Source organism: Rutidosis leptorrhynchoides, chromosome 4 (assembly GCF_046630445.1).
Source record: "Rutidosis leptorrhynchoides isolate AG116_Rl617_1_P2 chromosome 4, CSIRO_AGI_Rlap_v1, whole genome shotgun sequence".
Taxonomy (NCBI): domain Eukaryota; kingdom Viridiplantae; phylum Streptophyta; class Magnoliopsida; order Asterales; family Asteraceae; genus Rutidosis; species Rutidosis leptorrhynchoides.
This window is the reverse complement of record NC_092336.1, coordinates 196,251,232-196,323,320: the sequence shown is the minus strand read 5'-3', so window position 1 is coordinate 196,323,320 and position 72,089 is coordinate 196,251,232. Positions and strand designations below refer to the sequence as shown.

At 35.0% G+C, this 72,089-nt stretch overlaps 1 pseudogene; it reads right to left on the bottom strand.

Moving 5' to 3' along the window:
• Positions 1 to 38,794: 38,794 nt before the first annotated feature.
• LOC139846303 (small nucleolar RNA U3) lies at positions 38,795 to 38,916 on the bottom strand (annotated as a pseudogene).
• Positions 38,917 to 72,089: the final 33,173 nt, after the last annotated feature.

Genomic DNA, 72,089 nt, shown 5'->3' with positions numbered 1-72,089 from the left:
TAAACCATGTTGCGAACATCCTCTTAATAACTTTCCAAATCTTGTCCACGCCTCATATAGAGTTTCATTTGGTTTTTGTGTGAACGTAACAATTTCTCCTTGAAGTCTCACGGCTATAGATGCCGGAAAGAATTGTTTAAGAAATTTTTCAACTAAAACGTCCCATGTATCAATCGCCCCTTCAGGTAATGATTCTAACCAATCTTTGGCTTCTCCCTTCAAAGTCCAGGGAAATAACATGAGATATATCTGTTCATCCTCCACTTCTGTGATTTTGAATAAAGTACAAATCCTGTTAAAGGTACGAAGATGTTCATTTGGATCTTCCTTCGGCGCACCACTAAATTGGCATTGATTAGTTACCATGTGTAGGATTTGTCCCTTGATTTCATAATCTTGCGCATTTATGTCAGGTTGAGTAATTGCGTGACCTTGGCCAGTGCGTTTAGCTCTCATTCAGTCTTCCATACTTAGAGGTTCCTGATTCTCCATAATTAAATTTGTTGAATCTGAATCACTAGAGGATTCTGATTTAATGGTTGGTTCCTCTACAATCTCTGTTTGAATGATTGGTGGTTCCGAAGGAAAGATTAATGGTTCAGGATCTCTGAATTGTCCCTGAATATCCTCCGGATTCTCAATTGTGAGGTCGGGTTCAAAAAATGGATTATCGGAAATTTGAATTGGAGTACTTGGTCGACTGGATGACTTTTCTAAAGAAAAATCAATGGCGACAATATTGGCTAGATGTCTTGATCGAGTTACATGTGGTGAACGTACAAAAGGTGGTGAACGTTTTGCTCGGTGCATTCACTGAATATCCTTTTAGTTATAAAAGATAAAAATTATATAAGCTATCAAATTAATAGACTTTTCTGCTTTTGCCCACGTTTCGAATAGCCAATAGATGCAGCAGGGAGCCAGAATCCTTTAAATCAGAAGCTCACAACTCAGCAACTAACAAATCCAACTATTACTACGAAACAGAAAATTTGGATGTCTATCAATTTAACTGCTTAAAATAATTTTTCGTTGAAATTTAAAGAAATTTTAGAGAAGAAATAGAAAATTCTATGTCCAAAAAACTAGAGCGTCGAGAAATAAGAAAGAAAAAGAGCGCGTCGAAAAACGTCAAAAAATAAAAGGCGTCGAAAAATAAAAATAAGAAAGTAGCGCGTCGAAACTTAAAAAGGAACTAAAAACTAATAATTAAAAGTTGCGTCTAAAAATATTAAAGCTTAAAATGAATTCTATATTCAAAAACGGCAATTACTTAAAAAGGTACTAAAATATAAAAACGGCGTCGCAAAATTCTAAAGCACCTAAATCTTAGTCTAAAGAAAAAGCACTTAAGGGATTTTACGGCAAGACCTAAAAATCTAGAAATAAAAATAACTATGGCAAAAACTATGTCTTAAAACTAAATACGAGCGAAAAATATAAATATTACGCTAAAACAAATAAAAAGATACAAAATATAAAAATATACTTAAAGTTGTAAAAAGTACAATTTTTATAAAAATATTATTTTTATATTATTTATTTTATAAAACTATTAATTTTATAATTTATAAAACTAATTAAACTTAAAATTCAAAAATAATAAAACTAAAACTTAAATATTATTATAATTAACCCTAATTAGGGTTTTTATTAATTATAATTAAATTTTACTCCGTAATTAATGCAGTACTAGGTTCATTCTGGCGTGTCAGAGCAGTTCATGCAGTCGCATGGATTTTATGGCTTGGGATCACGCGATCGCATGAGATCAGATACCAGGCCTGATCTTGGGCTGCTACAGTACCGGGCCGAGGCTTTTACTTTTTTCTGTTTTATATATTTATATAAAAATATTTATATAAAACTTATATTTTTACAAACTAAAATAAAAATAAAGAAACTTTATAAAACTTATATATTTAACAATCTCTTAAAAATAAATATATAGATATTTTTCTTTTATATATATTTTTTTAAAAACGTATATTTTTAATAAAAACTTAATAAAACTCTAATAAAATCTTTTTTTTTTTTATATATAGCGTTGCGCTTCCGGCGTTTAAGCAAGAAGTTCCCCGGTAGCGGCGCCAAAAATACTTGATGTTAAAGCGAAGGGGTATAAAATACTATTAATTTTTACAAGGAAATACTATTAAATACGATACAATTTTACACAAGTTATTTATTTATTTATAGAATGGATATACCTAAACCTTGCTACAACACTTATAGGCAGTGTACCTAATCGTACAGTAGTGTAGTTTTCAGTAAGTCCGGTTCGTTCCACATGGATCTTTAGCCAAGTTTAACGCTATATTTTTAAAAACTATATTTGTAAAAATACAAAAATATATATATAAGTAATATAATTATTATAAAAGGGGGTTTTTACCGTTTAATGACCGGTTTGTCGATTTTAAAACTTTAGTCGCAGTTAAAACCTAATGTAAAATATTAAAAATAAATATAATTTAAATTAAAGCGTAAAGTAAATAACGATAATGAAATTGCGATAAATAAAATTTCGATAAATAAAATGACAATAAATAAATGTGCGATAATTAAAAGTGCAATTAAATATGAAATAAAGGAAATTAAATATGAAATAAAGGAATTATGCTTATTTAAACTTCCGTAATCATGATGTTTGACGTGTTGACTTTAGTTTATTCCCATAGGTTAATTGTCCTTTGTCCTGGATTATTCAATATGTCCATACGGATTTGTCCATAATAGTCCATCAGTCATAATCATAAAGTGCGAGAGTCTTCGTCAAATTATTTTTATTCCCGAAGTCAAATATTCCAACTAATTGGGGATTCGAATTGTTACAAGGTTCTAATACTTTGTTTAATGAATACACCAGGTTATCGACTTCGTGTAAACCAAGGTTTTACTACTTTGTTAACAATTACACCAACTACCCTTGAATGTAATCCACCCCTGTTTCAACAAGTCTATTAACTATTAATCCAGTTTCGTATCCGGTAAAATGAACAATTATTGGTATTTATAGATATCCCGCCCACCGTACCCAGTCAAGCGTATGTGGTTATATATAAATACGTCAAATTATAAGTCTATATATTAAATTAACGAGGTATCATTTAGTTAATATAAAACCCATTAATAGCCCATAGTCTAATTTCCACAAGTGTCGTTCTTTTGTCCAAACCCCAATTATGGTACAAAGCCCAATTACCCAATTTTAATATTTAGCCCAACATCACGATTACTTCGGCATTAAATAAGCATAATAATAACTTAGCTACGAGACATTAATTTAAAAAGTTTGAACATAACTACAATGTTTAAAAATAGCGTAGCGTTACACGGACAGAATTTCGACTTACACCCTTACAACATTCGCTAACATACCCTTATTATTAGATTTTAAAATTAAAATTAAAATATAATATAATATATATATATATATATATATATATATATATATATATATATATATATATATATATATATATATATATATATATATATATGAGTGAGATATAGATGAAAGATATATTAAACTGAGCCAAAACACGCGAAATTTATAGATGTGGCCTGATACCTACTGCCATGCAATCGCATGGGATTTAGGCCTTCAGGCCATGCGATCGCATGGCCACTTTTTCCAGCTCACATGATTTGTTTCCTAGATTTGCCGACGATTTTAAATATAATATATAATATATAAATAATTTTAAGAATTATTTAAATATTATATTATATTCATGTGCATAGTTGACTTGTAATTTTTAGTCCGTTGCGTCGAGCGTTGTGAGTTGACTCTGGTCCCGGTTCCGGATTTTCGAACGTCCTTGCGTACAATTTAATATCTTGTATTTTGCGTTTTGCGTCTTGTACTCTTGTAATTTCGAGACGTTTCTCATCAATAATTTGAACCACTTTGATTGTACTTTGTACTTTTGAGCTTTTTGGTCGTTTGCGTCTTCAATTTGTCGAATCTGTATTTTGCCTTCACCTTTTATTATTTAAACGAATATCATTTGTAAATAGAACAATTGCAACTAAAAGCTTGTCTTTCTTGAGGGATAATGCTATGAAATATATGTTCATTTTTAGCATTATCAGTAAACGTAAGGGATGCCCGTGAGAACCCCGACTTGGTTACAGGTATATTCACTATCAACAATCTATTAGCTTCTGTCCTATTTGATACTGGTGCCGATAGGAGCTATGTTTGTAGACACTTTTGCTCTAAGATAGATTGGTCGTTAGTGCCTTTAGAGGAGAGTATGCTAGTTGAGGTAGCCAATGGGAAACTTGAGAAAGTCGACCAAATTGGCCGAGGAGCTATTATCAACATAGCTGGAGTGGATTTTGAGATTGACTTGATACCCATCAAATTGAGAAGCTTTGACGTGATTGTCGGCATGAACTGGTTGACCAAAGTGAGGGCCGACATTATCTGTGGAGATAAATCTCTTCGTATACCACACGGAGATGGTGAGCCACTGATTATTTACGGAGAGAGATGTAGTTCGAAGCTGAACCTCATTAGTTGCATGAAAGCACAAAAGATCATGAAGAAAGGACTTCTTGCTGTTTTAGCACATGTGAAAATGTTAGAAGCCGAGGTGAAGAGTGTGAATGATGTACGAGTCGTGAACGAATTTCCCGATGTCTTTCCGAAAGAATTGCCTGGATTACCGCCACCGAGAGCAGTGGAGTTCCAGATCGATCTAGTGCCGGGAGCTGCACCCGTAGCTCGCGCACCTTATCGACTAGCACCTTCCGAACTGCAAGAGTTGCAGAGTCAACTGCAGGAATTGCTAGACCGTGGATTTATCCAACCGAGTTCATCGCCTAGGGGCGCACCTTTTTATTTGTGAATAAGAAGGATGGATCTTTCTGCATGTGTATCGATTATCGTGAGCTGAACAAATTGACGATCAAGAACCGATATCCTCTTCCCCGAATTGACGATCTTTTTAATCAGCTGCAAGGATCAAGCGTTTACTCTAAGATCGATTTGCGATCCGGTTATCACCAGTTGAGGGTGAAGGAGAGTGATGTGATGAAGAATGCGTTCAGAACCCGCTATGGTCATTATGAGTTTCTCGTGATGCCGTTAGGTTTAACCAACGCACCTGCTGTATTCATGGACCTCATGAATCGTGTATGCAAGCCATACCTGGATAAGTTCGTTATCGTCTTCATAGATGATATCCTCATCTACTCCAAGAGCAAAGAAGAACATGAGCAACATCTCCGACTAGTGCTTGAACTCTTGAGATAAGAGCAACTTTATGCCAAATTCTCCAAGTGTGAATTTTGGTTGAAGGAAGTCCAATTTCTGGGTCATATTGTGAGTGATCAAGGTATCAAAGTTGATCCTGCGAAGATCGAAGCTATCAGCAAGTGGGAAACCCCCACTACACGGACTCACATCCGTCAATTTCTAGGTCTTACCGGTAACTACCGAAGATTTATTGAAGGTTTCTCCCTAATTTCGCGTCCTTTGACCGCGCTGACTCACAAAGGGAAGAAGTTCGTTTGGGAAAAAGAACACGAATCAGCATTTCAAAACTTGAAGCAGAAATTGACCACCGCACCTATCTTATCTCTTCCTGAAGGTAGTGATGATTTCGTCGTATATTGTGATGCCTCAAAAAATGGTTTTGGTTGCGTATTGATGCAAAGATCGAAGGTTATTGCCTATGCTTCTCGTCAACTAAAGATTCACGAGCAAAACTATAATACTCACGACCTCGAGCTTGGAGCCGTTGTCTTTGCGCTCAAATTGTGGAGACACTATCTTTATGGGACTAAAAGTACCATCTTCACCGACCACAAAAGCCTCCAGCACATATTCGATCAGAAACAACTGAACATGAGGCAACGACGATGGATCGAGATGCTGAACGACTATGATTGTGAACTTCGTTACCATCCTGGAAAGGCAAATGTTGTAGCCGATGCCCTGAGCCGGAAGGAAAGGATGGTACCTCTTCGTGTCAGCGCCTTGAACATCATCATTCATTCAAATCTCAATAGCCAGATCCGAGTAGCTCAAGAAGAGGCTCTCAAAGAAGAGAATATTTCTCAAGAACACTTGAACATTCTCGTTTCACGATTCGAGGTTAAGGAGACTGGACTCCGATGCTTTGTTGGAAGGATTTGGGTACCTAGTTATGGAGATCTACGGAGCCTTATACTAGATGAAGCCCACAAGTCGAGATATTCGATTCATCCAGGAGCCGGTAAAATGTACCACGATCTCAAGGAACAGTATTGGTGGCCTAACCTTAAGAAGGATGTTGCAACTTACGTTGGTAAGTGTTTGACTTGCTCGAAAGTTAAGGCCGAACATCAAAGGCCATCTGGATTACTTCAACAACCTGGAATTCCACAATGGAAATGGGAAGCAATTACGATGGACTTCATCACGAAGCTACCTAAGATGGTGGGCGGATAAGATACAATCTGGGTTATCGTTGACCGTCTTACCAAATCTGCTCATTTCCTAGCGATGAAGGAAACAAATACAATGGAGAGACTTGCTCAACTGTACATCAAAGAAGTTGTGTCTCGTCATGGTGTACCCCTATCAATTATCTCTGATCGCGATCCCCGTTTTGCTTCCAGATTCTGGCGTTCTTTGCAAGAAGCCTTGGGAACTCGTCTCGACATGAGCACTGCATATCACCCGCAGACCGACGATCAGAGCAAACGAACGATTCAGACTTTAGAGGACATGTTGCGTGCCTGTGTTATTGACTTTGGAAAGTCTTGGGAAAGGCATTTGCCGTTAGCCGAATTCTCTTACAACAACAGTTATCACTCGAGTATTAATGTCGCACTTTTTGAAGCGTTGTATGGCCGCAAGTGCCGTTCTCCTATTTGTTGGGCCGAGTTAGGCGAAGTGCAAATCACCGGACCCGAGATAGTCCATGAAACGACGGAGAAGATTGCCCAGATTCAAGTGAGACTTAAGACGGCCTGTGATCGCCAAAAGAGTTATGCTGATCTTAAATGTAAAGACTTCGAATTTAACATGGGTGACCGTGTGATGTTGAAAGTCGCACCTTGGAAAGGTGTGATCCGATATGGAAAGCACGAAAAGTTAAACCCGCGATACATTAGCCCTTTCGAAATTTTGGAACGTGTTGGACCCGTAGCTTACCGTCTGGATCTTCCAACTCAATTAAGCGCAGTTCATCCTACCTTCCACGTATCACATTTGAAGAAGTGTCTTGCTCCACCGGAACTTATCATACCCCTGGAGGAACTTACGATTGATGACAAACACCACTTTGTGGAAGAACCTGTCAAAATCATGGACCGTGAGGTTAAGACTTTGAAGCACAATAAGATTCCAATTGTCCGAGTCCGATGGAATGCCAAACGTGGACCCGAGTTTACCTAGGAACGAGAGGATCAAATGATGCAGAAGTATCCTCACCTTTTCCCGACTTCAACACCTGCCTCAGCTTAAATTTCGGGACGAAATTTCCATTAACAGGTGGGTAATGTAACGACCCGGCTTTTTCGACTCGTTTCTGTGCCTTGTGATTTTAGCGAAACTGCGTATTTGTGCGTACTGTGCTAATTTATACTTTGGAATCTTTAAATACATGGTTTACTTTCATTTATATGTTAAAACATTCCTTTAAGTGCGTAGGATACTTAACTTGATCACCGGATACTTTATGACCGTTAGTGTCACTTAACGTTTCGAATAAACGCGAACTGCGCACACGTTTAACTTTTGTCGTAATTGGAATATTATGACTACGAAATATTAATTATTATTTTATAAAAATAATTACTTGGGTTTTTGGATGCTTAATTATGCGTAGTAATTTAATTATGCTTACTAGTTAGTCTTGTTGGACTTTCTACCTTGTTGGACTTTAGCCCACCCTACTCTAGCTAGTAGCCCATTTATTTAACCCACTTATTAATTACTAGTGACCCAATAATAAGTAAGACAAATGCCCATTTATTAGAGGGAACATGCTAGCATTTGTGTCAAGTATTATCCTTAATGTTGCATGGGATCCTAACATAAGCACCAACTTTAGACAACCATTAACCAAAAAGTAAACTTTTGTCCTCCTTGTCCCCCCTCCTAATTCACGGCCACCATCACCACCCTCACCCCTCATTCACCTATAAATACTAGCCTCATTCCATTCATTTTACACTTGCGTTCATTTGTAATTCACACACACTCACTCTCTAATTCTCTCTAGTTCTTTCTCTCTCTAAAAGTGTAAGTATTTTGAATTTTACTTATTCTTCTCCTTCTCATCATCATCATCATCATCATCATCATGGGTCTAGCTTTTTAGCTTTTGATCTTGATTACATCTTGTAGATTCAAACATGGATCTGAATCTTTCAAGAACATGGAAGATTCAAGCTTTCTAGCTTTGAATCTTCACCCACTTTGTAGATCTATATTTTTTAAACTTTAATCTTGCTATTTTGTTATAAAGATTCAAACTTGTGTTTGTAATCTTCATGTAACTTAAAGATCCAAGCTTTATGCTTCAAGATCTTCAAGAACAACCAAGATGCAAGCTTTCTAGCTTGGATCTTCATATCTTTTATTGGATCTAAGTTTCCTAACTTATGATCTCATTATTTTGTTATAAATATCAAAACTTGGGTTTATGGTCTTCATATAACTTAAAGATCCAAGCTTTATGCTTCAAGATCTTCAAGAACACTAAAGGTTCAAGCTTTCTAGCTTTGTGACCTTATAACTTGTGTGAAAGGGATCCAAGCTCTCTAGATTAGGGTTCCATCACTTCATTTGACTTAGATTATGTTCATACTTGTTTGATTAAAGTAAAGTTTGTAGCTTTAGTTGTAAATGTAACTTGTAATTGTGTTAAGACTAAGGATATGATGTAACCTTGGTTAATCATCCATCTAAGACTCTTAAATGAGTTGTGTTCTTACTTGGTCTTAACATATTGTGTGTTGATGGTAGAATCTTAGTTAAGGTGATGCTAACCCATCAACGAGTTGTACACTTGAAGCTACAAGCATCAAGGATGAGAACCGTGATGAGCATCAAGTACTAAGAACCCCACCGGAGCACCTTACCTACTGTTTTTCAGGATCTGATCATACCACCTGGGCTACTGTAAAGTTTATTTTCATTTAGTTCGGTTCGAGTAGATGATTTTCCATTTAGGCCTCGTCTTAATCCGAGTTACGGTTTAGGATTTACGGCCCTCCGAAAGTCACTACGCCGTTGTAACGTTGTGCTGAAATTTCTGACCTACTCGCACTTAAACCGTCGCCACGGTCAAATGAAGATGATTTGGGTTCTAAAAATTGGTCAGCGGTTAGGGGACTCATATATGGAGCCATAGCCACTGACTATGCGTCTTTTCGATTTACGTAGAGGTCGTAGCAGCTGACCGAAGTCAGCCTATTGTTTCGATCTCTATGCTTGTCAAACTTACTTAGCTTTTATGATGATGAATGATGATGATGATGACACTTAAACTTATTTTATGCACTAATAGAACTTATAAAGATAACTTACTGGCATAGTAACCTTTGATTTAGGTTGACGACCTTTCGGACCGACTTACTACTTGCACACTTTCGTATCGACGTGTATTGCTTATTCACTGTGAGTTATAGCATCCCTTTTTACTTTAATTATTTTGGGACTGAGAATACATGCGTTTTTTTTACATTTTACATACTAGGCATGAGTATTTAAACTTTATATATGTGTGGGTTATACAACAACATAAACTTTCCCCTTAGCTCGGTAACGTTTAGTCATTGGTTTTTTTGAACCGGTGAACGCGAATCTTAGATATGGATCCATAGAGTTTGACATCCCCACTCGGGCTAGTCGCGCTAGAATTTAACGGGTGTTTAATACTTCGAGGACATACGCACTCGCCAGGTGTACTTTTAGGGGGTGATATTTATATTTACGTTAAGTCTAGTTACCATGTGCCCACGGTTATACATATACTTTTCATACTGTTTTAAAACATTGAAACCTCGTAGTCAATCTTATATCACTGTTACATTTTAAACTATAGCTCACCAACATTATTGTTGACGTTTTAAACATGTTTTCTCAGGTGCTTAGAGGTTTGTTGCTTCCGCTGTTTAGATTTGCTGTCTTGCTGTTTAGACTTGCTGTTAAGGACCTGCTGTGCTAGAATTCCGCTGCATAATCTTAGAGATGTCTCAGTCATGGAACTTTTCTTTTGCATTCATAGTTTATGTTATTTTCAAATAATGACTTTGTAACGACCTTTGTGTCACGTTATCTTTTGTAAACGTTATCTTTTATGAATGCAAAACTGGTTTTCAAATAGCATGTAGTACTTGACCGTGTAAAGATCCTGTTGTTGACGAATCGTACACGATGTTTTTGTACGGGGCATCACACCTAAACTCTTAATCCACTTCCTAGAACATTTGAAAATGATAGAATCTATTCTAAAACCATAACCTATAGGAAACACTAAGTTAGTGGAAACTGCTCCAATTTTAAGATTATATGACATTGATTCTTCTCTTGAGGAAGACTTTCGGGAATTAATGGATGTAGACAGCGGGGATTTTAACCATATAAGTATTAAGGATGAAGATCTAGATGCCGAGTTTGACGAGTTTATGAAGGTCAACATAAATGATAAATCCGAGGATGAACTGTTTGAAATATTTGCTAAGAAAGAACTTATAACGGACACACCACTTGAAATATGTATAACTCCGATAGACTTCGTGTATCCTCAAGAAATTATTAGATGTGTAATGGTATTTAAAGACCCTTTTGGCAAGAACCCACAACAAAAACAAACTTATCGCCGCAAGACCTACACAATGGGAAACTATTAATTGACACTCAGGTTAATTTCAAAATTTTGAACAAACAGCAAATTGAATTTATCTTTACAACCCGAAGTGTTAATGACTGATTAATGTTACTAATTCGTTGAACGTTTTCCACTGATTTTATATGCTGCCCGATAAGTGTGGGGGAAGCTAAACCCCACTAATGAAAAATTTAAATGGGATTGAGTCAAGCTTATGACTTAATAAATAAGCATGTTTTAAGGTTCGGTTGATGGCCTTCTATGAGTAGTAAGCTGAGTAGTAAGCTGACTAGCGCATGCTGATCTTCGCGCTAATCTTTTCATCTATTCGCATACAGCTTATAAAACCCGGTGATGTTTTCACACCCTTTTACTTTTACATTTTTGTCTTCCTTTATTTTATCATTGTAGTATAATTCATGCAAGTGAGTACATTTCATGTTTTTAAGTGTGGGGGAGAAGACTTGAATTTTTCACTTAATTAAAAACCCAAGATAAATTTCTGAAAATTGTTAAGGAAAGACTAATAAAATGAGGTTTTTATGATTTAAAAATCACACTTGATTTTGTTTGTCCTACATTATAAAAAACTTGTTGGTTTTTGATTAATAATTCATACCCTTAAAAGTAACTAGTTTTTGACTCCCTGTATGGTGAAAATTTTAAATTTTGTGATGGAATAAATTGTAAAAAAATATAAAACACCTAAAATTAAGGAAATGTAAATGATAAAGAAATATTTAGGATTTTAAATTTATTTTAGCCTTTTTAATATTACACCCTTTAAAGCCAGTTTACACAGGTCGTTAGCACCCAGTATGTGTGCTAGAAACAAATAGTTACCGTTGAAACCTAAACCTTTTTAGGAATAACCCAATTAAACCAAATTCTCATTCCTAACCCTATATTTTTGGAAGTATAAATTCTTAGTCAAACTTATGTCTTTTCATTAATCTAATCGTAAAGCTAATAGAACTACTCTCAACTTCGAGATCGGACTACTTGTTTAAGATACGAATTAAAAGTCAAATATTGTGAAATGATTGTAAACTTATAGCCACTACCATATGGCATAATAAGCATGGACCACTGAGGCAGCAAAAGAGTCCCAATGAGGGTCAACTTAGAAAATATTGCCAAATGCTAAGTATAAGAGAAAAAGAAATGAAAAGTTAAAAGAGCCCAATGAAGGCCAATAAGAGTGATGAGAGCGAGAGAAAAGAGTTCCAATGAGAACCACACACTCATAAAAGCTCTAGTTAGAAAATAAAAAAGTCCAATGATGACCAACTGTTGTATAAATCTGGTTTAATAAACATTAGGACCACTTGTACTCCTTGATCTGGTTCAGACTAGTTCTTATAATGACAACTAAACTTTAATGATTAGACATCTTTTGACTTTGCATTTTGCTTCCGCTTTTGCACCCATTTTATATCTCGTGTCATGACCACCCCGATAAACCAAATTCCGATATAAACTACCCATTTAATATTTCTTTTGATACATTATCTAGGTGAAATTCATAAATAAGTGTTAATCTTTGAAAAAACATTTGAAGATAATTTTCAGCTGAAAACGCAAGATTAATCAAAGTATTGTCAAAATATCTCATTAAATACTATGTTTGATAAAAATGCCTAAGGGAGTATACTTTTAAATAATTAAATCTTTATTTGCTTGAGGACAAGCAAAAGCTTAAGTGTGGGGAAATTTGATAACTCTTAAATTATACATGTTTTTGAATACATTTTGAGGAGTTATTTGGCATTTTAAAGTCATTTTACGTACTTTAACATACAAAAATGGATAAACTGAAAAAATGTATTTTTAATGTTTTATTTGATAAATTTGTTAAAACAGGACTAAAAACAGGAAAAATGAACAAAGTATTGAAGATTTGCTGAAAATCTGAGTGCTGTCACCGTTTGGGCCATATCTTGAGCATCCGGACTCCGTTTTCGTCGAGCCACCTGTCAAAACGAACGCAAGACAAAAATCTACAAAAAAATGGAGGAAACCGCCGGCTTGGATAAAGAGAAGCCGCCGACTTGGCTAAGGAAGGCGCCGGCTTCAGTCAAAAAGTCAACATTTTGTCGGGCAAGTTTTTCTTGTATTCCAAGCTTAAATCTGAAGTAAAGCCGCTGGATTGACATCCGAAGCCACCGGCTTGGGCCTAAATCGCGTTTTCTTGAGCGTAACAATCAAGTTTTAGGTGGAGAAAAAGTCACCGTTAAGGGAAGCGCGGGGGCTTCGTATGAAGCTGCCGGCTTGGCACGGATTTTGAGGTCTATAAATACTGGCCGAATTTTACAGTTTTTAATGTACATTTTCATTATATCTCTCTCTAGTTACAAAATTCTGTAGTTTAGGCTTTAGTTTAGGGTTTCTTTTCAATGTAACGTTGTAATTTTGCATTGGAATTAAAGTTTCATTCATTTAATCAAGGTATCTTTACTTTATTATTCCCGTATCTCTTTAATTATGTCTCTATCTACTGTTAACTGCTTATGTTCGTCTCCAACTATGAACTAAACATTCATAGTGGTAACTTGGACAAAAATTGAGAAAATCTAGGAACATAGATGAAGCCGCCGGCTTCCTCAGTCCAAGCCGCCGGCTTGGATGAGCCTAGCCGCCGGCTTCGTGCTATAATCCGTACAGTTTCTGGTTTTTCCAGATCTCTATAATTCGAGTTTCTGTGATGATTATTTAAACTGTTTTGAATATGCTATGTTTTAATATGCTTGCTTGTCATGCTTAATGATTAAATAACCTGATTTTAGGATTGATTAGCACTTAATCCAACGATCTATTATTCGATTCATGCTACTTGTTTAGATCTAGTCAATCAAACTTGTTAAATTGGATTGCATGCAATTAAGTTAAACAACATGGTTAGTGATAAATCTATTGAATTTGAATTACGCTTATATAATAGAGTTTAATATTGTTAGGCTTAGTCGAAGATCGTCTGTTTGGATGTGTTTGATTAATGATTGCATGAGAACCAAGTAATAATTGACTTTCAGCTAGTAACTTGAGTTGATCTACTTGATGTTTAATAGCTTATATAATTTGTCAGTCTATTTGAATGTTGATCCGCATCATAAGGTTAATATGTATCATGTAATTGAATTGAATACTAAGAATTGAGATGTTAGTCATGCATATCACATGTCTAGCATATGCTTTAAGTCCTACTAATGATATGCAACACTTGTCTTAACCTGTTTAGGGATAATGATCGGTCTATGATTATTATTTAGCCTTGTGTTATTATAAGTCATGAAACTTGCCTAATATGATTCCCGTATGAGCTATTCGTTCATGTAACTGCTTTTACTTATAATTGTTTATTTTAAGTCTTTAAATTCTTGCTTTATATTTAGTTATTTTATTCATGAAAAATGTATCTTCAATCATCTTTTTCCTAAGAGATAAAAATCTACAATCTTAAAAACACATAAAAATGTATCTTTAGTTCTTTAATAAGAGCTAAGCTATATAATAAAACAACTCTTATCTGCTTTAACGCTCTTTTGGGACGATAACCTAAAATACTACATCTGACCAGGTCTTGTTGCTCGTTGGGGTGTTAAAAGTAAAATAAAGGTTTTATAAATTTAAAAGTTGAAATGCAAATTAAGCACTACTGCACACACTTTTGACACATCATGGATGTAAGTTTGAGCATTCGGGTTTGATCCTTGACTCCACATCACGCAAGTGTCTTGAAGTTGCTTCTCATTTGAAAATTTTCATCGTGATTCAAGACTAACTCATCCAAAATCTCTATGGTGTTCTCCAAACAAGTAGAGCTTAGTTCCAAGATTGTTGACTCGGGTTTTGCACAAAATAGTTTTAGATACGACAAAAAAGTTTTTTGAGAAATGATTAGAGCAACCGCTTTGATACCAATTGTAAGTAACTAAAGGTGGGTGAATAGTTACTTAGAGGTTTCTTAAAACTCTTTCAAAATCTTTAATAATCAAAACATAAGTTTTAAGTGTGGAATCGCTTGTGTTTGTTAATGCAAGTATGTAAAGAATTTATGTGCACAAACACAAGGATTTATAGTGGTTTGTGAGGATGTTAACTAATCCTCCTTAATCCACTCCTCGATTTACTAATCGGGAGTTAGCTTCACTAAGCGTTTCCCCAAACCCGGTGAAGATCCTTTTACAATAAATGAATTTTAATAAGCCACACCAACACTACTCCTAGATCACACTGGTCTTCACTTTGGACAAGCATCAATTTCCCAATGGAAATATGAACAACTTCCTAGTTCCCTTTAAGGAAGAAGGATCACTAGATAAGATGATATTCTTATCACAAGATCAATTCTACTAACTCAATCTCTCATAGTTCTTCAATAGGTCACACCAACCTTACTTAGATCAAACTTGTCTTCACCTTGGACAAGTATTAATTCCCAATGGAATTAATTAACTTCCTAGATCCCTTTAAAGAAGTTGAACCACTAAGTAAGATGGTGTTTCTTATCACAAGAACTATTTAACTTCCTTGACCCCCTAAGGAAGTTTCCCACAAAGTAAACTTCAAGATACAAATGATAAGCATAAAGTTTACAATGTAATTCTACTTAATGTAAGTAGAATCTCTCTTTCTCTCTTATAATCTCTCCATAGATATGTGCTTGAGGCTTGGGAGATTAGTTGATATGACTTTGAAAGTATGTTGGAAATATGTGCTCTTTTAGTTTGGAAAAGTGGTGTATTTATAATCTAAGAAAATCTTGACAGACCAAACTGCGGTCGATCCAAGGTCGACCTTAGAGTCAACCGCGGAGCCTTCTGTCAGCTTTTCAATATATCCGTTGGAGCTCCTTTTTCTTTGAATTTTTGACTTCTTTACCCAATATAGAGCCTTCAAAGAATGCTTAATACATATGGAAGTCCTTGACCTTCATCTTATACTTTGAATGCATTCATTGAAGTGGACATGAGCTTGTAAAAGAGGAAAGTCACAAAGTCCTTCTTTTGTGTCATTGATTTCCCATTATGGCAAATGCAGATTTTTTATGTTTTGACAACCCATAAAACTCCAAGCATCATATCCCATGTCTTCAACAATTTGTCAATACTTTGATCGATGTATCTTGCCTCATTGGTTGCTTGCAAAAAATCAAATGAGACAAATTTGAATCTTGTAAAGACTCTTTGAGAGTTGTATTTATCCTTTGACAAACCACTACAAGCCAAACACCATATCCCATGTGTTCAAACTATTTGTCAACATTTGATTGCAAGTATATGTATTCATTGGTTACTTGCAACCTTCCAAATAAGACCCATTTGATTTACATGAAGACTTCTAGGAAATTACATTAATCATAAAGAGATAAACATAGCATGTAAGTAATGCTTAATGGTTAATAAAGTAGAGAGCATCTCTTTAGTTGAGACTTTAATGACCATCTTAATCATGTCTATATTTATTTTAGATTTAAAAAGGATGGCTTTGCAAAAGGACATTTAGCAACATATATGTGTTTAACATTGATCACAAGCTAAAGTGTCATTAAGATGACATTACGTGTGACTAACCAAGATTAGCATTATAGTGACCAAAACTCATTTTCATATGAAGGGGGCAACTATTGTAAGCATGTTAAAACAAGTTTTATGATTTATAGATGCCCCGAAGTGGTCAAACTTTATTTGATCAAAAACTTGGGCAGAGAAAACTGTGGTCAACCCACTGCTGACCGTGGAGTCGACCGTGCACCTTGTTCCTCAGAACCAAGGTATAGGGCATCCACGGTCTGACATGCAGTCTACCGTGACCCAGCCATGCTCATCCAGGATTTTACAAATGACTCTTTTGACTTTGTGATTATGTGTATAGGTTGTTTGCTATAGATTGTGTAGGCTCGTGAACTTATGTAGTTCTATAAGCTTTTTAAGCACATAAGACTTGGTGTCAGCATCAAAACAAAGTGATTAATATTTGAATATTATCATTGGATCACTAACCAACACAAACATCAACTTGTTAGTCTGAAGGTTCCATCAACAGAGTTCTGTGAACAATTTTTGAATGGTGTCTACAATCGAGAGGATACTTCCACTCCACCAAATTGCAAAAATATTATTTCCTACAATGGAGATTAAACTTATCAGGGATGAGAAATATGAACTTGATATTGAAGAAGAGAGAAAGATTATCAAATACCTTTCCTAGAACAATAAGCCTATCGAATTTTGATAATAGCGGGTGGGTTGTGATGCTCATCCTAAGAGTCAGTGATGTGTTCGTGCGATATACATCTTTTACCCTCTAAATTTATATCTAATTCAAACACTACAATCAAGCACACACAACTAACAAGCACATAGAACCCGGTTATTATAGCACTTTAATGTAAGTATTTTTATCAAGTTCGTCCCAAGGGAAGCGGTGTAAGTTGGATATTTGAAACTATCAATTGTCCTAGGGTTTGATTGATTGGGGGGTTTCGATTGATATCAACTAACAACTAAAACTTGCGCAATTAAACAAACCTAAATTTAACAATTAAGCTAGTAGCAAGAAACAAGTAGTGAAGTATTAAGACTTAAAACAAATTAACTAAGACGTGTTCACTTATCTAATCCTCTCTATGCTTGGCTTGCCCCGTTTTGCCTATTTTTCTATCTCATTAATTGTTGAACTATTAAATGTTTAGCATCACTACTAAACCTCAAATCAAATGATACTCTGCGAATTTACATAAGCTTTATATCCTAAGATCGAGTTAAGCATGATTTAGTCATTGAGATTGAGCTTGGGTTGAAATCACTTAAAATCCCCAACTATCGAAATCACTTAAGATAATCAGCATTACTATGTTGACCAGAGGCCAATTGAAAACCAACCTAGATCAAGAACACAATCACTTACAATTCCTAAGCTAGTTGTCTAGATCACCTAAGGTGTTGAAGCACACATTGATTCACTTCTAAATTCACTAAGAGAGCTACGCAACGTATGTAATCAAAGTCAAGCCTAAAACAAACTCATAGCAATGGATCTTTAGCTAACTCAATAACACATGATCATGTAATTCATTCAAACAACAATAATCAATTGATTTGGGGCAAACACTAGCATTAGAGATTCATAGATAAGCAAACAAAGAGATTTAGCCAATCATAGCTAAAATAAAACTAATAATAAGCATAGAAATGTAAATCATCATCATCTTCAAGCTATTACAAGTAATTAATGCAAAGAATGTAAAGTAAAATGAAGATTACAACTAATTAGTGCAAAATAGATAAAGCAAAGTGAAGATTACAACCTAAAATGTAAAGAAGATGAAGATCTAGGCTAAACAATGATGGATCTTGAGCTAACTTCCTTGAATTCACCCTTAAACACCAATGGATGATGAAATTAGGATTTTGTATGTGAAATTCGGACCCTAAGAAGCTGCTCTCTAAGGTGCATATGAAAAATGACCTAATCTCGTTCCTTTTATAGTGCTGAAAATCTGGGCTAAAACAGCGACAGGAGCGCCGCTTTTGGTCAGGAGTGGTGCTTTTGGCTTTAATTAGGAGCGGCGCTTTTGATCAGGAATGCCTCTTTTAGATCTAAACAGGGACGACGCTTTTACTGAGGAGCGCCGCTTTTAGCTGAATAGGAACTACGGTTTTCACTGTAGGAACGACACTTTTGCTCACTGGAGGAAAATGGAGCTGAAATGTGCATAAGAACACGCTTTTGCAGTTGGTGCGGCGCTTTTGGCTCACAAGAGCGGTGCTCTTGAATGAGGAACGGCGCTTTTGATGTTGATTCTGCACTTTCCATTTCCTTAGCCACTTTTGCTCAAGATTTGGTCAATTTTATACCAAATCAACTCATTAGCCCTTAATTTACCATTTAGCTCAATAGCACACAAAATAGGCTCCAAGATAGTCATAAACCGAGCAAAGTAAGGTAGATATCGCGAAATAAAACATACTCCCTCCGTCCAAAGTCTTTCTTTGTCAACTTTGACTGTAAATATTTTTATTTATGCTATATAATATTTGATGGAAATTATATGAATAAATTGAGATTTAAATGTATTTTCATTCCATATAATTTTTATCAAATATTATATAATCCAAATAAAGATATTTACGGTCAAAGTTGACAAAGAATGACTTTGAAAACTCAAAAGTGGACACTTAAGATGGGACGGAGGGAGTATATAAATGGAGCGATATCAGTTAGACGTGTGAGTATGTTTTGAGAAAGACACCTTGTACAACATGTTTGAATATATACTACACCATTGATGTGTGCGAGGTGTAGTACGAAATAGATTATATTTTAATACGAAATACTATTAAATACGATACAATTTACACAAGTTATTTATTTATTTATAGAATGGATATACCTAAACCTTGCTACAACACTTATAGGCAGTGTACCTAATCGTAGAGTAGTGTAGTTTTTAGTAAGTCCGGTTCGTTCCACATGGAGCTAGCTGAGTTTAACGCTATATTTATTTTAAACTATACTGGTATATATATATATATATATATATATATATATATATATATATATATATATATATATATATATATATATATATATATATATATATATATAAGTAATATAGTAGTATTATTATAAAAGGGGGTTTTTACCGTTTAGTGACCGGTTTGTCAATTTTAAGATTTAAATCACAGTTAAAACCTAACGTAAAATATTAAATATAAATATAACTTAATTTAAAGTGTAAAGTAAATGACGATAAATAAAGGTGCGATAAATAAAAGTACGATAATTAAAAGTGCAATAATTTAAAGTACGAAAAATAAAATGACGATAAATAAAAGTACGATGAGATATAAAATAAAGGAATTATGCTTATTTAAACTTCCGTAATCATGATGTTCGACGTATTGATTTTATTTTGTTACCATGGGTTAATTGTCCTTTGTCCTGGATTATTCGATATGTCCATCTGGTTTTTGTCCATAACAGTCCATCGGTCATAAATATAAAGTGCGAGTGTCCTCGTCAAATTACTGTTATACCCGAAGTCAAATATTCCAACTAATTGGGGACTTAAACTGTAATAAGGTTTTAATACATTGTTAATGATTACACCAGGTTATCGACTGTGTGCAATCCAAGGTTTTAATACTTTATTAACAATTACACCGAGTGTCCTTGTATGTAATCCACCCCTGTTTAATGAGTCCATTGACTATTAATCCATTCACGTGTCCGGTCCAATGAACGATTATTAGTATTTATAAATATCCTACCCATCGTGTCCGATCGAGTGTATGTGGTTATTTATAGATACGTTAAATTGTAAATCTCTATATTAAATTAACGAACTATCATTCAGTTAAACAAATATAAAGCCTATTAATAGCCCATAGTCCAATTTCCACAAGTGTCGGTCTTTTGTCCAAACCCCAATTATGGTCCAAAGCCCAATAACCCCGTCTTAATATTTAGTCCAACATCATGATTACTTCGGCTTAAATAAACATAATAATAACTTAGCTACGAGACATTAATTTAAAAAGGTTGAACATAACTTACAATGAGTATTAATCGCGTAGTGTTACACGGACAGAATTTCGACTTACAAACTTAAAACATTCGCCACTATAACCTTATTGTTATTAACTTAATATTAAAATTATAATTATAAAAAAATATATATATTTATATATATATATATATATATATATATATATATATATATATATATATTGAGAGATAGAGAGTAATTGAGGAAAATGGTGTATCAAACTCGTCCGAAAAATGCTGAATTTATAGACCTAGCCTGACTTCTCACTCCATGTGATCGCATGGAGTTTGTTCCTCCAGGCCATGCGATCACATGGCCTTCTTTTCCAGCTCCAAATGGTTCCAAAAACGTGGGCGACTCTTGATTTATTTATTATATAATATAATATATATAATTTTTTATAATTATATATATATTATATTATATTCTTGTGCATAGTTGACTCGTAATTTTAGGCCCGTTGCGTCGCGCGTTGATAGTTGGTTCAGGTACTGGTTTCGAATTTTCGAACGTCCTTTCGTACGCTTAGATATCTTGTACTATGCGTTTCGCGGCTCGTACTCTTGTAACTTTTAGACGTTTCTCATCAATAAATTGAACCACTTGAATTGTACTCTATACTTTTTAGCGTTTTGGTCGTTTGCGTCTTCAAATTGTCGAATCTGTCTTTTGTCTTCACCTTTTATTACTTAAACGATAATCACTTGGAAATAGAACAATTGCAACTAAAAGCTTGTCTTTCTTGAAGGATAATGCCATGAAATGTGTGTTCATTTTTAGCATTATCAAATATTCCTACACTTGAGCGTTGTTTGTCCTCAAGCAATACAGATCTTGAATATCACTTTACTAGAATCACTTCTTTTTTCTTCACACTTTGTACATCAGTGATTTTGATACGACGGTATGAACAATGATAGTAACGTTGTGGTTTACAGTCCCACATGACTATGAAAATTTAGATCCTTAAGGAAATTGGATCTTTATGAAAACATTTGATCTTTTTAAAATTCAATCTAGCTTTTGTCCTAGATAAGTTTTCCGGAATAACCCTTCACCGTTGTTTGCAAAATGTTTTTGTGGGTTTTGTGGGTTTCAGATTTAAAAATTTTAGCTCAAAACTTGCGGTTTTGTGTCACCCACTTGCTAACCTTGTATTAGGAAAGCAACACGTCCAGTATACTTACTCCGTATATTGCCTTTCGGTAAACTACCGTTTGGTTGTAAAGGAAAGCGTTGAACAAGCAACTGTTAAGGCAATGTCTAATGACATGCTTTTGATTATGGTCTATATTGTGTCGGATGCAATTACTATCCTTTGTAGGAGCAATAGTAAAGATCACCCTATAGTTTTTCGGTCTGGCACAAGGTCCTGTCTTTGACCATGCTATGCAACCACCGTTCTTACGGTTCACACCCGATTTGGTTCAGGTGACCTAATGAATTCCGGTGAATTCTTAGGATTTTGCGTTCAATGGTAATGAACGCATTGAAAATGTGTTTTTAGAAAACAAATCGGTTTGTAATTTAATCAAAATATTTTCTCATTCAAGCTCGAGTTTAGATATCATCGAATTCCATGAGTTTGAATTCTCAATCTTTAAAGTCAATCTCTGGGATTGAGTAATATCAGGCTTAAAAGCTGATTTTTAATCTTTAAGGAGATTATCCTTTCTAGGGATCTGATTCATTAGTCTTATAAGCTAATTTGCACGGAGCCCCCCATTGTACGAGACAGATCCTCTCATGGTTAGGATAAGTCTGACCACTTGGCGACCCTGTTTGATGCTGAGGTCCGTGGATTTCCAGCTGATTTTCGAGAAAAATTTTCAAGGTTTTTCGTAGACTCTACAACTGGTCTGGACGACAACTTCCTGACCTAAATCAAGAAGCGCGTGTCTTTTTCTCGGAAGACTGTACTTCCTTTTACATTCCATTTATATTACAATAAACTGGGTAAAACTGATTAAAATCGTCCAAAATAAAAGTATCTTCAATTATTTGTACAAAAATATGTGATATATATTTTAAATAACTTGGTAAATTTTTTCCACACTTGCCTTTTATTTTTCTTTCTTTGCCTTTTTATTCTCTTCTATTCCATTTTAAATGAATTCAAGCATTTTGAGTTGTTTCCCAATTTATGTCCTTTCCGAGGTAACAATAATTTCGGTGTTAACACCTAGTTTTATCGTTTATAAATATGTATAAACATGATTTTGAGTTCATTTAGCTTAAAAAATTTTAAAATTTTTACTAGAAGTGGGTAGTCAGTATATAAGACTAGGGCTGTTCTTTATTATCATAGAGCACTAGATTCTAATACAACTACTGCTTTACTAGTAAAGTTTAACGGTGGCTATTAAACCAAGTGTATAAGTTAAATTTTTTTTTTTTAAAACTGAAAGAACTTAATCCCTTCCCACACTTAAGATCTTGCAATGCCCTCATTTGCAAGAAATCAGTAACAATTTAAATTATTGAGGGTGATTAGCATAGAAAAATGATTAAATTTTACCAAAGTTTCCAAACATATTGTTGTTTGTTTGAATGATAAATGGTGAACATCATTTGTTCATTCCTGCAGTTGTTATTTCACATACATTTTGCATCTTGTCGTCAAAATTAGTTGCTTTTGCTGAACTTAATGCCAGTCTTTGAAAATGCGCTGTTTTACCCTGTTCTGTACATGAGATAAAATACATACAATACAAATATAAACATGCATGGTATTTTGAAATGGGACTTAATATCCCACTTTCAAATTACAAAAATAAAATATTAGTACAAAATAATAAAAATGTTAAACATTACATTAAAGTATCAAAATGTTAAATGTTTAACATAAATAGATAAAAATAATAAAAGATAAGAAATAACCAATGGAACACTATTGATTTGGATAGGGGTTCCAGTTCATATCATCGCTCGGGTTCCATGGTTGGTGATAGGTGTCCTGGTAGGCTTGATTGGGGTCGTACGGGTCAAAGGGTGGTCGCATGTCAGGTTGATGTGGTGGATAGAAAGCAGGCCGAGTCGGGATGTAGTTATGTGGTACCTGATATGATAGCTGGCTCATGATTTGGTGCTGATGAACTTGCCAGCTATCGTGTTGGCGTCGCCTGGAGTGCTCATACTCATCCACGGCTCTCCACTGCTCATACTGATGATTCCTAGCCTGGTTATTCATTTCCACCTCATCTACATGCCGGAAGACATCAGTATAACTATCCCTAATGACATCCCTAATGTCATCTGCTTCCTCCATCTCCTCATCTGAACCCTTCTTTACCTGTGGATGGGTGCCCTGATATGGTATTGGCATATTGTGCCTCCGTTTTAGTACCTTTACACCTTGATAAACCTGCAAGCCTATGCTCTCGGCTTGTTCCTCAATCTCTACCATCGGACCTCTATGCTCTTTATCTACACCTAAGTACTCTCCAATGAGAGTAACAAAAATACCTCCCCTATAATACTTCATGCTTGCATACCCTCAACAACTTTAGATAAATAGTGGCCTACGCAATAAGGAATGTTAACAAAGCTCCTCGGGTATCGAATACACTTAAGGTAAAATAAATCGTTTAAGGTCATTTTTCCTTGTTTCTACCCCTTTGTGTAATCGAGTTCGCTAAGAATCTATGTATTATCCGGAACTCTGCTATATCAATATCTAAGTAGGAGTGTCTTCCACCCCGCGTAAATTCCCTAAATCTTGACATACGCCTCCATATGGTGTTAGCGTCAAAATTCCTATCTACTCTTTCACCTTCAGTAATTAAACTATTACAATCAGGTGTAATAATCTCAGCGGGAGTGTAGATTAATAGAGCTCTAGCCATGCCCAACATGGACATTCTGTACATTGTACCTCCTAAAAGAAATCTAATAAAACTTTTATCTCCTATCATAGTAACTTCATTATTTAACTCTATAGTGCTAAGCAATTCAACACACCATTCTCTATATATAGTTCTACATGTAGTAAATAAGCGAATCTAATCGTTAAATGCAGAGTTACCATACCTCTGAACTAGTAAATCCCTAACCGGTTCGGCTAGGTTAACCGCTTCCAAAGGCTCCCAATCGATTACCCGAGGCATTTTAATATTTTTGTGGTAAAGAATGTGCATGTTCTTTTGAAATTTCGAGTATTCTGTCCAACAACGATCGAATCTTAGGTTGGGATGTAACTGTTGGTCATCGATAAGTGGGTTTATAATCCTCGAGTGAGGCTGAAATTGACGATAATGTGCGTAAAACAGTGGTTCCGGCTCATAATATAGCATGTGTTGATCATAATGTTGTTGTTGTTCAGGTTGTGGTTCCGGTTGTGGTTCTTGATCAGGTTCTTGTTCATGTGGTCTAGACGATGATGCACCGTCTGTATCTGTATTTCTCTACAAAACACATTAAACACAAAATTTTTGCATCCAAATATGCATTAGTGTTAGCAAAATTACAATAACATGTTTAATCCATATTAAACTTATACTCATTTTCATATTTTTATCAATTCTACAATTTTTCAAATAAGCATATATGAAAAGGTATGCAAAGTTCATAAGCATTCAACTCAAATAAACCATTACTAGCAATTAAACAAGTTTCAAATGGCATTTATATCAAAATAATCAAGTTCATGAATTTTAGACTTAAAAAGTCCACTTTGATGTTCAAAAATCATGTTTAGGATCAAGGTTTGGATCATTTAGCAACCTAAACATGTTACACTACTTAATTTAGCAATAATTCATAACAAAAATCGGCCATAACCTGTTTATATCAAAAAGCCCCAAATTACTCAAGAACACAAACCCTAGATTTCTAAAATTTTTGAAGTTTAAGGCTTCAAATCATGACAAATAGCATCAATCTAGGTTATACAAGCATAATATACTAACAATTTAACTCTAATTAAGCTAGAAATCATCAAAATTAAATTAGAACAATTAATTATAATTATCACAAAAATTAGGAAATTTAGGAGTTTAGGGGTGAAATTTCTACCTTTTTGCTTCCCCATCTGAAGAAAGGCATGATTGGAACGGATTATAGCACTAAATTTGGATGATTTTGGTGAAAAATTGAATATTTTAGGGTGTTTGTGTGTGTGTGTTTTCGAGTTTGTGTGTGTGGGTGTTATGAGACAGAGAGCAGCTTGTGCAGTTTATCTATATGAGCATATCAGGGTGCCCATGCGATCGCATGGGTTTCCCTTGCAATCCCCATGTGATCGCATGGGGTGTGTTTTTTTTTTATATAAATCTTTAACTAATAAAAACAATTAATTTTAAAATTTTAAAATTTTGTGTTCTTTTATATTTAGAATGAGGTAGTTTCGGTACGTTTACCTAGTTCGTCCCTCGAAAAAATTTTAATATTTTCAATTTCAAAACGATTGTTTTAAAAGCAAAGATTTTTGGATTTTTTAATGTTTTTGGCATACTTTAGATCAATAAAATTAAAAAATAATGATAATAAAATTTCTCGTCCCTCCCTTGGGTAAAGCAATTTCGGTTTAACGACCTAGTCTTCAACTCACGATGAATTTTAAATATCAAATTTTTAACTTAATGAAATAAAGTAAATTTTTGTTTTTAAATTTACACCAAACTTAAATTTTAAAATGCATAAAATTTCATATAAATATTATTAATATTTATATACAGTAATTTTACAAACTTATATTTAAAAACAGGGTAAAAATAAAATAAAAATCTTTTTGGTCTTTTATCCCACTTTAATCAATCAAATATTTACAAAAATATACGTCCCTCTTTTTAGGTAAAGTAATTTCGGCTTAACGACCTAGTTTTACTCCTGACAAATTTTTGAAATATTTTGGATTGATTGATTAAAGATATTTATACCTTATGAATAAACGGTAAATTTCGCAGTGATGAATTAATATTTTGTATGATATCAATAATTTCGGTTTTGCATACCTAATTTTATTGAATATCAATTTAATACTTTATAGCGAACGATTCAGCGTTTATTATCAAAAGGTTAAAAGCAATAAAAAAATAAAAACTGTACATACTTACCTGTGAGATAGAATTCTCAGAGACCTGCTTTAGCCGACTCATAGGAGAGTCATTCGATTTGGTTTTCCATAGCTACATAGGCGTAACCTCGATTTTTTAATAACTTTTCTTCTAAACATATGAACGGTCCTTCTCTGCATAGAGTAACGAACTTAGTATTGGAATGCGTTTGATTGTTCAAACATTTACCTTCGTGTGACCATTTTCCGCATTTATGACATCTTTCAAGGTGTCGTGCTCTTCTTTTTGTTACGGATTTTAATTTTCCTTTACCAAAATGTGTCTTATGATGATCTTTCCTGAGTTCTTTCCTCACTTCGTCCATTTTGCCTCTTATGAATGATACCAGTTCACTCAGGAAAATGTTATTATTACGTTTAGTAATCATAGCGTGTAGTAGTAGACCATGGTTCAAATCAAAGGAATTCTTCATCTCGTAAAACCTAAAAGAAATAAAAATTCAGAATGGAGGGAGAAGACTAGTTTTTTAGGGTCTGCTAGGGAAAGACCATTCGGATTCCATTTTCGAGAACTACACGAAAACAGAAAATCTAACTCTAGACAGCATTATATTATCCTTAAAAGATTCGAATCTTCCCACACTTAGTTAGCTGTGGTGTCGAAATTGTGATTAACTTCATCTTCAACTTCCATTGGATTATCTATGTAATGTTTAACTCTGTGACCATTAATCTTAAATTCAATCCCATTTGAATTTATTAACTCTATTGTTCCGTATGGGAAAATTCTTTTGACTATGAATGGTCCAGACCATCTTGATTTCAATTTTCCAGGAAATAGCTTGAATCGTGATTTGAAAAGAAGAACTCTGTCTCCTTCCTTGAATTCTTTTGAACTTCTGATTCTTTTATCATGCCATTTCTTCATTTTTTCCTTATAGATTAATGAATTTTCATATGCCTCATGTCTTAATTCTTCTAATTCGTTTAGTTGACTTAACCGTAGACGTCCAGCTTCATGTAAATCAAGATTACATGTCTTCAAAGCCCAAAATGCTTTGTGCTCAATTTCTACTGGAAGGTGACATGCTTTTCCGTAAATGAGTTTAAAATGTGTGGTTCTAATTGGAGTTTTGTAGGCTGTTCTAAAAGCCTAGAGTGCATCCTCCAATTTCATGGACCATTCCTTTGGATTCGATCCTACGGTTTTCTCTAGAATACGTTTTAATGCTCGGTTAGTATTTTAAACTTCTCCACTTGTTTGTGGATGATAAGCGGTTGAGATTTTATGAGTTACTCCATATCTTTTGAGAACTTTCTCAAGTTGATTATTATAGAAATGAGTACCCCGATCACTTATTAAAGCTTTCGGTGTTCCGAACCTAGCAAAAAGACGTTTTAAGAAGTTGAATACAACTCGTGCATCATTAGTTGGGAGATCTTGTGCTTCCGCCCATTTAAATACATAATCAATGGAAAAGAGAATGTAGAGATTATTATGAGACTTTGGAAATGGACCCATAAAGTCAATACCCTAAACGTCAAATACTTCACATACTTGAATGACATTTTGTGGCATTTCATCACGTTGACTTATTTTTCGGCCCTTTGACATGCATCGCGGGATTTACAAAGAAGGTGTGCGTCTTTGAAAATTGTAGGCCAATAGAATCCAGCGTCGTAAACTTTTCTTGCTGTGAGTTGAGGCCCATAATGCCCTCCTGTTGGTCCTGTGTGACAATGGTTTAAGATTTGACTAGCTTCATCTCCGAATACACATCGGTGTATTATTCCATCGGGACAACTTTTAAACAAATGTGGATCTTCCCAAAAATAGTGTTTTATATCACTAAAGAATTTCTTTCGTTTTTGGTACGACAACCCTTTTTCAAGGAATCCACATATTAAGTAGTTTGCATAGTCTGCAAATCATGGAATTTCATTATAATCGATCTTCAATAGATATTCATCAGGAAAGTTGTCTTATATGGCTGATTCATTTAGAACTTCCAATTCGGGATTTTCAAGACGAGAAAGATGATCAGCTGCGAGATTTTCTGCTCCCTTTTTGTCTCGGATTTCAATATCGAACTCTTGTAAGAGTAGGATTAATCGTGGTTTGGCATCTTATTTCGAAAATAGGTATCTAAGAGCAGAATGGTCGGTATAGACCACCGTTTTAGCTAGAACGAGATATGAATGAAATTTGTCAAAAGAAAAGACAATAGCAAGGAGTTCTTTTTCAGTAGTTGTGTAATTTTTGTGTGCTCCTTGTAACGTCTTACTAGCGTAATACATAGGTTGAAATCGTTTTTCAATCCTTTGACCTAAAACAGCTCCCATTGCAAAATCACTTGCATCGCACATAAGTTCAAATGGTAGATTCCAATTTGGAGTTATCATGATCGGCGCATTAGTGAGTTTTTCTTTAAGAATATTAAAAGATTTGATGTATTCATCTGAAAAGATGAATGGAGCATCTTTTTCTAGGAGTTTATTCATAGGAGTGGCAATTTTAGAAAAGTCTTTTATGAAACGTCGGTAAAAACCGGCATGCCCTAGAAAACTCCTAACTCCTCTAACATTGGTGGGATGTAGAAGTTTAGCAATTACATCTACTTTAGCTCTATCCACTTCAATTCCTTCCTTTGAAATTTTATGACCAAGAGCAATGCCTTCTCTAACCATGAAATGGCATTTCTCCTAATTAAGAACTAGATTTGATTGCTCGCATCTAATAAGCATTCGTTCAAGATTAACTAGACATGTTTCAAAAGTATCACCGAAGACTGAAAAGTCATCCATGAAAACATCCATGCATTCTTCTATCATGTCGTGAAAAATCGCCATCATGCACCTTTGAAAGGTTGCAGGGGCATTGCAAAGTCCAAATGGCATGCGTTTGTAAGCAAAAGTACCATAAGGGCATGTGAATGTGGTTTTCTCTTGGTCCTCGGGTGCGATTGGAATTTGAAAGTATCCGGAGAAACCGTCAAGAAAACAATAGTAACTGTTTTCGGCTAACCTTTCCAACATTTGATCAATGAAAGGTAAGGGAAAGTGATCTTTTCTAGTGGCGTTATTTAATTATCTATAATCAATACAAACACGCCATCCTGTTACAGTTCTAGTAGGAATAAGCTCATCTTTTTCATTTGTGATGACAGTCATGCCACCCTTCTTAGGTACACATTGAACTGGGCTTACCCATGGACTATCAGAGATTGGATAAATTAAACCTGCATCGAGTAGTTTAATAATTTATTTCTTAACAACATCTTGCATATTAGGATTTAGTCTTCGTTGGCGTTGCACATATGTTTTATGACCTTCGTCCATAAGGATTTTATGTGTGCAATACGAAGGACTTATTCCTTTAATGTCATGAATTTTCCATGCAATAGCTGGTTTGTGAGCTTTTAGCACAGAAATGAGTTGAGATTTTTCATTTTTCGTAAGAGAAGACGATATTATTACAGGTAATTCAGATTCACCATGTAAATAAGCGTATTCCAAATGGTTTGGAAGTGGTATAACTCTAATATCGGTGGTTCTTCTATCGATGATTTGTATCGATATCTGTCTTCCTCTTTTAGCATTTGAAGTTCTTCTGTTGTTGGTTCGTAATCATTAGCCATAAGTGTAGCTAGCATATCAGCTTCATCAATTGGTTCAATTCCTTCTCCTAAAGAACATTCTCATGTTCCTTGTAATTCTGGAAATTCTTGTAACAATTCTGCATGTGAATCTATAGTTTGAATATAATAATATGTATCATCTGTAGATTGCGGTTGTTTCATGGCTCTATCAACAGAAAAGGTAACACTCTCGTCCTCTATAATTAGGGTCAGTTTCTTACCGAACACGTCTATTATTGCTTTAGCCGTGTTTAAGAATGGTCTTCCTAATATGAGAGGAACTCGAGAATCTTCTTCCATGTCCAGAATAACAAAATCTACTGAAAATACTAAAGTACCAACTTTAACTAGCATGTTCTCCATTATCCCTCTAGGATATTTTACTGATCGATCTGCTAGTTGTATGCTTATTCGTGTTGGTTTCAATTCTCTGAGGTCTAGTTTAGCGTATAATGAATATGGCATCAAATTTATACTAGCACCTAAGTCTGCCAATGCTTCTATTGAACTAAGACTACCCAGAAAATATGGAATTGTGAAACTTCCTGGATCTGATAGTTTATTCAATAGCACTACAGAACAATTAGCATTCATAGTAACAGCCGAGAGTTCTTCCATTTTCTTTCTATTTGTGATTAGATCTTTCAGGAATTTAGCATATCTTGGCATTCCTGAAATCACATCAATGAAAGGAAGATTGACATTTATTTGTTTAAACATATCCAAGAATTTGGATTGCTCGGCTTCAAGTCTTTCTTTTCTCATTTTACTCGGGTAAGGAAGTGGTGGTTGGTATGGTTTAACATAAGGCTTTGCCTTAACTGTGTTATCTTCATTAACCTTTTCAACTACCGGATCTGTTTCCTTTTCTTGATCAGGCTGTGGTGCTTGTGGAGTAAGAATAGAGTCATCAGAAATTACAGGTATTTCAGGTGGTTTAAGTGTAATACCACTTCTTGTGGTAATGGCTTTAGCTATTTCATTCCGGGGGTTAGCATTTGTATCGCTTGGTAGACTCCCTGATTTTCTTTCACCTATCAACCTTGCTAGGTTACTTACTTCTTGTTCCAGATTTTGGATAGAAACTTGTTGATTTCTAAATGCTTGAGCATTTTGTTCATTAGTTTGTTTTTGAGATGTGAAAAACTACGTTTGAGATTCAACTATCTTCGATATCATATCTTCTAAATTTGGCTTTTTATCATCGGTTTGTGGTGGTTTAATTGGAAAAATAGGTCTTTACTGGTTGTAAGTATTGTTAGATACTTGTTGATTGCTAGGACCTTGTTGGTTGTTGTATGGAACATTTCGGTTATAATTCTGATTTTGATTGTAGTTTGGTCTTGGCGGTTGATAATTATTCTGATAATTATTTTCAGGCCTTTGGTTCATGTATGAAACATTCTCTCTTTGTTCCATTGTTTGTTCAATACTGAGACAATCTTTTGTCAAATGTGGTCTCCACAATGCTCACAACTAATTTGTATTGCGTGAATATCCTTAGATATCTTTTCCATTCGTCTCTCGAAAGTGTCTAACTTTGCGGAAATGGAATCAAAGTTATGGCTAGAATCGGTTCTAGCCGCTTTAGATGGTCTAACGATGTCTTTTTCTTGATTCCACTCATGTGAGTGGGATGCTGTGTTATCAATAATTTTGTAAGCTTCAGTTGCAGTTTTCTTCATAATGTAACCACCAGCTGCTATGTCGATGTCTTTTCGTGTAGTAATGTCACATCCTTGGTAGAATATTTGTACTATTTGATAAGTGTCTAAATCATGTTGAGGACATCATCTCAACAACTTTCCAAATCTTGTCCACGCCTCATATAGAGTTTCATTTGGCTTTTGCGTGAACGTAACAATTTCTCCTTGAAGTCTCACGGCTTTAGATGCCGGAAAGAATCTTTTAAGAAATTTCTCAACTAAAACATCCCATGTATCAATCGTCCCTTCAAGTAACGATTCTAACCAATCTTTGGCTTCTCCCTTTAAAGTCCAGGGAAATAACATGAGATAGATCTGTTCATCCTCAACTTCTCTGATTTTGAATAGAGTACAAATCCTATTAAAGGTTCGAAGATGTTCGTTTGGATCTTATTTTGGCGTACCACTAAATTGGCATTGATTAGTTACCATGTGTAGGATTTGTCCTTTGATTTCATAATCTGGCGCATTAATGTCTGGTTGAGTAATTGCATGACCTTGGCCAGTGCGTGTAGCCCTTATTCGGTCTTCCATACTTAGAGGTTCATGATTTTTCATGATTGAGTTTGTTGAATCTGAATCACTAGAGGATTCTGATTTAATGGTTTCTTCCTCGACAATCTCTGGTTGTATGATTTGTGGTTCAAGAGGAAAAATTAGTGGTTCAGGATCTCTAAATTGTCCTTGAATATCCTCCGAGTTCTCAATTGTGAGGTAGGGTTCAAAAAATGGATTATCAGAAATTTGAATTGGAGTACTTGGTCGACTAGATGACGATTCTAAAGAAAAATCAACGGCGACAATGTTGGCTAGATGTCTTGATCGAGTTACAGGTGGTGAATGTATGAAAGGTGGTGAACGTTTTGCTCGGTGCATTCACTGAATATCCTATTAGTTATAAAAATAAAAAATTATATAAGTTATCAAATGAATAGACTTTTCTGATTTTGCCCACGTTTCGAATAGCCAATAGATGCAGCAGGTAGCCAGGACCCTTTAAATCGGAAGCCCACAACTGGCCACTAACAAATCCAACTATTACTATGAACCAGAAAATTTTGGATGTCTATCAATTTAACCCCTTAAAATAATTTTTTTTTCGAAATTTTGAAAAAGATATAGAAAATTCTATGTCCTAAAACTAGAGCGTAGAAATGAGAAAGAAGAAGAGTGCGTCGAAAAATGACGAAAAATAAAAGGTCGAAAAATAAGCGTCGAAAAACAAACTAAATCTTGCATCTAAAGGTATTAAAGCTTAAAGGAATTCTATATCCAAAACGGCAATAACTTAAATAGGCGCTAAAATCTATTAAATATTAAAGCGATAAGCGACGTCGTAAAATTCTAAAGCGTCTAAATCTTAATCTAAAGAAAAAGCGCTTAAGGGATTTTACGGCAAAGCCTAAAAATTTAGAAATACTATGGCAAAAACTAAGTTTAATACTAATTACAAATGATAAATATACAAATTACAAATTAAATGATAAAAACAATATAAATATAAAAAGAAACTAAAAATGATAAAATTACTAATTTTTATAAAAATATTATTTTTATATTATTATTTTATAAAAGTATTAATTTTATATTTAATTAAAACTAAATTAAACTTAAAAATACAAATTTAAATAAAACTAATACTAATTATTATTTAATTAAAACCCTAATTACTAATTAGTTAATAATAATAATAATAATAATAATAATAATAACCGTAACCCTAATCGTACGTCTGAGGTTTCAGACATTTCACCTCACTCCATGCAATCGCATGGAGTGTAGGTTGTTATGCCATGCGGTCGCATGGCCCATAATTCCAGATCAGATATTGGGCTGCTACAGTTGGTGGCCCGAATTTAGTTTTACTTATTTTTTTTCTGATTTTTAATAAATAATTTAAATAAAACTTATAAATAAAAAAAATAATTTACTTATTAGTTTTTATAACTTTTAACAATAAAAATTTAATTTTTTTTTAATTTAACTAAACTTTAAAAATATAGATATATATATTTTTTTTCTTTTTCTTGTTTTTATATTTTTGTTTTTAATATTTAAAACTTATGTAAATATATTTTTACAAAATAGCTTAAAAACTAATTTTTTTTTTATTATAGCGTTCAATGGCGTCCCCGGCAGCGGCGCCAAAAATACTTGATGTGTGCGAGGTGTAGTACGAAATAGATTATATTTTACTACGAAATACTATTAAATACGACACAATTTACACAAGTTATTTATTTATTTATTTATAGAATGGATATACCTAAACTTTGCTACAACACTTATAGGCAGTGTACCTAATCGTTGAGTAGTGTTATTTTTAGTAAGTCCGGTTCGTTCCACAGGGAGCTAGCTGAGTTTAACGCTATATTTATTTTAAACTATATTTGTATATATATATATATATATATATATATATATATATATATATATATATATATATATATATATATATATATATATATATATATATATATATAAGTAATATAGTAGTATTATTATAAAAGGGAGTTTTTACCGTTTAGTGACTGGTTTGTCGATTTTAAGATTTAAATCACTGTTAAAACCTAATGTAAAATATTAAATATAAATATAACTTAATTTAAAGTGTAAAGTAAATGACGATAAATACAGGTGCGATAAATAAAAGTACGATAATTAAAAGTGCAATAATTTAAAGTACGAAAAATAAAATGACGATAAATAAAAGTGCGTTGAGATATAAAATAAAGGAATTGTGCTTATTTAAACTTCCGTAATCATGATGTTCGACGTGTTGATTTTAATTTATTACCATGGGTTAATTGTCCTTTGTCCTGGATTATTCGATATGTCCATCTGGTTTTTGTCCATAACAGTCCATCGGTCATAAATATAAAGTGCGAGTGTCCTCGTCAAATTACTCTTATACCCGAAGTCAAATATTCCAACTAATTGGGGACTTAAACTGTAATAAGGTTTTAATACATTGTTAATGATTACACCAGGTTATCGACTGTGTGCAATCCAAGGTTTTAATACTTTATTAACAATTACACCAAGTGTCCTTGTATGTAATCCACCCCTGTTTTAATGAGTCCATTGACTATTAATCCATTCCCGTGTCCGGTCAAATGAACGATTATTAGTATTTATAAATATCCCGCCCATCGTGTCCGATCGAGTGTATGTGGTTATTTATAGATACGTCAAATTGTAAATCTCTATATTAAATTAACGAACTATCATTCAGTTAAACAAATATAAAGCCTATTAATAGCCCATAGTCCAATTTCCACAAGTGTCGGTCTTTTGTTCAAACCCCAATTATGGTCCAAAGCCCAATAACCCCGTCTTAATATTTAGTCCAACATCATGATTACTTCGGCTTAAATAAACATAATAATAACTTAGCTACGAGACATTAATTTAACAAGGTTGAACATAACTTACAATGAGTATTATTCGCGTAGTGTTACACGGACAGAATTTTGACTTACAAACTTAAAACATTCGCCACTATAACCTTATTATTATTAACTTAATATTAAAATTATAATTATAAAATAAATATAAATATATATTGAGAGATAGAGAGTAATTGAGAAAATGGAGTATCAAACTCGTCCGAAAAATGCTGAATTTATAGACCTGGCCTGACTTCTCACTCCATGCGATCGCATGGAGTTTGTTCCTCCAGGCCATGCGATCGCATGGCCTTCTTTTCCAGCTCCAAATGCTTCCAAAAACGTGGGCGGCTCTTGATTTATTTATTATATAATATAATATATATAATTTTATATAATTATAATTATATATATATTATATTATATTCTTGTACATAGTTGACTTGTAATTTTAGGCCTGTTGCGTCGCGCGTTGATAGTTGGTTCAGGTCCTGGTTCCGAATTTTCGAACGTCCTTTCGTACGCTTAGATATTTTGTACTTTGCGTTTCGCGGCTCGTACTCTTGTAACTTTTAGACGTTTCTCATCAATAAATTGAACCACTTGGATTGTACTTTGTACTTTTTAGCGTTTTGGTCGTTTGCATCTTCAAATTGTCGAATCTGTCTTTTGTCTTCACCTTTTATTACTTAAACGATAATCACTTGGAAATAGAACAATTGCAACTGAAAGCTTGTCTTTCTTGAAGGATAATGCTATGAAATGTGTGTTCGTTTTTAGCATTATCAACTGTAACTTCTACCGTTACATTACACCATAACATTCTACCATTACATTACACCATCATATTCCACCATTACATTACACGGTCACAATATGCCTTTACATTACACAATCACATTGTACCATTTCATCACACTGTTAAATTCTACCATTACATTACATTGTTACATTACACCGTAACAATATACTATTAAATTACACCCCTACATTAATACTATATCATTACATTGGGTTTAAGGTTTAGGGTTCATTGTTATATTAAACCATCACATACCACCATTACATTACAACGTGTACACTCTACCGTTATATTACTCTGTAACTTCTTACCATTGCATTACACATTTACTTTCTATCATTACATCACACCGTTACATTCCATTATTATATTACACCGTCACATTCCATTGTTACCTGCTTATTTAATATTTTAATTTACTAAATTAATTTAATAATAAAATAAAAACAACCACCTCAACTATTTAATGAAAACATTAACTATAATACTTCGTCTCGACTAATCTGTTTCAATTCAATCGATTTTGAAAAACGACCGTATGTCAACATACTACTTGCTAACTCTTAGGATTAAACATTAGTAGACACTTAGGCCCCAACAAAATATAAAATAATAAACACCGCCGATGCACGCTCGAGTGGGACTCATCCTCCGCTGAATCACCAACGACCGGCTTCGAGAGATAACGATAAAAAAGACAACCGCCCGGGACGCATCAGTTGTGTTTAAATGATATAATATAATATTTTACTAACATATACTCATGTTACATACGGTAAAATGCATTTAATAAATCGATAAATTCTTAAGATTCAAAATGTTAATATATTTAACTTAGTTAGCTATAGATTAACCAACTAATAAAACTCTAGTAATTATCTAAAAATTAAATTTGATATACTTGACATATAGTATAGATCGAAAAAAACAATCAAAATATATGTTTCAACTGAAAAATCCATCAAAATCATCTGTAAGAGCGGGATGTCTATAAAAGTTATAACAAACATATATACCAGGAGTTGGTAGTTGGAGTTTAGAGTTTGAGTTTGAGTTGTAGCTTATAGTTGGAATTTGAGTTTATAGTAGGAGTTGATAGCTAAAGCTTGTTTTTGAAACTGAATGCTTGAGCTTGTCAGGTTTAAAACGTTTTTTTTTTTTTTTTTTAATTATTTTTTTTTTGACAAACTAGCTTGAATTGAAGGTTATATTAGTAAATTGACTAAAAACGGAGTAACGGACAGTCAAAGATATGATATTAGAAATAATCATTTAATTTTTCCATTTCACAAGTTAAGAGCTTATTTTATAAACTAAATTTAACCAGCTTGTATTTTCAGAGTTTATTTTATATAAGGTCTTTGAATTTAATCACTTATATGCTTTGATAAATCAATATCAAAGTTAAGAAACATTTATTATCTATTATATATTATAATTAGAAAATTAGTGTTCATAATTTTAAAAAAGGTGAAGGTGAGATGATTAATTAAGTTTGAGGTGATAATGATGAGTTAATTGAAATAAAGGGGAAAAAGATAAAAGATGAAAATACTTTTGCATGTGACTAAAGTTAACGAAATTTTAACGATCATCGGTGAAAAGGACTATCTCAGCAGCATTTGCAAATCACAAAGACCATTTCGGTCAAAAAACCTCAAGTACTAAATCAGAAATTCAATACAAATTACATGAACTATCCCAGTAATTATGTCTCTAAAAAAAATAATCTTAAATTTTCACAAGTTAACGAAAGCAAGTAGCTATCGAAAGCTAGTGTTCCAAACACATTCATGACCATAATGTGAAATTGGCTACCAAACTTTAAAATTTGTCACTAAAAGGCCATCAGTCTGGCGGTATCGAGTTATTTATCTGACTTTCACGTTATTAGTTCAAGTCTTGATGTAAATATTATGTATATATGGGTGTAAAAATTCGTGTATGATCGAAGGTATAGCCACGCTATATTTTAGTGGTGGCATGTGACCCCAATCAACTCAGCAGCCCACCAAGCCTAGTAGCTTAACAACTTATGTAAAGTTTGTGGACTTAATTGAAGTGACACCAGACCAGTAGCCTGGCAGCAAAGCTCTGAGCCCACTGGACTTGAAAGTTATTACACCGTAATAATAATGAAAAAATAGTACTCCGTACTTGGTATGTTACTTTACCCAATGTCGATGGGAGAAGGAAAAATCTTTTGTGTTGAAGTTTATAATTACATTATTATGCAAGTTTCAAAATTATCATTATCCAGCAACATATAATAATTTTATTGTTTAAAATTTTAGGTTTTTATTTTAAAGCTTTTCTATTTATCGTATATGGTTCTTTTTTTTCTTCTTTCTATTTATAGTATATATATGGTTCTTACTTGTATTTTAGAATTGGCATTTTAATAGATTCATTATTCATATTTATTTGAAAAACTGCACAACGTAGACGTGTTTTTATAATTAGTCTAACCCAGACATACAAGTTTCGGAAGACATAGACCTTTTATTGGTGTCAAGACCTATTGGTGTCATATTAATTTAATACTTAATAAAGTAATACTTTGTTTGTAAACAACCATTTAGCCATGCCACAAAGCATAAGATGGTCCTGCAGTGATCCTCTAGTGAGCCATCTAGTGACGAATCTAGAAATTTTAGTCACTGGTATCACTAGTTAAAAGATTAAAAAAATTTACACTATTCATTGGTGTCACGAAAAATTTTTTACACTATCAAGTGGTATCACTAGTTAAAAACCCCAAAAAATTTCCACTAGATTGCGTATTTCAGTGGTAGTCCATGCTACCACTACTATTAAACTAGATCTGCCCTTGGAGTCATGGTCAAGATCATAAGAATATGTTAAACACGTTATGAACGGCCATGGTTCATAAACCAAATATGAGTTTTTGTCTTCTTAGGAATCAAGAATACAGAGGTACGAGCTTATAGAACATATCATGTTCAAGTAAGGTAGTCTTAATAAAGTAATACTATAATTTGTTGGTATTCTAATATAATTAAAAGTGATTTTTATATCATTATTTCAGTTGGTTATTAAAGCTCGCTTTCGTTTGCATATTGCAGATATATAGTCAATATATTTTTTTTGATAATGAAGTTCAAAAAATCATATTCGTTATCAAATGAACGATAAATTTATCAATGGTATCGTATTATGACACTAACGGTTTGAAATCCTGGCTTCACTACTATGTAGGATGCGTGCGATTTTATTTTTATCATTAAGAAAAACATGGCTTTCTAGAACAAAATTTAAATAATTTGAAAAAAAATAGCGCCGAATTATGAAATGGGGAAGGCACATGATAGATTATGAGTTGGTGTGTGACGGTGGTCAAATTGTAGTCTAGTCCGTGATCGGCGTTGAAGTGCCAATGAAAAATGATCTAAATATTCTAACTTAGCGAGGGCAAGTAGGAATCGTTCAACGAGAAATTATGGTTAAAAGCAAGCAATTCTCACGATATGATTTTGTGATTACTAAGTGATTAACTAATTCAATTAACTAAGCAAGATGTGAACTTTAATGATTTAAAGCTAAGAACACAAACAGTAGATGAAAATGACAAGGTGTAAACAATCGGATTAAAAGCCTTTATTTCTTTAAAATCTCAATCTAGCATGCATTCATTAAAACAACTTTTATGTTTACTAAATATTTATTAAATCTCATAGACAAGAATTATTAAGTTAACTAATTGCAATTATCTTGAGATTGAACTATGCAACCTAGACACTATGTCTTTATCCTTAATCTAATTAACACTAAGTTGGATCAAGAACACAATGTTAAATTACTATAACTCAACTTTCAATAATTAAAATCATAAAACTTGCATTTATCAATATTCGTTCGGTTCATAACATCATAATCCAAACGACTTAAGTTTTACAATATCATAAACCACATAAAAACTTTAATGAAAAATACATGCATTAATTGTTCATGGAAGAAATAAAGATAAAAGAACTAGCCGCTCATGTTAATGATGATGATCATGTTGATTTGTTGATAAAGCATGAAGTTCCCGCCTTTGAATCTTGAAAAGAGATGACTTTTATGTTGGGGTTTATGCTTTGCTGCTCAAAAAATGATAGGTAGGTGATAAAATTCGTAGTTTAGAGTTTCCTTTATATAACGAATGGAAAACTTCTTCCCTAAGCAAAAATCTCTCAAAATCCTGATACAAAAATTTGCACTAGCGTAATTTACGCCAGGTCTGGCGTAAACTACGCCACCATGTTTATTCCAGGCGTAATTTTACGCCACCAAGTGCAAAATCTGGCTGTCTTCAATTTCCTCTTGGGCGTAAATTATGCCAAGGCTGGCGTAATTTACGCCAGTACAAAAGTGCTGATGCTTTTCTACTTTTTACTAACTTTATGCAAAAAAAGTCTTCAAATGTCATTTTTCATTCATCTATTTAACTTCAAAATACTTCTATCTTTTGCCTATTTATGAACTATAACACACGTAAAATACGGAACGATCAACTCTCCCACACTTATCTTTATTTGTCCTCAAGCAAATCTTCAACTTTAAACAATATCAATCTTCAAAACATCAATGTGCATCTTTCTCAATAAATTTCCAGAGTATCGAATGTGAACCAACGAACCAATGAAACGGAACTACGGGTTGAAAAATAAAGGAAATATGGTCGTCTTTGTTGTTTTAAGACGACTACTCCCAAATGCACCCGTTTATCCCTTGTGATCTAGGGTAAGCACATTTGAAAGAAGGACGGTGGTTAGAGTCTCACGTGACTTGGTGCAATCTCAAAAAAATTGGCCATAAGGAAAACATGACCTTATGAAAACATGTTGGATTTTGAATAGGAAAACATGTCAAACTTCTACACTTAGACCAAATTTCCGACTTTTTAGCTTTCAAGGCTTGTGCATTCAAAGTCATTCCGGTGTTGAATGACCGCACAGACAACCTAATACCGGCGTAGGAAAACCTTGTCGGTAATAAAGAAAAGCGATGGGATATCATTTCTTAATTGTGAGTGTTTACGTGTCATCCATAGCCAATCTGGTAATGATAAGCGAAACAGAAACAAGTAACACCTTACTTACTCCGGTATTGAAGGAGCAAGATGGGAATGTTACAAGAATGACATTTTGTATAATTTCCTTCAATTCATGGGTTACAACTGCAAAGACTAAGCTTCACGTGGGACAATCTTGCTCTAGCTTCACGTGGGACAATCCTGCTCTAGATTTACACGTGGGACAATCCTGCTCTAGCTTTACATTGTTTAGGAACATATAAACAAACATATTTCAGAAGGTCAAGGTATCAATCAATTTCTAGTTCACATGAGGTAATTTCTTTTACATTCGAAAACAGTTTCAGCTCACTTACAAAACACAAATCTTCATTTTGACTCACCGAGAGCATTACAAAAGCTTTTGACGCAAATCTTAAGTCCAACTTGCATGATTTTTTAACAAGGATTACAATGGTACTCATTTCAATAACTAATTCACAAAGCACATAAACCAGAAAATTCGTATATCATGTAAAACCCTAACGAAACTTCGATTAATCATAACTTGAGCATACGATAATGAAATCAAGCAAAATCACAGTCCAAACTTATTAATTTTTCGATATCTATTCATCTAGATATAATACAAGATCAGTACATGCACCAATTTGATCAAATCCATAATATACAAATTCGTGATACATGAACGACAACAATCGAGCAATTTAACGACTAACGACAACTCTAATCGCATTTAATTGAGCACTAGATATGATTACACTATGAAATTGAACAAAAAACTGATCTAATAAAATTAGGGTTATCAATTATACCTTAAAATCACGAATTGCAAGTACATCGCGTAGAGGATGATGCAAAGAACATCGTTTATGCTTATGCTTTCTTCTAATTTTGAGTTTGAATGTGTGTGTGTGTTGAAGGCCGACGGAAAGGAGGAGAGGGGAGGGAGAAAACAATCGGCCAAACAAAACAAGAATGAGGGTTTACAAGGCTTTCTAACTTTATATACTTTGGGTTTAGGGCCTAATTAAACACATTACTGTCCAATAAGCCCAAAACAATAAAAATAAGGGGTGGTGATGGTGGGTTCGGCCGATGGCCCTTTTAATGGGGTCTCGGGATCGTTTTTGCTTAACTCTTAGTACAAGCTTTGTGATGCCCCGTACAAAACCATCGTGTACGAATCATCAACAACAGGATTATTACATGGTTAAGTACTATATGCTGTAATAAAAGAAGTTGCATTCACGAAAAAAAGGTGACGTCATAACCGACATCAAATGTTTTACACCAACAGTATGCTTCTACGAATAGCAAGCATGAATAAATGTGTGTGACCCTTAGGTCGTTACAAAACATAGTTCAAATGTATTAAAGTTTGAATGCAAGATGAACAGTTCATGCGATGATAACACTAGAGCAGCGGGTGTCTACGGCAAGACTAGCATGACAGCGGAAGCAAATAACCTTAAGCACCTGAGAAAAACATGCTTAAAAACGTCAACACAAAGGTTGGTGAGCTATAGTTTAAGTATAATAGTATGTAAGGTAGGCCACGAGATTTCAGTGCTACAAAGAGCGTTTCAAAACAGTATGATAAAGTATATGTTAACAGTGGGCACTTGGTAACTAACTTAACGTTTATACCCCCTGAAAGTACACTTGGCAAGTGGGTATGTTTACGAAGTATTAAACACTCGTTAAATGCTAGCGCTACTAGCCCGAGTGGGGATGTCAAACCCTATGGATCTAAGATTTGCGTTCACCGGTTCAAAAACCAATGACTAAACGTTACCGAGCTAAAGGGAATGTTTCTGCCGTTATATAACCCACACATATATAAGTTTAAGTACTCGTGCCTAGTATGTAAAACATAAAATCCGCATGTATTCTCAGTTCCCAAAATAAGTTAAAGTAAAAAGGGAATGCTATAACTCACAATGATAATGTAGTCGTAAAGTCGAGTCGGGAAAAGTGTGCAAGTAATCGGTCCGAAAGTCCTCAACCTAAGTCAAATAGTACTAAGTCAGTAATTCGTCCGAATAGGTTTAAAAGTACGTAAATAAGGTCTTAAAGGTCATCATCAATCATCATTTAACAAAAGGCGTAAAGTAAGTTTCGTTTATGAAAGTAGTTTAAAACAAAGGCTGACTTCAGTCAGTCACCACGGCCTCTACCTTACTGAATTAAGGTGAGACTAGTGGCCATGGCTCCATATATGAGTCCTTTAAGTGTGGTAAAATTTACAGAAGCAAACTCGTCTTCGTTTGACCGTGGCGATGGTCTAAGTGCGAGTAGGTCAGAAATTTCTGCACAACTTTAAAGGACATAGTGACGATCGGAGGGCCATAAATCCTAAACCGTAACTCGGATTAAGACGAGTCCTATATGAAAAGTTATCTACACGAACTGAGATAACTGAAAATCAAGGTTACAGTAGTCCAGGTGTACTGGTATGTTACAGAAACAGCAAAACAGTAAGCAGGGGACAGGAAACAGAAAAAATAGTGGGTTCCGGTGGGTTTGGTGCTTGATGTTCATCATGGTTCTCATCCTTGATGCCTATAGCTTCAAGTGTACAACTCATTGATGTGTTTGCATCATCTTGACCAATATTTGCCCAAGTACAAGTCTAAGACATGAAGCACAACTCACTTAAGTGTTGCAAGTGTTTTGATGAACCAAAGTTACATCAAAGTCTTAGATTCAACACATATATGAAATGTAAAAGTAATATGGAACTATAAACTTGAAAATAAACTAATTAATCAAGATCTTAAGATGTAGAACATAGTTCTTAGTTAGATCTTGAAGATCCAAGACCCAAAAGTCTAGATCTAAGGTTATTAAGTTAAATCCAACACAAGTATGTAAAGTTATAAATAAAGAGTTACACTTCCATGTTCTTGAATCTTTAAAGTTAACTTTAAGTTTCAAGAAAGTATGAGATCAAGACTAACTTGTAGTACTTGACCAACAACAACAACAAACATGAAATTAAAGTGCATAAAATGAAGACATAAACCAAGTAAACAAGTAATTTGTTCATGGTTGTTCATACTTTAAAGATTCAAACCAAAGTTTGATCTTTAAGAAAGTAAACTTTAAAGTTTACTTCATGAATCACAAGTATGATTTTAATCAACACATGAACTTGCAATCCTTTAAGAAAGTATATGTAGAACATAACTAGTAAGTTTATGTTCTTGTTGTTCTTGTTATAACAAGATAAAATGAAGAATCAAACTAGAAAGTTTGGTTCTTGGAAACTAGTAAGTAAAGTAACTAACAAATACATGTAACTAAATAATAATCAAGAACAAGTAGCAAACAACAAATGATGATGATGATTTTGTGGTGTAAGGCCACGGTTTTGGCCAAAGAAAAAGAAGAGAAGAAAGTTCTTGCTACTTACAATTTAGAGAGAAAAAGAAGAGAAAAGTTGAGAGGAATTTGTGTGTGTGTTTTGAATGAGAGAATGCTAGTGAATGAAGTGATGAAAAATGAAAAAAAAACTCCCCTTATGCTTGCTATGGCCGACGGTTTTGGGTGGGTCAAGGGGGGAAGGATTTGTTCACTAGATTATTACATGTAAAGCCTTCAAAAGTGTGGTTATTTGGTGTATGTGCATGGGGATTATGGTAACTAGATTCCTTCAAGTAAAACTAACTAGTTAAATCCCTAAGTGGTACTTACATGAAGAAGAATGGGCTAGTTAAGTCCATATGTGATGTAGGGTGGGCTTACAAATCTAAATTCATGAGTCCATTACACTAAACAAGCCCAAGTTCCATTAGTTAACAAATAAATCCAATAAAAGCCCATGTAATTAACTAGTAACCTTAGTTAAATAAAATGATTAATAAACTTAATCATGAATGCAAATAATATCTAAAAATATTATTCGTGAAAGTTTCGGGTGTCACAAAGACGTTTTGGGCAATTAAAGTCAAGTTCGGGCAATCATGGCAACATGTAAATGTAATAACATACATTTGTTTAATCACACGTATTAATAATAATAATTATTAATAAATAAATGTTGGAAAATCCAGGGTCGTTACATTACCCACCTGTTAAAGAAAATTTCGTCCCGAAATTTAAGCTGAGGTAGATGGAGGAGTCGGGAAAAGGTGAGGATACTTCCGCATCATTTGATCCTCTCGCTCCCAAGTAAACTCAGGTCCTCGTTTGGCATTCCATCGCACTCGGACGATCAGAATCTTGTTGCGTTTCAAAGTTTTGACCTCTCGATCCATAATTTCAACAGGTTCTTCCACAAAGTGGAGTTTGTCGTCAATTGTAAGTTCCTCAAGTGGTATGATAAGTTCAGGTGCAGCAAGACACTTCTTCAAGTTTGACACGTGGAAGGTAGGATGAACTGAGCTCAATTGTGCTGGTAGATCCAAACGGTAAGCAACGGGTCCAACACGTTCCAAGATTTTGAAAGGACCAATGTATCGTGGGTTCAACTTTCCACGTTTTCCAAAGCGAATCACACCTTTCCAAGGTGCAACCTTCAACATTACCCGGTCGCCCACGTTGAATTTAAAGTCCTTACGTTTAAGATCAACATAACTCTTTTGACGGTCACGAGCAGTCTTAAGTCTAGCTTGAATCTGAGCAATCTTCTCCGTTGTTTCATGAACTACCTCGGGTCCGGTGATTTGCTTTTCGCCTACTTTGGCCCAACAAATAGGAGATCGGCACTTGCAGCCATACAACGCTTCAAAAGGTGCGGCATTAATGCTTGAGTGATAACTGTTGTTGTACGAGAATTCGGCGAGTGGCAAATGCCTTTCCCAGGCCTTTCCGAAATCAATGACACATGCACGCAACATGTGTAGTGACCCGAACTTTTCCATGTTTATATATATATTAAATGAAATTGTTATTTACATGATTAAGTGTTTCCAACATGTTAAGCAATCAAACTTGTTAATACTTGATTAATTGAAATAGGTTTCATATAGACAATTGACCACCCAAGTTGACCGGTGATTCACGAACGTTAAAACTTGTAAAAACTATACGATGACATATATATGGTTATATATATAGTTAACATGATTTTATTATAAGTATGTATCTCATTAGGTATTTTAACAATGAGTTATATACATAAAAATGAGACTATTAATTTAAGAAACTCGAAAACGATATATATAACGATTATCGTTATAACAACGTCTTACTAGGTACATATGAATCATATTAAGATATTGATACACTTGGTTAATTATGTTAAATGATAAGTAAATATATTATTAAGTGTATTAACAATGAAATACATATGTAAAAATAAGACTACTAACTTAATGATTTCGAAACGAGACATATATGTAACGATTATCGTTGTAACGACATTTAACTGTATATATATCATACTAAGATATATTATATATCATAATATCATGATAATATAACAATTTAACATCTCATTTGGTATAATAAACAATGGGTTAACAACATTCGACAAGATCGTTAACCTAAAGGTTTCAAAACAACATTTACATGTAACGACTAACGATGACTTAACGACTCAGTTAAAATGTATATACATGTAGTGTTTTAATATGTATTCATACACTTTTGAAAGACTTCAAGACACTTATCAAAATACTTCTACTTAACAAAAATGCTTACAATTACATCCTCGTTCAGTTTCATCAACAATTCTACTCGTATGCACCCGTATTCGTACTCGTACAATACACAGCTTTTAGATGTATGTACTATTGGTATATACACCCCAATGATCAGCTCTTAGCAGCCCATGTGAGTCACCTAACACATGTGGAAACCATTATTTGGCAACTAGCATAAAATATCTCATAAAATTACAAAAATATGAGTAATCATTCATGACTTATTTACATGAAAGCAAAATTACATATCCTTTATATCTAATCCATACACCAACGACCAAAAACACCTACAAACACTTTAATTCTTCAATTTTCTTCATCTAATTGATCTCTCTCAAGTTCTATCTTCAAGTTCTAAGTGTTCTTCATAAATTCCAAAAGTTCTAGTTTCATAAAATCAAGAATACTTCCAAGATTACAAGTTTACTTCCAAGTTTTCTAAATCCATTCCAAGTAATCATCCAAGATCAAGAAACCTTTGTTACTTACAGTAGGTTATATTTCTAATACAAGGTAATAATCATATTCAAACTCTAATTCAATTTCTATAACTATAACAATCTTATTTCGAGTGGAAATCTTACTTGAAATTGTTTTCGTGTCATGATTCTGCTTCAAGAACTTTCAAGCCATCCAAGGATCCTTTGAAGCTAGATCTATTTTTCTCATTTCCAGTAGGTTTATCCAAGGAACTTGAGGTAGTAATGATGTTCATAACATCATTCTATTCATACATATAAAGCTATCTTATTCGAAGGTTTAAACTTGTAATCACTAGAACATAGTTTAGTTAATTCTAAACTTGTTCGCAAATAAAAGTTAATCCTTCTAACTTGACTTTTAAAATCAACTAAACACATGTTCTATATCTATATGATATGCTAACTTAATGATTTAAAACCTGGAAACACGAAAAACACCGTAAAACCGGATTTACGCCGTCGTAGTAACACCGCGGGCTGTTTTGGGTTAGTTATTTAAAAACTATGATAAACTTTGATTTAAAAGTTGTTATTCTGGGAAAATGATTTTTATTATGAACATGAAACTATATCCAAAAATTATGGTTAAACTCAAAGTGGAAGTATGTTTTCTAAAATAGTCATCTAGACGTCGTTTTTTTGACTGAAATGACTATCTTTACAAAAACGACTTGTAACTTATTTTTCTGACTATAAGCCTATACTTTTTCTGTTTAGATTCATAAAATAGAGTTCAATATGAAACCATAGCAATTTGATTCACTCAAAATGGATTTAAAATGAAGAAGTTATGGGTAAAACAAGGTTGGATAATTTTTCTCATTTTAGCTACGTGAAAATTGGTAACAAATCTATTCCAACCATAACTTAATCAACTTGTATTGTATATTATGTAATATTGAGATACCATAGACACGTATACAATGTTTCGACCTATCATGTCGACACATCTATATATATTTCGAAACAACCATAGACACTCTATATGTGAATGTTGGAGTTAGCTATACAGGGTTGAGGTTGATTCCAAAATATATATAGTTTGAGTTGTGATCAATACTGAGATACGTATACACTGGGTCGTGGATTGATTCAAGATAATATTTATTGATTTATTTCTGTACATCTAACTTTGGACAACTAGTTGAAGGTTACTAACGAGGACAGCTGACTTAATAAACTTAAAACATCAAAATATATTAAAAGTGTTGTAAATATATTTTGAACATACTTTGATATATATGTATATATTGTTATAGGTTCGTGAATCAACCAGTGGCCAAGTCTTACTTCCCGACGAAGTAAAAATCTGTGAAAGTGAGTTATAGTCCCACTTTTAAAATCTAATATTTTTGGGATGAGAATACATGTAGGTTTTATAAATGATTTACAAAATAGACACAAGTACGTGAAACTACATTCTATGGTTGAATTATCGAAATCGAATATGCCCCTTTTTATTAAGTCTGGTAATCTAAGAATTAGGGAACAGACACCCTAATTGACGCGGATCCTAAAGATAGATCTATTGGGCCTAACAAACCCCATCCAAAGTACCGGATGCTTTAGTACTTCGAAATTTATATCATATCCGAAGGGTGTCCCGGAATGATGGGGATATTCTTATATATGCATCTTGTTAATGTCGGTTACCAGGTGTTCACCATATGAATGATTTTTATCTCTATGTATGGGATGTGTATTGAAATATGAAATCTTGTGGTCTATTGTTACGATTTGATATATATAGGTTAAACCTATAACTCACCAACATTTTTGTTGACGTTTAAAGCATGTTTATTCTCAGGTGAATACTAAGAGCTTCCGCTATTGCATACTAAAATAAGGACAAGATTTGGAGTCCATGTTTGTATGATATTGTGTAAAAACTGCATTCAAGAAACTGATTTCGATGTAACATATTTGTATTGTAAACCATTATGTAATGGTCGTGTGTAAACAGGATATTTTAGATTATCATTATTTGATAATCTACGTAAAGCTTTTTAAACCTTTATTTATGAAATAAAGGTTATGGTTTGTTTTAAAAATGAATGCAGTCTTTGAAAAACGTCTCATATAGAGGTCAAAACCTCGCAACGAAATCAATTAATATGGAACATTTTTAATCAGTAAGAACGGGACATTTCAACATGTCCTCCAAGGTCTGAAATGTTCGTTCACTTTGCCCGTCGGTCTGTGGATGATATGCAGTACTCATGTCGAGATGGGTTCCCATGGCTTCTTGCAAAGAACGCCAGAATCTAGAAGCAAAACAGGGATCGTGATCTGAGATGATCGATAAAGGTACACCATGACGAGATACAACCTCCTTGATGTATAATTGAGTAAGTCTCTCCATCGTATCTGTTTCCTTCATCGCTAGGAAGTGTGCAGATTTAGTAAGGCGGTCAACAATAACCCAAATAGTATCATATCCACCCACCGTCTTTGGTAGCTTAGTAATGAAATCCATTGTGATCCTTTCCCACTTCCATTGTGGGATCTCCGGCTGTTGAAGTAACCCAGAAGGTCTCTGATGCTCGGCTTTAACTTTCGAGCAGGTTAAACATTTACCAACATAGGTTGCAACGTCTTTCTTAAGTTTCGGCCACCAATACTGTTCTTTAAGGTCGTGGTACATTTTGTCCGCTCCAGGATGAATCGAATATCTCGATTTGTGTGCTTCATCAAGTATAAGGTTCCGTAGATCTCCATAAAGAGGTACCCAAATTCTTCCGGCATAACATCGGAGTCCAGACTCCCTAACCTCAAATCGAGAAACAAGTATGTTCAAATGTTCATGAGATATATTTTTCTCCTTGAGAGCCTCATCTTGGGCTACTCTGATCTGGCTGTTGAGGTTCGAATGAATGGTGATGTTCAGAGACCTAACACGAAGAGGTACCGTCCTCTCCTTTCGGCTTAAAGCGTCAGCTACAACATTGGCCTTGCAGGGATGATAACGGAGTTCACAATCATAGTCATTGAGCGTCTCGATCCATCGACGCTGTCTCATATTCAGTTGCTTCTGATCAAAGATGTGCTGGAGACTCTTGTGATCGGTGAAGATAGTGCTCTTAGTTCCATACAAATAATGTCTCCATAATATAAGCGTAAAGACAACGGCTCCAAGTTCAAGATCGTGAGTAGTATAGTTCCGCTCGTGAATCTTCAATTAGTGGGAGGCATAGGCAATAACTTTTGATCGTTGCATGAGTACACAACCAAAACCACTCTTCGATGCATCACAATAAACAACAAAGTCGTCACTGCCCTCAGGAAGTGATAGGATAGGTGTGGTGGTTAACTTCTTCTTCAAAGTTTGGAACGCTGATTCGTGTGCGGGTTCCCAAATGAACTTCTTGCCCTTGTGAGTCAGTGCGTTCAAAGGACGCGCAATCAGAGAAAATCCTTCAATGAACCTTCGGTAGTAACCGGCGAGACCTAGGAATTGGCGAATATACATCGGAGTAGTGGGGGTCTCCCACTTGCTGATGGCTTCAATCTTGGTGGGATCAACTTTGATACCCTGGTCGCTCACAACATGACCCAGAAATTGTACTTCCTTCAACCAAAATTCACACTTGGAGAATTTGGCTTAAAGTTGCTCTTGTCTCAAGAGTTCCAGTACTAGTCGGAGGTGTTGCTCATGTTCTTCTTCGCTCTTTGAGTAGATGAGGATATCATCTATGAAGACGATAACAAACTTATCCAAGTACGGCTTGCAGACACGATTCATGAGGTCCATGAATACGGCAGGTGCATTGGTTAATCCGAATGGCATCACGAGAAACTCATAATGACCATAACGAGTTCTAAATGCAGTCTTCATTACATCGCTTTCTTTCACCCTCAACTCGTGATAGCCGGATCGCAAATCGATCTTAGAGTAAACACTCGATCATTGTAGTTGATCAAAGAGATCGTCAATTCGTGGAAGAGGATACCGATTCTTGATTGTCAATTTGTTGAGTTCACGGTAGTCGATACACATACGTAAGGATCCATCCTTCTTCTTCACAAACAGAACAGGTGCGCCCCAAGGCGAGAAACTTGGTTGGATAAACCCTCGATCTAATAGCTCTTGTAGTTGACTCTGTAATTCTTGCATCTCGGAAGGTGCGAGTCTATAAGGTGCGCGAGCTACAGTTGCAGCTCCTGGCACTAAATCAATCTGAAACTCTACTGCTCTCGGCGGCGGTAATCCAGGTAATTCCTCTGGGAAGACATCGGAAAATTCGTTCACAATTCGAACGTCGTTCACGCTCTTCACCTCAGTTTCTACTGTTTTCACATGTGCTAGGACAGCAAGACATCCCTTCTTCATAATCTTTTGCGCTTTCACGCAACTAATGAGGTTCAACTTTGAGGTACATCTCTCTCCGTAGATGATCAGTGGCTCACCGTCTCCTTGTGGTATACGAAGAGCTTTATCTCCACAGATAATATCAGCCCTTATCTTACTCAACCAATCCATACCGACGATCACGTCAAAACTTCCCATTTTGATAGGTATTAAATCAATTTCGAAATCTACACCAGCTATGTTGATAATAGCTCCACGACTAATATGGTCAACCTTTTCAAGTTTTCCATTGGCGACCTCGACAAGCATACTCTCTTTTAACGGGACTAATGACCAATTAATCTTATCGCAAAAATGTTTACATACATAACTTCTATCCGCACCAGTATCAAACAAGACAGAAGCTAAAAGATTGTTGATTTTGAATATACCTGTCACCAAGTCGGGGTTTTCGCGTGCGTCCCTTGCATTAACATTGAAAGCTCTAGCGCATGGTGGTCCGCCATCTTTTCGCTTATTTGGACACGCATTTCTGAAATAGCCTATCTGCCCACATTCGTAACACTTCCTTGGCCCTGTGGGGTTCGGCTTCCCATTCAAAGTGGTGACCTTGCAGTCTTTTCTAACATGCCCAGACCGTTGGCACTTCTCGCAGACAACATTGCAATACTCAGTGTGGTGTTTGTAACACCTCTTGCATTGAGGTAGGGTTCCCTTGTAGTTCGGGTTGGAGTTGGTGCTGTTGTTGGGGTTGGGGTTTCCACCATTGTTGTTTCCTCTGAAACCCTCTTGTCGTTTCGCCGGGTTCTGTTCATAGTTTCTTCCCCTGTTGTTGTTGTTATTGTTGTGGTTATCCCATTTGCGCTTCTCACTAGTACCCGCTTCAGACTTAGTTTTCTCCGGTTCATCAATGGTTATTTGATTCATCAAAGTATGCGCCATGCGCATCGCTTCGGGAACATTCGGTGGCTTGGACGAGGTGACGTTTCCTTTAATGCTCTTAGGGAGTCCCCAGAAGTATCTCTCCATTCGCTTGAATTCTGGGGTGACCATTGTCGGACACATCAGGGCTAGTTCCAAAAATCTCCTGTTGTAACCATCAAGGTCGTTCCCAACGGCCTTTAACTGCATGAATTCCATTTCCATCTTTTGGATTTCGGTTCTCGGACAATACTCCTCAATCATGGCACATTTAAATTCTTCCCATGGCGTAGCATACGCCTCATCAATGCCTTGTTCCTGTGCCATTATGTTCCACCACGTGAGCGCGCTGTCAGACAGCGTGCAAGAAGCAAATTTGGTTTTGTTGTCCTCCGAACAGTTGCTAACTCGGAATACCGATTCAAGTTTCTCGAACCATCTGGTGAGACCAACCGGTCCCTCAGTGCCGCTGAAGTTATGTGGTTTACAGCTCTGGAATTCCTTGTAAGTACACCCATTTCGAACAGGTTGAATAACCGGTGGTGGTGGCGGTGGCGGTGGAGCTTGGAGTTGCATTTCCGCAATGGCTGTGGCTACACGTTCTTGGATCATCTCTTCAATTTGAGCAGCAGTAGGTGTGGATCGACCGTTAGCCATGGTGTTCTAAACAAAAATTTTGACTTAAGTCAAAATCCAGTATTCAATATATAATAATATAGTATATAACAACCAACATGTAAACAGCACACACATGTTAATTAAGTAACGCAAGTTGATACAAGTACCGCAAAACACCATACAGTAACGTAAATAGAACACTTGTGCAAAAAGTAACATCACAAAGTTTCCATTCATTAATAATAAGTTTCATACATCATGATAGATTCGTACAATACATAAGTGAAATATGAAACTACAACTAGATTACATCATGAAATCTAATACAAAAGGTCCTACGGTGAAGGTGGGTGTAGGATGTCCAAAACCTGAGCCAACTGCTCCTCGAGCTCAGTAACCCGAGCTCGGAGGATTCCCACCTCCCTCCTCAGTTCCTCGTTAGAGGGAGATGGTGGGGCAGGCGGTGCGGGTGGTGCGGGTGGGGCCGGTGGTGCGGGTGGTGCGGTTGGTGCTGGGGGTGTGGGTGGTGCAGACCGCACGAAACGGGGTGCAGACGTTCCGGCTCTAAAAATAGTCAGTACGCAACGGGGTGTCTTACGCACTTGTGGGTCAGCAGGGTACGACACAAGCTGCTGACGATCAGTAACCCTACGACGCCGACCAAATGCGTCAGTGAAGGCTCGTCCTCCGTTGATCCCCAGAATGATGGTACCGTCGAAGCGATACCGCTTCTTCGGCGGGGTGGAGGGTGGCTGAATAGGTATATCAGCAGGGTCCTCATCATCACTGGAGTCATCTGAGGAAGAGTCATCTGATGAAGAATCAGCAGATGAGGAGTCATCCGAATCATGTGGTGGTGGCACGGGTGGCTGAACTGGCAGTCCGAAGGCGGCCAACATCTCTCTGTGTCTGCCTGGCGGAATCGGCACTAAACGTCCATTAGGAGCGCGTCGGCACGGCATGCGCATATGGTTACGGAATGGCCCTTCCCCGAACTCCGCGAGAATCACAACACCACCGATGCGGGGCTGTGGCTCCGAGAATTCGGGAGCAGACGGAGCTGGAATCTTCGTAGGGTCCATGTGTCTGTCAATAGTAGCCATTGGTGCAGGCGCCTGGCTGCTAGTCCCGGAAGATGAAGAGTCGGGGTCACTCGTGGGTAGCGGGATCGGTGTGTCAGCAGCAGCAGGTGGGGTGGCTGACGAGTTTGGACTGCCCAAAATGATAGCAGGTGGAGTATCCGACATCTGAACAAGGAAAAATAAATTTTTCCTTGTCAGTAAGTCATAAAGCAAGCACGTATTAGGCCAACAGTTTAAATCATGTATAACAATAAGTAGTATAGCAATAATAACGAATCGTACAGAAGTAGCATGCAATCGAAAGCAAGTAATATCATACAGTAGTGAAATCATGTAATATCATACGGCATATAGCAGTAAAAGTAAGCAGCAGCATGCAGTAAGTTCAGCGGAAACAAGTAAACTAGCAAGTTGTAGATTAGTCCTATTAGTGAATCCTACTCGGGTCGGTCTTAGACTCACTAATGCATCCTAATTCCCTACAACCAATGCTCTGATACCAAATGTGATGCCCCGTATAAAACCATCGTGTACGAATCATCAACAACAGGATTATTACAAGGTTAAGTACTATATGCTGTAACAAAAGAAGTTGCATTCACGATAAAAAGGTGACGTCATAACCGACATCAAATGTTTTACACCAACAATATGCTTCTACGAATAGCAAGCATGAATAAATGTGTGTGATCCTTAGGTTGTTATAAAACATAGTTTAAATGTATTAAAGTTTGAATGCAAGATAAACAGTTCATGCGGTGATAACACTAGAGCAGCGGGTGTCTACGGCAAGACTAGCACGACAGCGGAAGCAAATAACCTTAAGCACCTGAGAAAAACATGCTTAAAAACATCAACACAAAGGTTGGTGAGCTATAGTTTAAGTATAACAGTATGTAAGGTAGGCCACGAGATTTCAGTGCTACAAAGAGCGTTTCAAAACAGTATGATAAAGTATATGTTAACCGTGGGCACTTGGTAACTAACTTAATGTTTATACCCCCTGAAAGTACACTTGGCAAGTGCGTATGTTTACGAAGTATTAAACACTCGTTAAATGCTAGCGCTACTAGCCCGAGTGGGGATGTCAAACCCTATGGATCCATATCTAAGATTCGCGTTCACCGGTTCAAAAACCAATGACTAAACGTTACCGAGCTAAAGGGAATGTTTCTGTCGTTATATAATCCACACATATATAAGTTTAAGTACTCGTGCCTAGTATGTAAAACATAAAATCCGCATGTATTCTCAGTTCCCAAAATAAGTTAAAGTAAAAAGGGAATGCTATAACTCACAATGATAATGTAGTCGTAAAGTCGAGTCGGGAAAAGTGTGCAAGTAATCGGTCCGAAAGTCCTCAACCTAAGTCAAATAGTACTAAGTCAGTAATTCGTCCGAATAGGTTTAAAACTACATAAATAAGGTCTTAAAGGTCATCATCAATCATCATTTAACAAAAGGCGTAAAGTAAGTTTCGTTTATGAAAGTAGTTTAAAACAAAGGCTGACTTCAGTCAGTCACCACGGCCTCTACCCTTACTGAATTATGGTGAGACCAGTGGTCATGGCTCCGTATATGAGTCCTTTAAGTGTGGTAAAGTTTACAGAATCAAACTCGTCTTTGTTTGACCGTGGTGACGGTCTAAGTGCGAGTAGGTCAGAAATTTCTGCACAACGTTAAATGACATAGTGACGATCGGAAGGCCATAAATCCTAAACCGTAACTCGGATTAAGATGAATCCTATATGAAAAGTTATCTACACGAACTGATCTAACTGAAAATCAAGGTTACAGTAGCCCAGGTGTACTGATATGTTACAGCAACATCAAAACAGTAAGCAGGGGACAGGAAACAGAAAAAATAGTGGGTTCCGGTGGGTTTGGTGCTTGATGTTCATCATGGTTCTCATCCTTGATGCCTATAGCTTCAAGTGTACAACTCATTGATGTGTTTGCATCATCTTGACCAAGATTTGACCATCATAACCCAAGTGCAAGTCTAAGACATGAAGCACAACTCACTTAAGTGTTGCAAGTGTTTTGATGAACCAAAGTTACATCAAAGTCTTAGATTCAACACATACATGAAATGTAAAAGTAATATGGAACTATAAACTTGAAAATAAACTAACTAATCAAGATCTTAAGATGTAGAACATAGTTCTTAGTTAGATCTTGAAGATCCAAGACCCAAAAGTCTAGATCTAAGGTTATTAAGTTAAATCCAACACAAGTATGTAAAGTTATAAATAAAGAGTTACACTTCCATGTTCTTGAATCTTTAAAGTTAACTTTAAGTTTCAAGAAAGTATGAGATCAAGACTAACTTGTAGTACTTGACCAACAACAACAACAAACATGAAATTAAAGTGCATAAAATGAAGACATAAACTAAGTAAACAAGTAATTTGTTCATGGTTGTTCATACTTTAAAGATTCAAACCAAAGTTTGATCTTTAAGAAAGTAAACTTTAAAGTTTACTTCATGAATCACAAGTATGATTTTAATCAACACATGAACTTGCAATTCTTTAAGAAAGTATATGTAGAACATAACTAGTAAGTTTATGTTCTTGTTGTTCTTGTTATAACAAGATAAAATGAAGAATCAAACTAGAAAGTTTGGTTCTTGGAAACTAGTAAGTAAAGTAACTAACAAATACATGTAACTAAATAATAATCAAGAACAAATAGCAAACAACAAATGATGATGATGATTTTGTGGTGTAAGGCCACGGTTTTGGCCAAAGAAAAAGAAGAGAAGAAAGTTCTTACTACTTACAATTTAAAGAGAAAAAGAAGAGAAAAGTTGAGAGGAATTTGTGTGTGTGTTTTGAATGAGAGAATGCTAGTGAATGAAGTGATGAAAAATGAAAACAAAACTCCCCTTATGCTTGCTATGGCCGACGGTTTTGGGTGGGTCAAGGGGGAAGGATTTGTTCACTAGATTATTACATGTAAAGCCTTCAAAAGTGTGGTTATTTAGTGTATGTGCATGGGGATTATGGTAACTAGATTCCTTCAAGTAAAACTAACTAGTTAAATCCCTAAGTGGTACTTACATGAAGAAGAATGGGTTAGTTAAGTCCATATGTGATGTAGGGTGGGCATACAAATCTATATTCATGAGTCCATTACACTAAACAAGCCCAAGTTCCATTAGTTAACAAATAAATCCAATAAAAGCCCATGTAATTAACTAGTAACCTTAGTTAAATAAAATGATTAATAAACTTAATCATGAATGCAAATAATATCTAAAAATATTATTCGTGAAAGTTTCGAGTGTCACAAAGACGTTTCGGACAATTAAAGTCAAGTTCGGGAAATCATGGCAACATGTAAATGTAATAACATACATTTGTTTAATCACACGTATTAATAATAATAATTATTAATAAATAAACGTTGGAAAATCCAAGGTCATTACACGTGTGGTCCGTTTCGAGTGCCGTTAACCGTACTGGGTCTCCGGAACGTTAACTAGTCGTTGAAACGAAATCACCGGGTTTTATTTACTAAATAAATAATAAATTAAATAAGTTTTTCATAAATTCAATAATTATTAAAAATAATTATTTTACCATTTTTCTGAGTTCCGTAAACTGAAAAGCTTTATAGACGATTAACTTAATCGTGTCGTTTTCTAGGTATTTCGTTATCTGAAACAAGTTCATTAATCAATATAAACATATTAATTCAAGTAATCCACTACGATCAAGCATGCATTTAAATCCATTAAACACATAAAGTTCTAAGTAAACACCGTTAAATATTTAATGGACAAGTAACGATAGTAATGGAAAAAGTCGGGTTGTTACATAGTAAGATATCATAAACACACCTAATTAATCTCTGTGTAAGCTTAAAGATGAATTATAATATGCTTAGTGATTAATTAGGATAATGTTGTTAATGACATGTTGACTAACCAATATCACTTAAGCATGTGTGTTAAATACAAAGAAGAGATTATGACAAATCTGAGATTACTTTAAATGGGTATCATGAAATGTATCCAAGAAATGTAGACTTGCATCTTTGATATGACAAGTCACTATTAAAGTAATACATCCAAGAGAAATCAAACACTTAATGCATATAGTACTTGTATAGGATGTTGGGTATCTTTTGCAGGTATTAAATGGAGTAAAAGAGCCAAAAGAATTAGATTTAATGGATTCAAACGGCTATAAAATGACTAGGTGAAAGTGACCAGACAGTGTGCGGTCAACCCACGGTCGACCGTGACCTGAGATGTGGCAACGACTAGTTTTTATCTCTCATTTTAAATAGCAAGACTTTCAGAGATTTGAAATGGGGACCCTCTTGCATGCTCCAACTCTAAATATATTAGAGAATCATAGGACCTTCATTCATATATATTTGTGATTAGCAGGAGAGTTTCTATAATCTCATAGATTTTAGAATTTATGTAAACACACTTACAAAATTACTATCTTTGTGAGTTTACTTAGTGTTATATTGTCCTTTGAATTGTCTTAGGAATATCATCACTAAAAGAGTGAAACTTGTACTTTGTAATAGAAGCAAAAGCTAACTTAGGGATCATCTTCCTAAAAGGGAACTAGGAGGTTAATTAATTTCATTGGAATTTAATACTTGTCTAAGGTGAAGACAAGTTGATCTAAGTTAGAATTAATCTTTCGAAGGAATAGAAAGATTAGATGTGTTGTCTACAAGGGGTACAAGATTTGTAAATCAGATCTCCACCGGGTTTGGAGAAAATGCTTAATGAAGCAAACTCTTGATAAGAAGTATCGAGGAGTGGATTAAGGTGGATTAGTTAACATCCACCCGAACCACTATAAATCATTGTGTTTATGTTCTTTACTTTACTTTACTTTCAACATAGCTTCAAACAAAAACATTACACACATTGAGTTTGAGTTGATTAACTTGATCAAATTTGATTAAATCTTGTTAATCATCGAAAGTTTTAAAAACGTATTAAGTAACTATTCACCCTCCCCAGTTACTTACAAAACCGTAAACCCAATTCGCAAAGATTGGTCGTTAAGACTAGAAGATGCGTTATAGGCTTATCGGACTTCATATAAAACCCCTATTGGCACCTCCCTTTATCAACTTGTTTATGGTAAGGCATGTCACTTACCAGTGGAAATTGAGCATCGTGCAGAAGGGGCGATTAGACAGGTTAATATGGACATTGATGAAGCCGGAAAGCAAGGAAGTTGGAGCTCTCATAGTTAGCGGAAATAAGGCGTGACGCTTATGAAAGTCTAAAGATTTATAAAGAAAAAACGAAAGTGTTTCACGATAGGAAAATTGTGAGAAGAGAGTTTTGTCCTGGTCAAAGAGTATGCTTTTTCAATTCCATATTAAAATTATATGCAAGAAAGCTAAAGATTAATTGGGGTGGTCCATATGTGGTTGATCAAGTTACGTCATATGCGGTAAGTTCTATTCGACCCCTAGAAGAAGAACAACCTTTTATGGTAAATGGCCAACGGTTGAATATTTGTCATCAACCATCTTTGGAAGCTATCAATGAGGAAGAGGTGGTTTATTTTGAACCTTTGAAGAGACCGGTAGAGACACTTAAAGCGGTTCGTGTTGTTGATTCAAGACCAACTCTAGATTTTGATTGGAAGAAAATGTTTACATGGTCGGGCGCAAAGTAAAGGGAAAGTATAGAAGAGGTACCAACAATGAAGTTAATGAGGGTATTTATGATTGGGGGGACAATTCTGATGGGCGTTTTGATGATGCTCCCAAAAATGTGTCCGAAGTTAGTTTCGAGGCGATCTCGGATGAATGTTTCTACGATTTTTATTATGACCCACATACATCACCGGGACCAGAGATTTTTGCTTATGAAAGTGATTTGGGTGAGATCTTAAAGGAGTTGAGATTTATTGGTGTGCTGTCGAATATGGTGAAAGACCATAGTGAGTTCAAATCATTAGTTGACACAGGGGCGAATATCAATACGGTGCCCTTGTCGTTATAAAATAAATTAGAAGGTGGAACGTTAGAACAGACAAAAACGTCAATTCAACTTGGGAATCAATCAAGTTGTCAAGCGGCTGGAATTATTCATGATATGATGATTTTCATAAAAGGTGTGTACTTCGAAGTTGATTTCCACGTGTTAGATATGGATATGGATAAAGAAGTCCCATTAGTTATTGGAAGAGGTTTTCTTCGGGCGGCTGGTGGAATAATTGATGCGCCAAATGGTGCTCTCACTTTTGAAGGTTGTCACAACAAGTTTTCATTAATCAATTTTCCATCACCTCAATAATTTGACGCATATGTAGTACAAAGAGAATTACCCAATAAGTTCATTATGATGCTTGGTGCGCATGTGGTCGAAGAAAATGGAGTTAATAGTGAGGAAGAGGATTCGGAAACGATAGATATGGATGAAATCCATCAAAGTGTTGAGTGTGGGGGAAATTTTACCGACCAACGGTTGAATTCGGAGTTGGATGAGTTTGAAATAGAGATGCTACTATATGATTCGATGAAACAAAAGTATAAAAAATTTTGGAAAGCCCGACATGACTACAAGTTGACTAATTGGTTGTTATTTGAATTGAAACCGGAATAAAACAAGTGCTTTTGGAAATCATAGACGAAGGCTCATTCAAGTTTAATTTGAAAAGACAATTAAAGCACAAAGGTGATGAAGGAACGAGTAAAGTAGAAACGGTTCTAGTGAAAAAGGTTGAAAAGGCTCATCATTCGAATAATGACCCGATTCCCTCAATGAATGATTTGGCTCCAATGCTAGAACAATTATGGGAATTAGAAAAAGCTAAAGAGTTTGTTGATACAACAAAAGACGAAGAAGATGATGATTGGACGATTCAAGAAGTTGAATGTAGGGAGTCATTACCAATATCCCAATACAAGCCTAGAAGGAAATTAAAAGATCTGAGTGAGTTTGTGGTAACATGTCGATTTGGAAATGAAAAGAGATATACCGTTTTATTAAATTTCAAATCAATTGTCAATACAATTCCAGTAGTAGTGTGTAAAGCTTTGGGTATTCGAGAGCTTACTTGTACCTATACAGGGATTCAATATGGGAATCAATTGATAGATCGACCTATTGGGTTAGTTGAGGATGTTGTGATTGTTATTCACGGGTTACGCTTTGAAGAAGATTTTTCATCATGGATATTGAACCAGATGAGAAGGCACCAATAGTGTTGGGATGAGGTTTCTTATTAACTACTCTCAATGGACTTTGGCATGGGGTCGCTGGTAATGAAAGATGAAGACACAATGGTTACTATCAATCATCGATTTGAGTTGGGGATCGATTTTGGGAAAAACCGGAGTGGATGATCCTAAAGAATATTAGAGATGGAAGTGGATTCGAGTGAATGACTCACAATTAAAGACAGCACAATCTTGTAAAGTTTGTAAATTTTAGTGTACAGTTGATTTTTGTGTTTGTACATGCGAATGAGGAAAGGTATCAATCTTGGCAACAAAATTCGGGTCGGTTTAATGACTATCTCTATTTTTGAGCATTGAGGGAAATGTTTGTTCAACGTGTGTGAGGGGGTCAGAAATTTAGTCCCAAAAATGAGTTTGTGCAAAAATATGTAAAATAAAATTTTGTCAGGTATTTAACAAATGCATAAATTACTCCAGCCCTAGCGTAATTTACGCCAGACCACCCTCGAAGACATAAAAAGGGACATGGTTGCGTAATTTTACGCTACAATTTTACGCCAATATAAGTATGGGCGTAAATTACGCCACACCTGGCGTAAATTAAGCCAGTGTTATTTTGCTAATATACCGAGTAGGGTTCCAAAATTTGAAAAAAGTAAAAAAAAAAAAAAAAATTTACTCCCTCCTAAGTGTAGCAGCGGCCATGACACCCACCATCTAAAATGCTAATTTTTAAGTTCAATAAACCAAATCGAAGCTTAAAACATCATCTAATCCCTACTAGTCATCATTTAAACACCCTAATTTTTCATTAAGATGATTGAAAGTAACTGTTTTGATCATTATGAGATGGGTGATATTTGCGGGGAAATATGTGATGAGATTAAGAATGTGATTATATCAGTAGGCAAGTAAAGTATATTGTTAGAGTTGAACACATTAAATAGTGTGATTATGCATAAAAACTTAATTTTAGCTTGTTTAAATTTTTATACATAATGTTGATAAGTTGAGAATTGTTGAGAGGAAAGAAGTGTTTACATGTATTGCTATGTGAAATTGGAATTTGTTTATTAAGCAATAACATGTAATGTGTTTTGATTGCATACTAAAATGGTTTGTCGAATTAATGTAATTGTAGAAATTGACAAGTATAGAATGGGGACGAGGTAAAAGAGTTAGAGGTAACGAACAACAGGAAGAAGTGACATCGCACTGGGCTAACATGAAGAGATTGAGTGAATTACCTTATGATTGGCAGGTGTATTTATATACGGGAAAACGGAAACATCTTTTGAGGAATGCATTTTATGAGAGGAATATAACTATAAGTGTATGGAGACACTATGAGATTTTTGATGTTTTTACTAATTGGGGTTGGGATGCCGCTTTACAACCAGTTCAAATGGTTGGGCAAGAACTCAGCTTCACTATAAATGGGAGATGAATTATCCCACACATGTATTTAAGTGGATTTCAACTTTGAAATGGATCCCCGGTGATAATTTTCCACACACGTTGGTTCTAGAAGGGAAAGTAGGAAATAATGTGGTGCCAATGAGAATGAAATCGTTTAATCAATTGGCGCATTTAAGTGTTGCATATGATTCAGGGGTGTTAATAGCGGGGAGGACAAGGTACGATTATCCATCATTCCAAGAGTTATTTGAGGTACCAACAAATATGTACAACATGATTGTTAGCACATTGTTCCACGTTGATCGTCATAATATAGAAAATTTTGAACTTTTAAGGAGTAAGTTGAGGATTTTTCCATGGATGTTGTCAATCGTAATAAACTACAAAATCATGCCCAGGAAAAGTGATATCATGTTGATTCGGGGTCATGAGTTACCATTATTGTACGCGATGGTGACAAATTTGATGGTGCCCACATTAAGTTTGTTTATGATGGGCTGGATTTGGGATTGCAGAGAACAGTTGAAGACAAGGGCGATAATCCCTTATGTTTGAATTTTATCTTTCTTTTTGTATCAAAATGGTGGGACTGCGGGTAACCCACGAGTAACAGAAGAGCCTATTGTTAATGTGAAGGAAATAATCACAGGTCTTGAGTTTAAAAGCTAAGGGCCTGGGTACATGATTGAGGAAACGGTTCATCGTGAGATGCATTTGCATGGGATAGAGGATGCTGGGGGTAATTTTGAGGAGGAGGATTTTGACTCGGCTCACACTCGTTATGAGATTCGTAGAGCAGAATGGGAGGCGTATGACCGAGATGATCTAGATTATAATCCAGATGGTGAAGGAACGAGTAGTGGTAGGAGGTATTTTCGGGTGGACGAAGAACGATGAGCCCGAATGGAAGAACAAAATGCAATTCTTCTTGACACAACGAGCACAACTTTATTTGACTGAGCGATATCAACAAGAAGCTTTCATTCGGGATAATCGGAGGCGCTATTATGAGGATATTTTACAACAACGACCAGTTACACAATACTATGAACCAGATAATTATATGACTTATGAGGCGTCGTTCACATGCATTATGGAATATGTTGACCCACCGGCCACATCTATTGTACCACCACTATTTTATCCACAACTAGAGCTGTTACCTCAAGATTTTGAGAGAGTTAGAGAGGAAGGAAGAAAGTTGGTGTTCGACATGTCACCACTATCAAGGAGTTTGTTTGATAGTATATTTGGTCCCGATGATAGGATGAGATGAGTCTCTCTGATTTTAATCAGGTTCAGTTCTCCGTTTGTAATAATACTGTATGTACACTTTTTCTTTTTCTTTATGTTTATTTTTAGGTAAATAAACTTTGTGGGTATGTTCACTGCAAGCCCTCACGAGACAAAACTAGTCCGCCCGAGATAATCGGGTGGTTTAAAGGCTTGTTGTATATGCTAAATGCAACCGTGAACTCTACGGAAGTGAGTTAGTTAGGATTTTACGCTTTCTTTTTGTTTTCTTTTTCTAAGTTGTAATGGAAGGAACGGGAAGAATCGAATGAAAGTAGTGATGATGATTCAAATTGATGTTCGTTATTTGAGTATCGAATGGTGAATGTGCAAAATACCCCGGTAATATGTTTCATATTTTCTTTTATTTTTCACATATTTATTGTAATATTCTTAAATATGCGTACGAGGATGTAGCATGGTTTAAGTGTGGGGGAGAGGGAATTAAAACTTTTGGGGTAAGTAACTTTGGTTTAATGCTAAAATGCGTGAAACATTGTGATTTAAAAGTTAATTGAATTTGAGGTGATTTTTAAATCATAATTTCAATCAAAAACAAGACAAATCAAAAATTTAAAGACTCGGATTTTAATGCTTTAGGGTGATTTCAAGTCCACGCATTTAAGGAAGTCATATCTTCCGAATTTCGTTCTACTTGGCATGGGATCTTCCTAATCCATGTCATTTCGTACTAACATCATTTCACGATGTATGGTACTGTTGGAAGAGAGGGTCTTGAATACTCAAAACTGAAAATAACTCTGATACGTGATTTGCCATGAGTTATATGCTTGACCAAACGATATGTCTGAATGTTGTCTACAACCTAATAGTCTGTAGAGTTATGCTAATCTGTACAAATTGGCTAAATGAATGTCTTTGATTATTTTATCACTGAATCTTTGGATTATTTTGAGTCATCTCCAATTGGCCGTTCGTCTATTTTCAATATTAAATGAGAAATGTTTTGAAACTGACGCGCGGGCAGAAACTAATTTGGTAAACTGTAACTAGACCCTTTCTGAAACCCGACTTGTAGACATCGTATGAGGCTCGGGTTAGACTTTTTGGAATTGATTTTGAGTCTAGTTATGATCTGGAGTTTGCCATGTTTTCATGAATTATTTACTAAGAGTTGTACTCGTTGTTTCTATGATGTGCGTATTTTCAAGGATATGCGATAAACTGCGAACGTGCAAATTGTTGAACTATGAGCTGTAACATGTTACTTGACTTAGGAATGATATGTTGACCATGATTACATGACCTAATGAGATGTTTGATTTTATTTGACCACTTTGACCGAGTTGACTTTTTGTTTGACTTTGGTTGACTTTCGTTGACTTGCTTGGACTAGTTAACTTTTACTTGCGTATTGAGTCAGTCTGAGCACTAAGACTATGCGTACACTATGGGTTGACATAGTGTGACCTATGTATTTACTTAAGTTGACCTATTTGACTAGGTTGCGTTGTTCAGTCGTGATTGTTCGACTACCGTACGGTTTTTACTAAGAGATTTTTCAGTGCTTTGCTAAGGTGAGTCTACAGTCCCTACTACATTTTACAGGGATGAGATAACATGCTTTTTGCAAATGTTTACATATTAGGCACGATTATATTAATTACTTTAAGTAAGCTCGAGTTATAGGGACGGTACCATTAGGTTTGACAAACCTCGCCTCAACCTACGAGGTGCTTATTCTGTTATAACTTGTACACTTGATTGGTGTATGCTTAGAAAGGGTAAAAGGAAGACGCGTAGCGCTTTAGATATCTGCATGGTTAAAGTTTTATAATCAAGTGCTCATGCTAATGTATAAATTTTACGATGTTTTATTTCAGAAATCTCGTGGCCTAACTTACGAAATGCTTTACTAAACCTGTAGATTCACTCAACGTTTTTCGTTGACGTTTTGCATGTTTTTATCTCAGGTCCATAGAGGTATTACTTCCGCATTACTGTAGTCGTCTTGCTTGTTTGCTGCTAGTACTGGAGTGATGTCCAACATACTTTTTCATTTTCATTTCAAGAACTATTATTCGAATTGAAAACTATTTTCTTTCGTAATGATTTGAAGTTACTTATGTTGGTCATTTATGTCAACTGCTTTTCAGAATTATTTCCTTAATAAATGACTTTACTTTGAAATTTAATGCGAATACTTTTCGGAAACGTCTCATATAGAGGGCGTGACCGTTAACTGTGGGACCAGAGTTAATACGTCGTTAGTGGATTCTGTTGGGGTATTACATACTAAGTGAAACATATAAGTTCAATTGAGCACATTATAAGCAAGACATCATATTAATCAAGACTAAACCATACTTAGACATGTTGCTAGACTTAAACATGTTTCTTGTGAAATTTTAATGTGTGTGTTAATAATCTTTTAAGCATACAAGACCATTTGATTATGAACCTTCAATTGTTATCAACCAATTACACTAATGCATTAGAGTAGGTTAAACGTATATTGGTGATTTTACAACTTATAACATATAGCAAGAGAAAGATCATATTATCATTCATATGTATTTAAATGAGTATAATCAAGTAGGCAAGTAGCACATAGTCAAGTAATACTCATGTAATGATAGCAAAAATTCACTAGTGATTAATCTAAGATCAAACACATAGTGATGACATAACAATACACTAAGGCTATGTAAGTTTACTTCAATATAGCCCACATTGCAAGATTAATGTATAAGTATACATTAATGTCCAACACATGTACAAGGGAAGAGCAACTCTTGGTTGGGACTTGATGACCATGCTAAGTATGTTTAAATACATTTTAGAAACACAAGATATTTGGTAACACTTATGTGTTATCCTTAATCAAAGCTAAAACATCATTAAGATGTCATTAGGTGCGATTAACCAATATTAGCGTTCTAGTGACCAAAACTCTTTTTGATATGAAAGGGGCAACTATTCTAAGTATGTTGAAAAAGGTTTCGTGAATTATAGATGCCCCGAAGTGTCAAACATTATCTGGTCAAGAACTTTGGACAGAAAAATTGCGGTCGAACCACAATCAGTCGTGGTGTCGACCATGTACCATGTTTCTCATAAACTATGGTACAGGGTGCCCACGGTCAGACCTGCCATCGACCGTGGACCTAAACCGTGCACTTATCTGAGTTTTGTATTCTTTTTGTTTTCCTAATGTTTTTACTTTAAGCTTCATTTGGTTTGGTCATTTGCTAGATTAAGTGTGGATTAGTGAACTTGTATATTTATGTCAAGATGTCTATCATCACTTTTGGTTATGTGTGTGTCATCATCAAAACAATCATTACCGTTGGTTAAGATTTTTACCGTTAAGCATAAACCAACATTATCCCCTAACATTCTCCCCCTTTTTGATGATGACAAACACATAAGTGATGGTGGACATTTATCTATAAATACGCAAGTGTTAACATCACTTATAACCATAACTTTCTCCCCCTTTTGTCGAAGCAAAAAGGTTAGCTCCCCCTGGAACTAAGTGCCCTTAGAGCAATGCTCCCCCTTGAATCGTACATGGTGGAAATTAACAACTAAAAACAAAACATACAAATCTTAAACATTTATTCAATCCTAAGATAGAGAAGTACAAGATAGAATCATGCATTCATAGTATCTCACTAGAGATTTTCATGATGGTTACATGGATGTTGTCTAGAGTTTTTCATAGGGATGAGATGTGCTTCCTCCACAAGTGAACTTGATTAAGAATTTTCTTAGCAGTTTGTGGGTTCATCGATTTTGACGATGAAGGACGAAACGTTGGATGGGTGACAATAATGAGATGAATTGATCATCCTCCACACTATCATCAGACCCGGTGGTGCTCCAAGCAGGTGTGTTCTCATCTTCAGTCATTTCATTGAAGGCTCCTTGGTTTTGGTAGTTATTTTGTCTCCTTTATTGGTTATTCGGGTTTTGGAATTGGTTAGCATTCAATGCATTGTTGTTATTGCTCCAACTGAAGTTTGGGTGGTTTCTCCAACCCGGGTTGTATGTGTTGGAGAGTGAGTCATTTTTCTTACCTTGAACTTCATTAACATGTTATTCCATAACTGGCATCACCATCTTACACCCTTATATATAATGAGATGTATCACCAAAATTTGCACAAACTTTCTGGACCTGCATTAACAAAACTGCCCTGGTTCGGTCTGTTAAAATAAAGGGTCCTAAGTTAGTCTAACACTTGGTACACACTCCTAGATGGTCCCTCTTGGTTAGCCACGTGGTTCACTCGGGATGGAGTGGTATCTTTTTGATTAACTGAAACTTGGGTTTTAGAGCCCTTGCTTAGTTGCTCAAAGAATGCCCACTCATCATCGCTGTTTCGCGTCAAAAATGCTCCACCACTTGCCGCTAACTGGAATTGTCTATTTGAGAATCTAAAATATCGAAGAAAACTTTTACAAGTTCCCATTTTGGTATTTCATGGTGGGGACAAGCTCTAAGTAATTCCTTCAAATGCTCGTATGCTTCATGAAAAAATTCTTCCGGTAATTGCTTAAAAGATTTAATTTGCATACACATATCCAAAGTCTTACTTATAGGATAGAATTCCTCAAGGAAATTCTTTTTCATCACTGCCAATGTAGTGATACTTCGGGCGAGTAAAGAAAAAAAACAACGTTTGGCTTTGTCTTTCAAAGAGTAAGACATACCTCTTCATGCGTGAAACCGTTAACTTGATTAGTAGCATAAATCTCATTGAAATCCGTAATATGCTCATACGGATCTTCCGATGCCATAACTCGGTAGGTTGGAAAAATTGCAATCAATTGAGGACGGACCTCAAATCTCCAGTTCTTTCCATTTGGGGCAGCCGGGTAAATAATAGGAGAATGATCTTTATACTCACCCGGTTGGTAATATGAATCCATTCTACGTGTGTCTCTTTCCACCATTGAGTCGGTTGACTCTTCTAACGAGTAAGAATGTTTACTTGACTTTGATGAATCAGGTATTGTATTCTCAATGGGTTTTACCCTTGTTAGCGATTGTGATTGAGCCACAATTGAACTTGTTGACGCTTTTGAGGCTTTAGTAATGTGATGGCTCGTCAAGTACCCTTAACGGCTCCGTCACTTGATCCCACAGCTTGATCATAACTCTAAATGAATTTAATAAATAACATTGCATTCTTTATTTCAAAATGATTTCCTATAAAGGAAACCTACCATAATAAGTAAGTTTAGAAAAACCAACATAAGTACTTAGCCAAAAGTTGACCAAAACAAAGTCAACAAACACCCACAATTTAATGTATCAAAACAGAATGTAAGTTTGAATGTTTAATAAAATCTGCCAACATGTATGCAGACTCTCTAAGCACAGAAGAAGCCAAACAATCAATTACCTGAGAAAAACATGCGAGTAAACTGTCAACAAAAATGTTGAGTGAATTATAGGTTTAAATAATGTATAAACTTTAGATCACAAGATTTCAAATGTTATAAAACATAAAAATATTATTCCATTAATCCGTGAGCCACCTGGTAACCACTTAACCATTTCCTTACCCTTACCATACAACAATATACACTGAACATGTGTATCTTCAAAAATAATGAAGTATTAATACATTTCAATTATAAATTGCTAGCACGACTAGCTCGAAATGGGGCTGTCAAGCCCGATAGATCTATCCATAGAATTCGCGTTCACCAGTAGAAACCAGTGATTAAGTTACCAGATTGGAGAATATTTTCGTTCAACTCATAATGAATAATTTAAATTAATTTTCACTTGTGTCTAAACGTAAAACAAAAGTTGCATGTAATCTCATCCCAAAAATACTTTAAAATAGTATGAAAATGGGACTATAACTCACCTTAAAGCAAACGAAGCAAATGAAACAGATAAGCGAATAGCAAATGAAGTAAAGTGATCAAGAATGATTACAACGCCGACCTATAAATAAAGCAGGTCGATATAAATAACTAACTTAGGTCAAGTCTTAGTATTATAACCATAGTTAAAGCAAAGAACATCACTCGGTATGATTCTGTATGATCAGGACAGCGTATAACACGTACCTTCTATTTTTAGAAAGTTTCTATTTTTAGTAAGTTTCCATTTTTGGAAAGTTTCTTTTTTGAAAAGTTTCTATTTTTGGAAGGTTTCTATTTTTAGAAAGTTTCCTTATTTAGAAAGTCAACAAAAGTCAACTGAAAGTCAAAGTAAACCGAAAGTCAACTCAAAGGTCAATCTTGGTCAAACTTAGTCAACTTTAAAGTTTAAAATGTAATTGACATTAATAATATAAGTTATAATGTTATTTAAAACAATATTTGTATAAACTAGTTATATCATAAGTTTAATTAAATTAAATTGAATTATAAAGTTAATATAAGTTTGAATGATATAATAGATATATCATAAGTATTTAATTAATTAATTAATATTAATCATATCATAAGTATTATTAATTAATAATGAATTATTAATCATAATATAAGTATCTTGAATTAATTATGAAATGTTACACATATCATAAGTATTTTAATGTAATTATTAAACCATAAGTATTTAATAATTAAATTGTTTTTTTTTTTTTGAAAGGCAAAACAATAATATTAATCACAAACCAATACAGAGTTCACGAGTGTTACACGAGATACACGAATTATTGCCTAGAAACAAGGTTTTGTGTTGCAAAGGATGCAACCCGAAATCTTGCAATTACACTAGACTATTTACACACTCGACAATTTATACAATGTTATGCGATTAAGTAAACACTCAGATTGTTCAACCAAGTAAGCTAATCGAATTTTTTTTTCCTCGACCTATGCCCGATCCACTCAAAGGATTTAACTTGGATTTCATTCAATACAACGGGTACACTCCACGATTTTTCACGGAAGTCTTGTCATTTCGAATCTTCCAAATATAGTACGCAGAAATCCACTTAATTGCTTGCCAAACCAATTTACCGAATCTTGACATTCCCGCGCTTGAAGCATTTCCCCTTAAGATCTCGTTGAAGCTTAGATTTGAAAAGTTACCTAGCCCCCGCCATTTAAAAACACGGGACCAAATATCCATAGAATTCGAACAAAAAATAAAGGCATGATCCATTGATTTAACGTCGTTATCACACATCGGACATCGAACACTATGTAGATCAATACCTTTTCTATCAAGCTCCACCTAGACCAGTAAACGTTTCATGAGCAACCGCCATACAAAAATTTTAATTTTTTTCGGGACTAGCAGATTCCTCATTGTTTCAGACAAGGAGTGGTTCAAAGGGAGTGAAGCTTGGTCGATAATACCTGCCAGTTCTTTAACCGAAAATCTGTTGCTAGACGATAGATGCCATAACCATGAATCACCTTGTGTCGGGACTAGCTTGAAGTCAGAGAGCAAAGCTGAGAGTACGGATAACTCCCCCGTTGCTCTACCTGATGGGACCCGCTGCCAACACCAATTTAGAACATGCTGCTGCTCTTCGGTTTTGATTATGTCGCTGATGGAGGCTTCTTTAACCGCTTCAAGTCCAAAGATTCTTGGAAACTGATCACGCAGCCTAGCACCCCCAATCCAAATATCACTCCAAAAAGAGGTAGACGTGTCATCGCCAATAGACTTTGAAAACGAAACTCTGAAATCAATGTTGAACTCACTAAAAGATGTACCTGCAATAACAATATTTTTCCACGCACCTAAGCATGGAGAGTTAGGTGTAGTGACCCGAACTTTTCCATGTTTATATATATATTAAATGAAATTGTTATTTACATGATTAAGTATTTACAACATGTTAAGCAATCAAACTTGTTAAGACTTGATTAATTGAAATAGGTTTCATATAGACAATTGACCACCCAAGTTGACCGGTGATTTACGAACGTTAAAACTTGTAAAAACTATATGATGACATATATATGGATATATATATATATATAGTTAACATGATATTATGATAAGTAAACATATCATTAAGTATATTAACAATGAACTACATATGTAAAAGCAAGACTACTAACTTAATGATTTTGAAACGAGACATATATGTAACGATTATCGTTGTAACGACATTTAATGTATATATATCATATTAAGAGATATTCATACATCATATTATCATGATAATATAATAATTTAAAATCTCATTTGATATTATAAACATTGGGTT